General features: G+C 37.0%; 1 pseudogene; it reads left to right on the plus strand.

Moving 5' to 3' along the window:
- Positions 1-6,208: 6,208 nt before the first annotated feature.
- On the plus strand, positions 6,209-7,032 carry LOC145099369 (uncharacterized; annotated as a pseudogene).
- Positions 7,033-72,089: the final 65,057 nt, after the last annotated feature.

The raw sequence follows: 72,089 nt of genomic DNA on the forward strand, positions 1-72,089 counted from the left end.
ATGCGTGTATGGTATATGTGGTTGGTATTTTGGGGGTATCTCACTAAGCTTTCGGGCTTACAGTTGTGGTTTAATGTTTTTCAGGTTCTTCAGGAGACCGTGGCAAGGCAAAGGCGTGATCGTACTGCTCCTCATGATTATGTTTTATGATGTGATTCTGGGAAGACTCTGATAATAATTGTATTGAAAACCTTTTTGTAATAACAGTAAGAAAATGGTTTGTTTTTGAAAAGTTAAAATTTGGTTGAATTTTTATGGTCGTTACATCATATCCAATGCAAATACCAATAATCAATAATATCACAGGTAGTCCTACAGGCCTACCAAACTAGCATATCCAATTAGCATTCATATCTAATACATATTTATCATAACAACTACTAGGATATTAATCCATTGGGCCGGCCTTGGTGCCTTAGACCCCTTAGTATAGTGAGGATAACTCACCTAACATTGTTGAAGTCCTGCAGATAAAACTCCAGTTGCTGGTTGACAAATCCCCGAACTATCAACATCAAACAATACCCAATTAATAATTAGGTTCCAATCCCCAAGGTCCAGCTCACACTACAACAACCCATAAGTCAGATAACGGGCCAAAGCCCAACATATGGCCCAATTTTCCAAATTGGGCCCAGACCTCAGCATAGTCTTCCCTTAAGGCCCATCTAATTATTCCAATCCAATTCCCATGGACCAATATCACATAATCATAAAGGCTCAATTATGGCCCAATTTTCCAAATTGGGCCCAAGTCCTCACATGGGCCTTATCCTAAATCCCATCTAATTACTTTGGTCCATTAACTTGTTCTTGGATGGCCCACCAATAGTCCAATCGCCAAAGACCAATAAGAAGGCCCAACTCAAGGCCCCAGTGAAATTAGGCTTTTCACATGAAATGACGATTAGGGTTAAGTGCTCCAACTTAACCCATTAAGGACTTAATTTATTAAGGACTTAATCTATTAAGTCCATCATTGCCTTAGGTTAGTTTGCCAATGATTATTAATTATTATTTTAGGTTTAATAATTAATTCTCGTGTGTGTCCCAAACAATTCCCACAATTAGGGTTTTATGCTCTTAGGGTTTTCCAAACCCTAATTAGGATTTACCAACCCAATGCTAGCCCATTAGTCCATTGGTTGGGCTTTTAGGTCACTTTGGGCCTTATTGGGCCCATTAGAGTCTCTTTGGGCCCACTAGGGTTTTATTGGGCCCATTCTTGTCCAATCATCCCAAACGAAGTCCAACGCAATCAAAGCACACCGCCACCCGACACGGCGGCCGGTGGCGGAAGGAGGCGACAACCACCACCCTACGATGGTGGTTTAGACTTTTCTTTCATTATTCCACTTTGTTACAATTTACAATGCCATCCAATTAACACACACACAAACACTAATAAACACACGCACATAGCTACACTGTGATGGACGAGGGTGGCGCATGGTGGCAGCCAACACCCTATGGTGGTGATGATGCCAATCCCGAGAGCTACAACTATACACACACACACCAACTAAAACGTGCATCTTTGCTTCTTCACTAGGAAAGGAAAGCCAACCACCCACCTGACAGCGTACGGTGGCGGTGGTGACATGAGGAGGCGGTAGAAACGTCGACATTGCTTTGACAGCCACCACCTCACGGTGGTGGTGGCGTTTGTTGTTGATCCACTACATAGCAACACCTTAACCCCTCTTATCATGTCGTCTGGTGCAAGGCGCTTCATCCACGCCGGCAGTGGAGGCTCGCGGTGGCTTTCTGATTTCACTTGACGCCGACAACAGAAGCCCACGGTAGCTTCACAACTCCGACAGTGGCGGCAACGTAGGGTGCTCCGTCTTCGGTGGGTAAGGAAGCGGCGGTGGCAACGCTGAGGTCGTTGGCGGCCTTCGCTGATCGGGAAAGTGGCATGGCAACATTGCGATGGCGGAGGAAGGATAGTAGTGGCTCCGGTTGTCTACTTCCAACGCGACTTCACGTGATGCAGACACTCGGTAGGCTGAGGGTGATATGGCGGTTTGTAGTGGCATCTATGGAACGGACGGTGGCGGAGGGATGAGGGTGGAGAGGTGGCGCCGAAGATGGGAGGTATAAGGTGAAGAAGTGGCGGATGAACCTAATAACGTCAGGGTTAGGGTTTGCTTGACCCTTTATACCCGACTCCACTCAAGGGTTTGCCATAATGGCAATAACAGTCCCTCCATGCCCCATTTATTCAAATGTAATCAATATTTTACCTTTTTAACCCCTGCCATCTAAATACATTACAAAATAGGTCTGAGATTTACAATACATCCCCTTCCCCCACCAATCCTTTTCATATTTGGCCTAGGATTTTCCAAATAGTCTTGTCTTCAAAAATCCTTTGCATAATAAATCCCAAAATTACATTTTAACCCCTGGAGATTCAAGTCTTGTCATTTGGCTCCTCGAAACCAACAACCCACTAATTATTATTCGATCTTAGGCCAAAATAGTATAAAATAATCATAATAATTACTTCCCGGGATTCCTGATTTATTATTTAATTACTCCATTTAATCGGGATGTTACAACTCTCCCCCACTTAAATTTGATTTTGTCCTCGAAATCGTTTCTTATCATTCCTTACATGCCAAACAACTTAAACTACTTGACTACAACCCCAAGCCAAAACTCTAGCCCTTCTAAGGAAACCATATCCAGCCCTCACATGGCTCTAAAACCAGGAAAATAAACGAATCCCTTACAATATGATCACATTTACTCAATCTAGAATCTGGAGTCTCGAGATGGTATGGCTTCCTGACAGACCACCCACACAGGATCATTGTCGAGTTCATTGCACTTATCTCCCAACTGGCTACTCAACTGCTAATAACCTGGGGTTTTCCACCCGAAAACAGAATCACAAATCCCACACTGCCACCTATAATTCTATTCTCGACAAGATATTAGGTACTCCTTCAAGAGAATTTTGTTCTGATAACTAATTTCAAGCGATAAAATGAACAACGAGATGTAAACTGGGAGATGAACCCTTTTGGATCAACACGACAACATTTCCTTTGGTTCCTGAACCACATACATATCAAAACTGGCTTATAAGCCCAAACACTCATACCTGGCCCAATTAGCCTCGGGCTGGAATACCAGGCATGCCCATGCTGGGTCCAGTCATCCTCAAGATGGAATACCCTTGATCAATATAACACTATATACGAAACGCGGGTCTAAGCTCATAACTTGAAGTTCAAGGACCTGCCCTTGTATTTCTCACAAAATCGTATGATTCCTCCTGGCCAATTACGGCTCGCCCGAATCTCAACAGTATGACCATTCCTAAAGCGCTCAAACAGAAGAATATAGACTTATTAAGATCACCAGGCCCACAGCTTATGACTGGAATACCCCTGCAAGGCCCTCAGTATAGGTAGGGGTGTCAATTTATGACACGACACGACAAAAATACACGAAACGAAACGAAATCGGGACGAAATAAAAATCTGAATTCGTTTTCGTGTCGTGTTCGTGTCAAGTTTAAAAAACACGTTGTCGTGTCGTGTCGTGTTCGTGTTTACAAATCCACACGAAACTGACACGATTGAGCATATGTTTATCGTGTTTTTCGTGTTTGTCGTTTTTATCGTGTTATATATGATTAAATATGAATTAAATAAAATAATATATATGTAATATTATCTTTGTTGTGTCATTTCGTGTTGTCGTTTTTTAATTGGTTCGTTTTCGTGTTAGTGAAAAAAAACACGACATCGTGTCGTGTCGTGTTCGTGTTACAAAAAACCTTGTCATGTCGTGTCGTGTCGGACAAAAACACGACACAACGGCCCGATTTGACATGCCTAAGCATAGGTATGGATTGCCTATGAGCCCCCAGCATGAGTCTTGTATGCCCTACCTGGCCCTCAGCTCATGACTGGAATGCTCCTGATAAACGGCCAACCTTATCCAAAAGAAAAGGACTAACCATTATCCTTTACAACACCAACCTGCACAACAATGCCGAAATCCCACTATGCACGATCCACCTATAGAACAAGTTGCTTATCTAAGCAAAATCCTGCAACCTTGGTCGCACACGACCCCATAATAGAATGATAGCCGAACTTTAGATCCAACTTGCAAACTATAACCCAAACCTGACGACCCGTACATCGAACCAAGTCTATTGCCACCTTGAATACCCGCAGATACCCACGAAGAGTCACTACCATGCACATATTTGGGAATCCCTGACTCCATACTTACTCGCCACAACGCCTATACTTGATCGAGACTGATCCGCTCCTACTAATACCAACTAGTCCGAGAGGACTTCGACAATTACCCCGAAGGTTACCGACATTCGAGTCCGATATTAATCAAAATTCTATTCCACTATTGAAGGGGAACATACCCCAAAGACATAGGAAATGTAAGCACACTGCACAAGGAAATTGGTGACGCATTCCTAACTTCTCAACTGTCGCCTCTTAAATTCCTTCGGAGAATTTCCCGCTTCCTGGGAGGTTCACCGATTAACGCCTGTCCGACCCTTCTTGAAACCGTTGTCTAAACAGCAACATACAAAACTTTCAATGGATGACGTTCAACCTGAACATTCCCAATCCTGTAATCAAGCACCGAGATGACGCAATTCACACGCTAAGGAGTTTTACCAAACTCCCAACTCACACAAACCTCAAGCCAAACAACCACTTGGGTTGTCTTCCTTTCTGACAACGATGCGACACTACAAGAAAAATACTCTTTAATGATGCGCAAACAATGACACTCGCTGATTTACGATATGCATTTTTGTGTGCCCTTAAAAATAATGTTAGCCTTCCAAAATTTGAAGGATAGTGGACACGCATTTTAGCGCGCCCTAAAATTAATGTCCAATAAAAAAACACGGAGGGCACCTCTCATGAAAAGAGTGTCCTCTACAAATGTCACTTTATAATTTTTACTAAACGCGCATTTCTGGGCGGGACTCCTTGATAGGTAAGGGGGGAAATGAAATCCCCCAAAATTTTGAACACCCGCCAGATCGATTTCATTCTCTCCCTTCCTTCTCTCTGCAAGCCCCTTCCTCTACGATCGACTTTCACTTCCTTCTCTGTGTAAACCCTAATCAAACATAACGCATTCGCAATGGTAATGTCTTCTTTCACAAAATAGATGATTGAGCGAAGAACTAGGGCTTCTGATGAATCGAACATCACCAACAACGATAGCTACCCATCACAATTTGTGTTTTCTCTCAGACTCCACCATTCCAACATCGCACCACAACAGCGCCTGCATCTGCTGCATCTTCTCCATCATTGGATTCTGGTTCTGGAAAGCTCTCTCTTTTTGAAGCAGAAGGCACAATCTCAGCTTCTTGGAATTGTTTGTTCTATTTACTGAAGAAAGCAGAACAGAATCAAGTAACATTCCGAGCTGCAAATGCTGTAACTACTGCTCTACCATTTTTGGTCTCCGGTATCCATCGTCCATGTGAACTTCTCCTAAATCCAACTTCACTCCGATCTCTGAGTTTGTTTTCTCCGTAATCGATGCATCCACCTTCTCGTCTCTCCCCCTCCACCGTGTTTTCTCTCATCTCTCTCCTCCATAGATGGAGATTGTTGGAGACGTGAAGGGAGTAACCGAAGGAAACCCTAAAACTACTCTGATTGCACAAACACTTCTTCTCCTGCGACTTTAGGTAAGTCTCTCCTCCATAGAGTATAATTTCTTCTTTCATGTTTTTTCATCATTAATCTTTCAAACCCTTTCTTGTTCTTCTTTCAGTGTTAGAATTTATGTGGATTTAGCTCTTTGATTTTATAAGATCTTCATAAACTATTCGGGTTTCTTGATTTTTGGAACCTGCATGTTTATTTTCCTTCCCAATCTGGGCATTTTTATCTGTGATTAGTAAACAAATTAGGGCTATGATTCTTAAACATCCAATCCTTTTGCCTTTGTTCTTGTTCTTAATGTTTTTCTTTTTTAGAAAATTCCATCGTCTTTAGTTCTTGATCTTGACTTTGAAGACACCCATGTGTTGTTTAGTTCAAATTTAGTTTCAAGATCAAGATTCTTCATCAACTAAATCAACTTGTCAATCTTACCCTGAAGTTGCTAGTGCTGGAGAAAATTACCATTTAGCCTTTGAGAGTTGGAATTGAAGATATGGAATGGAATTGAAGCTCATTCAGTTGCAATAATGGTCACATCTGTGATCTGTTATTGCTAGGAAAAATGGGTCCCAATCATCAATTACAACAGCAAGGGTAGTGCCCTAAGCTTCTTCGGTTCCAATTGAAGGTTTAGTAAATTAAAGCTTTAACCGAGGTAATCATCTGGGGTATCAAAGTTACTGGGATGCAACATATGCACATGAATTGACAAATTTTCGTGAACATGGGGATGCTGGTGAAGTTTGGTATGCATATCTAATTGACTATGACATATACCTTCTTTGACAAGATGCTTTTTTGTATGAATTTTTAAATTCTTTCTAAAGGTTTGGGGCAGATGTCATGGAAATGGTTGCTTCATGGACAAAAGGACTATGTGCTGACATTTCACAAAGACATTTACAAATTCAACATAAAATTGATGACTTTGAGTTTGTTAGTCAGGAGGATAAAGATTTAGCAGGATGGAGTGTTCTTGATGTTGGAACAGGCAATGGGCCACTTCTTCAAGAGCTTGCTAAAGAGGGGTATAGTATTATACATAATAACACTTATTCCTCCTTTTGGTATGATGATAGTTGATAAATCATTCTTTATTACTTTTGATGTTAGTATAAATAGGTTCTCTAATCTCACTGGAATAGATTATAGTGAATGAGCAATTAGCCTTGCTAGAAGCCTTGCTAATCGTGATGAATTTATTGGTAACAAACTATTGGTTGATGATGTTCTTGATTTTTGATTTACTCATATTTAATGTTTTTTATTTTTGATTTTACAGCTCCTGATATACATCGATCCAACAACACAAAGTTCCAGGGATATGCTTGGTATTGACACTCGAGGTTGAAAACTTCAATGTCATGTCAGGGATAAATATAAACTTATTTCGAGTTTGGTCCATTATACCCTTGGTTGACATTTATAAAAAACTTGCTGGAAGTTACTAAAGAAACAGTCGTTGCCACCTTTGTGCTATTCATCAGGTGTTAAATGGCTTCTACCAACCTTGGACATGGCGGAGTTGGCTGTTCCAGAGTTGTTACTGGCTTGAATTATTCGTCTAGTTCAGTTGACTGGCTCGGGAGAGAGATGCTTGAGATGCGACAAGGTAGAACATGATGATGAAAGAGTGAGTGCAAGTTCCTTTTCCCTTATCATAACTTTTCTTATATATCATTCATAAAATTCTTATATATCATCAGTTGTTATTGATAATCTGTTCATGTTGGATTTATATTGCAGGAAAGTGAACCAGAGATAGTTCATGGTGTGGGTTCTGAAGCAAGGCATGTTATAAGAACAACAACACACCCGGTCTTCTTTCTGACTTTGTCATGCAGAAATCGATTGCATCACTTATTCCCTTATTCTCTTGTGAGTATAAAAAATTAGCTACATCATTAACCTAATTTGTGAATTATTGATTTTATTAATTGTTGGAACAGGGGAAACTTGGGGAAACTTGTGATTTCTTTCTTAGGTATCTAATTGCTAATTTTATAGCTACATCATTAACCTGCTATGGTTGCTATTTGAACTTTGAAGTGTTTTCTGCCTTTTTGACCATTTTACCCCTCCTCTGTGTTTTGCTTAGTTGTTGTGTTTGTTGGTCTCAAATTTTTTCCCATGCTTTTGGAGCTGTGTGGAGCTTGCTGCCACCTTTTGGAGCTGTGTGGAGCATTCTAGGTGGTTGTAATGGTCAGTCTAAACAGGTTTGGAGTAATGAATTTTTAAGAATTAGCATTTTTCATAGGTTTCAACTACAATCTGTTATTTACTTTTTATATGATATAAAGGCTTAACATGGGTTTCAATGTTTCATGCAATTTAGAAAGCAAATTAAAACAGAGCTTTGAGAATTTAATATATGGCAACGTCCAATACTAAAATGTAGCCAAGAATTAGTTATTCATCCTTTCAAGGTCTTATTTTCTATTTTTTTTAACCACCTTTTTATTATCATTATTATTGTAATAATAAAACGTGTTTAAAAAACTGATTCATTTTTTCTTTTTTATTTCTCCTCCGTACCCTAACCCCAACTGGTGTTGAAACTCCAGATGTTATTGACCTCCGCAAACAGCAACAGCAAAGGAAGGAACCCGAGAAACCTCTATATCAGGTAGTTTTTTCTTTTCATGCTTATATATATATATATATATATATATATATATATAATACAAATGTCTTTATATATATTTAAATAATATATCCAGTGGTTTTACTTTTATCATTTATGTTGTTTGATTTGGTAAAGGTGCTAGAGGAAAAAGAAGAGAAGATAGCCCCAGGAACTTTGCTTGGAACTACACATACGTATGCAAATAGGTTATATAAATAGGTTATATAGTTAGGGAAACCTCTTAATAACAATATACAATTAGATCCTCTTAATACCAATGTATTACAATGTATTGTATTTTTGTATGACATTAACTTTTGTGCAATGTATTGTATTTTTTGTATATGGTATTTTATTTTCTATTATGAAACATGAAATGCAAATTTAATTTGAAAATTAGTAAATCTATAAATATTTTTTTTAAAAAAACTATAAAATTATGATACGCAAAAATGTGTGTCATCTTCATTTATGACATAGCCTTTCTTGACAGCGGCTTTAATGATACGCATTGCATGTCATAAATGCGCATCGTCTCTCATTATGACAGGGCCTTCCTTGACTTTGCACGTCGTCTGGACCCGACCCGACATGGTCCATTTGGGTTGCATGGCATCATGCATTTGGATAGACTAAAATGAGAGAAATAATACTTAAGGTTTATTAATATATTATAAGTCCTAATATATTAATAAGATTATTTAATTAGTATTGATCAAAAATTAATCTAGAATTAATTAAGTGATCAAAAGAAGACTAATTAAATATATGGGTTAATTGTGTAAATCATTCATACTTGTATAGTGGGCTAAGACTCCATGGATTATCAAGTTGGGCTAAAACCCATAGGATGCTCCATGGTGTATTTGAGCCCATGGATCCAAGGAAATGGAAAGCCATGACAATTAGGGTTTACCCTAATTGTGACACCGTATAGAGATCATATTCTTGGAAAAAATTGGCACAAATGTGTGATAGAAACGGCTAGCCGATTTTCTTGAAATGTGTATGTTCTCTCAAGTTATTCCAAGTGTATTTGGTATTGTGTGAACCATTTGAGGTGTCACACTTGGGGCACTAGGCACTCAAGCTTCATGAAGACATCCTACATCAAAGAGGTATGTAATTCTAACTTGATATATATTCATATGAATCAATGTTATTATGCTAGTTAGGATGAATACCTTGAAAATATCATATTTGCATGTATAATAGAGAAAACATAGATCCAAGGTATTTAGGGTTGCATGTACACTTAGGAGTGTTAAAATGCTCAAAACCCAACAGTGGTATCAGAGCCTAGGGCTGTTTTCGATTATAGTTGATGCAAACTGGTTTTTCGAAGCCAAGAATCTGTTAGGACCTGAAACTCGACGAGTTATGGAGGAAAACTCGACGAGTTTGTCTCCTAGAATGCATATCTTCGTGCTTTTTGGCTGGAATTGGACTAGGAACATTACCAAAAGCTATTTTTGGACATGTAAACCTATTTTTTGATGTGGTAATGTTCATACTAATCCAATTTCAAAGATAATTGTCAATAGATTCATGTTTTGTATTAGTTTAAGTGTTATGCTAATTACATGAAAAAGTTTGATTCCAATTATCTTGTTTATATGAGTTGATTAGATTAATAGAAAAGGTTGATTGATTATGTTTCTTTGATCCATTTTAATTTAAGAATGGATTCTAAAATATGTTTGTGTAACTTGTCCTCAAGTTACATGAAAAGTCACATTAAAGTTTCTTAAAACTCATAAAAGTTGGCAAAGGTTACAAAATGAAGAGTCTTGTCCTCATTAAATGGTTTTATGACTCCATAACTTGTCCTCAAGTTATGGAGATTCAAGAGTCACTTCATTAAATCATTAAAATGTGTAACCTTAATTAGTTCCATAAGTTACAAAGAAGAAGAGTTACATTCTTTAATAGTTTAAAATATTTCATAACTTGTCCTCAAGTTATGGAACTTGAAGAGTTTTTTAATTAAAACTAATTTAAACACATAAGTTATGGAATTAATTAGTTTTGAATATTTTCAAAACTTGCCCTAAAGTTTTGGAATTTGAAAAGTTTTGTCTTATGAATACCTTAATTCAAAGTTCAGCCCTTAGAATTTTAAAAGTTAAAATTCAACTCTTATATTTTATAATATTATAAGTTAATATATATATATATATATATATATATATATATATATATATATATATGTATATGTATATGTATAAGAGCAAGTCAGTCTTACCATTAGTAGGCCTCATTCACGAAGCCGGTCTATAAGGGGGGTATAAGGTTACTATCACACCCCCGAACCAGAGGCGGAAATGTCTGAGGACTCGCGTGACTTAAATTGAATATCATCACAATGAATATACATGAATCATAACATAAACATCACCATGCATCAACATATTACAACTGACATTGATCACATTAAGTACATTGTTTTAAAGTTACAATTACATACATAAATTGTTTGATAGTTTTCAAAAGCAAAACACACTAACATACTTGGTACTTATCTCTCAGCTTACCTGTTACCTGAGAATACAAGTTATTTTGAAAACGGTCAACATATGGAATGTTGGTGAGTTCATAAGCAGGTTTGATATGAAAATGTTTTGTGTAGTTTGAACGAAAACAACCTAGAAAATCTTCTGAAAAGACCATTGTTTATAAAAAGGTGTGAAGATCCGTAAATATATGCATGATGATTTCAAAACATATATAATTGAAAGACTTTGTATTAAACGTACAAGTGAAAAATGCTGAACTTCCCCTGAAAAACTGATGTTTTCCAAATACATAAAATACAGTTATTTCTCAAATTGTTATACCGCCACAATGAATGATTTTGATTACTCTTCCTTGATTACTCGGATGGTATTGGATTAATTAATGGTTGTGAGTCGTTATAGCCATGCATGATAATGACTAGTTATAACTACAGACTACGAACGATCCTTAGATGTGTTGCCCGTTATTACTCACCTAATCCAAACAACCTTGATTACTATTGATTAACAACCTGAATCTGTTTACTTTGATTACTCATAAGCCTAGCAAACGAGGAGAATAGGAGTACAAAGTCCTGCTGCTTCCGTGAGTTATTTTAGGCTGTTGGGTGTGCGAAGGACACATTGGCCCATTTCACATTTGATTACTTTGACCTTACTAGCAATGCTAATGGGCCACTAAGGCCCAATAACACTTAAAAGCCATTGAGGGTCCCTTTAATATGGAATCGGGTCATAGAAAGCCCAATAGAATATATTATCATTATCCCTTGGGCCCAAAGATCATGTTAATGGATTTCAAGGGTCCAACAAGCATGATTGAAACATTAGAGCCCAAAGTTTTGGAATGTTTACCGGTTTTAGGTATTGCATAATTGTTAGAAGGTTTGATCGAACGATAGTTATTTTTGTAATGACTTGAGACGGATCGATTTGTTTATAACGATACTTGGAGTTATGCGTGTATTCATCTTTCAATTTTTTGTACGTCGTAGTTTAGTATTTTTGACTCAATATTCTAGAAATAAAATAATTGACTTAAGAATATTGGTTTGACCTTTTCAGCCCTTCTTTAATAAAAACGACAATTTTAGTCCCTTATATAAAAGAAAGACATTTTTGCCCTTAAACTCTTTTCTTGACACTTTTGAGTCATAAACTTGTTCAAATGATATTTTTAGCTCAAAACTTATTCTTTGGTAGTTTCAGCCCTTTCAGAAAAGTATTTTTCGGTTAAAGCCCAAACTTTTGCAACTTTTACAATTTTGGCCCAAAATCCAAAAACTTTACATTTTTTTTTATCCTTTTTGGAAAAGAAAAGCATTTTTAACCATTGAAATAGTTTTGCTTAAATTTTTATCCCCTGTTTTGAAGAATTTACCATTTCAGCCCTTTGAAATTTATATTTTTCGCAACTTTGGGCTTATTGGGCCGAAAAGCCCAAAATTTGGCCCATTAAGCTAATATTTACATTTCAAGTCCTTTGAAAAGCATAATATTCATAAAAACATTTATTGTAACTATTTTGAATCTTTTGACCCTTGAGAAAACCGTGAATGACGATTTTAACCCAACTTTTGTTTATTTGACAATTTAAGCCCAAAAATTTGGTTTTATGTTACAATATGTTTATCAAACTCTTAGAAGTTGATATTCTTGACTTGCTTAGTGTAATATAAATTAGATCATGTTTGTTTTCCTTCTTATGGCATAGATCTCGAGATTTCTTCTCTTTTTGGTTACATATTCACCACAAAAACACATAAAATCACACATACATGCATAAAATCATACATAGCATACACATACACATAGATCTACACATTTTTCTTGTATTCTCCCCCATAAAACTTATGAAAACCGAAAAGAGAGGGGTATGAACTCACCCTTTCTTGTTGTTTTTGATTTAGAAGGAAGAAATGAAGAAAATTTGGTCCTAGAAAGCCTTCTTGGAAGATCTCGAACTTAGAGGTTTCTAAGATGGTGATCATGAGTTTAAATGAGTTAAGGAGAGATTTTTGATAAAACAAAGAATCTAGATCATGGATCCAAGCATCAACTTACCTAAGATGATGATTTTTGTGGAATAACCTCCTTGGAATGCTTCTAATTCTCGAAAATTTGATGGAGAAAGTGAGAGTGTTTGAGTGAATTTTCTGTGTGTGTCTTCGCTTGTGTTCTCGGCCGAGAGAAAAAGAGAAAGGATAAAGAGTGAGAGTGAGAGTGAGAGTTAAATGGATGTGCATGGGAACATGAGATGAGTGCATGGAAGTCCAAAAGATAATAAAGAGGTGGCAAGTGGAAAGTCAACTCTCCCCCCCTCCTTTGTGTGGTTGGGCCGAGAAGAGGAGAAGAAGAAAAACAAATTGGGCCTTTTTTGTGCTTAAATCCATTTTATGACCCAATTAGGTGATTTTCGGCCCAATTGGTCTTGTGAGAGGGTTCATGGCCCAAAATAAATCAAGGAATGATTTTTATGGTCCATTAGGGCTAATTAGATTTTTTATGGCCCAATAGGGCCCATTAAAGATAACCTAGTTCATTTTAGGCTTATAAGGCCCAAAATATTAAGTTTCATGTATATGGATCCAATTAGGGCCCATTTAATAGTTCTAAGCCCAAAATAATCAAATTGGAAACTTTTTGGTCCATTAGGCCCAATAAGAAAATCCTAGTCCAAAATGGACTTAAATAGGGATTTCTAGGGTTTCCAAATCTTTGTTGATTAGTTGTAGTGCTTGTATAAAGTGTTTGATGGAAGTTTTGTTGTTATTGAATAAGCATCATACATGCTTTCACATTTTTGGTTTACAAATGTTATCATTGTTGTTGTTACAAGGTGTCAAAATTCCTAGTTGTGACAGTTACTGCCTATAAAATGGCAGTTTAATGGGTGTCCACTCTCACCCACCGCTTCCTTGATTGGTGGAGGGTCGTTAGCCGAACGGGTAAGACAAGGAATATAATTCTCCCTTCATTAAAAGTATTAATGATAAATACTAAGTAACTAAACTCTTATAAATTCCCAATCTTAGTTACTTAGGAAAATGTGAATTTGGTGCTAACCCATGAAATTACACTTTGCACTCTGCTTAAGTCGTTAGTGGAGCGTGTGTGGTTAACTGACACACTAACCTGGATTTAATAAGGTAGGCAAAGGGTAACTTAATGTTTATCATAGTATCGATGGAGCGTGTGTGGTTAACCGACACATCGATTGAGGGGTAAACACTTAAGAGTACCAAGTAATTTGCATGGTTACTTCACACCTTGTTTTGTGATCCTCGGCATCCCAGTCACAAAACTTGAAGGGAACACTCGAGATTGATACATGCCATTGAATAGTTCAATGAATCTCAAAAGATCTATGAGTTTCAAATCCAAGTAAAACCTAATTAATTTATTTCGTTTTTCATGGTGGAAATTGGTGAATCGTCATTCACCTACCTTCAAATATTCTATAGCTTGGATTATGGCATCCCTCTTCCAAGTTATAGAATATTGTGTTGGGTCCTAGCCTTAATATTTCATATTGGGTGTTATATTAAGGACTTTAAATCAACTATCTTGAATATCTCCCAAAAGATGTCTACTTCAGACATCTATGATCTTCCCAAATCTCTTGGAACTTCACTTCCTCCACCTCCTCCAATTATTCTCCCTAACCCACAAGTTCAAGGTCACTCAAGCCCTATTGGAAAGGCAAGGTCTAGGTGTGATCACATCTTGGAGATGAAGTCACATATTGACAATCCGGGATAGTTGGGTGTCAAAGTCTTGAGAAAGTTGGTGGTTCAATCACTTTCTAAGTCACATAGTGAGTTCCTCTAGGACTCCTATGAAACAGACTATGACAAGACCCTTAATGATCTTATCTATTTACTTGGTACCGCTGAATCAACAATGATTTGGAAGGCTAGTGAAGCAAATTTGATTAGAAGATCGACTTCCCAAAACTTTATGGATATTTACAATGATGACACTGGAAATACAGGAAAAGCATTCTCTTCCCAATGGAAAGGGATCGTCCATAGTCAACTCGATCGACCAAATGGTAAAGAGAAAAGCTACGTCTATGATAGTCCCATGTACCATTACCAAAGGGTCCATTTGTTAAAATTGCCAAAGGAAGGGGCACTGTTTGCGAAGCTGCCAAATTTACCTAAGGATGTTAAAGTTAATAAGTTTGACTCTACTTCAGGTAAAGTCCATTGTCTAACTCTGTTAAGCTCCTATTAGGAGATTCTTATTACATAATGTGACTGAGTCACATGGTGATGTTATAAGAATCAAAGAAACGAGAGAAAGCTTAAAGGAAGTATATGCTGCTTCTGATCGCGAAGATGGATTTCGATCGCTTCAGAATTTTGAAGTTGTTACTTAGGAGTTATGACACATTGCTTAGGAATAGATAACAACAAGGTTTTCATATGGATTGTAAGGATAAATTTTTCCGCAAAGTTTTTAAAATAAAAGGAAATTTTTGATTTTATTTATTTTAAGTATCCTTACAATGGCATTTGTGAAAAATTGTTGTTTGTATGATTCCATTGATAGCAATATTGAAAAAAATGGATTTGTTTATTTGATTTGTGGTAATGTCTAATTTACCAAATAAGGAAAGATTCTCATCACCCAAGGTTTCAGTTGGATAGAAACTTGGAAATCATGCAAGTTGCATAGTATGACGAATGAGAATTTTCATCTTTGGAAAATTAAGATTATATCATTATTCACATGTATATGTGAGTCAAGTGAAGGACTAAGGGATCGAGTACACATTCTAATGTACTGATCAAGTCCACCACAAAAGATTGATAAAACTATTTGTCATGATTTACTAAAGTTTAGTAAATATGGTTATACTTACAAGTTGAAGTATAATTCTGAAACATTGGAAAAGTTTCGATGTATAGCAGAACGAATGAGAAAAAAAATCAAATTAGGCAGAAAGATAAAAGTTTCTCAAATCTGAAAAGATGGGAGAGTACTTTAGTATCAGGTTTTGTGATCATCTTAATGATTTAGAAATCATATCACAATTAGTCCTCTAAGGAAATCTTAGTGCATTCCTATGACTAAGAAAGGGAATCAAGAATTGTTGAAATGGTTAAATCAAGAAGATGAGTCATACTTCTTTCCAAAATAAGTCTTAGAGTCATACTCCAAGACTGTAAGTTGAGGGACATGTCTTAAATAAGGTTTAAAACACTTGTCAAATGTAAGAGTAAAAGTTTTCGACTCTTGTACATTTGAAAATGGTAAGCTGTGATGTTTTGGATAAAACAAAGACCAACTAAGGCCAATTGTGTTAAGTATTTGTCTTGATTAGAATCCACACTATCTCTTGAATATTTGGCAAGAAAGTCTTATAGGTCAAGGAGACAGTGGGAGTCTAAAAAATCCTGAAAGGGTTTCAAGAAGTAATCAAGAATAAAACTTGTATTTCATCACTAACACACAACTAGAGGTTTATAACCTATCTTGTTGACATTTTTGTGCCCATTCCAGTTAAGTTGGCTATACATTTGAGTTCTACATGTTCTCAATTGTTTGCATAGCTTCTTGGAAGCAATGGCAGGCCCTTGAGCTGCCAGGTGGCAAGAAGTTAAGATTGCACAAGTTCAATCCATATGAGTTAGGATTTGTCACTAACCTAGTCTTGTGATTATGGTTTGACAAATTCACAAGGATAAGAACACATACACGATCAAAATCTAAGTGTCATAAGGTTTCTCTCCGATTCATGAAAATGATGGTGAGGAAATTCTTTCACGAAGTATATTTTAAGTAGATAGCAATTGTGATATTTGTAGTTCTCAAAGTCGTTAGTGGAGCGTGTGTGGTTAACCGACACACTAACATTGACTTACGAGAAATGACAAAAGGTCTAAACAATTGAGACTATGATTATGGTATCCCTTTTCATAGTTCTGAAATTGTTTAGACACACCTGTGATCTATCTAAGATAAGGTGTATGATTTTGATAAAGTCTTATCAAAACAATCTAGTATCAGAAATCTGAACTTTGGTAAGAAAGTCAATTAGGTATTGATTTCTAGAAGTCCAACTAATTTCTGGATACATGTCAAAGCTAGTGGGAGCATAAGTGTTATGCTAATAATCATCATGTTAGTGGGAGCATGATAACTATGATAAGTGTTGCAAGTTAGCAATGTTAATTATAGAAAACAAAAGTTTCAATTGGGAAAAAGTTGTTTTGCTATAATTAAGGGAGAGGAAATTGTACTTAATTTCAATTCTAAAAGCTTAGATTGAGGTTTTAATTGTCTTTAGTCATGGTTATATATATGAATTTTATGTTGGATTGGCTCAACATAAAGAAATTCTATATATGGGTCCATTATTTGCGTTCTAAATTTCGATTATGATTACGACATCCCTTTTCATAATCTGAATTATGCGAACTTGGCAAATAGAAATAGAAATATTATAGCAAAAGACTGGTCGAGTATCATGTCTTTATGTGAGACATCATGAATCGTGTCCCATATGTTTCGGATATAGGATCGACTGCATGTGCTATAATATCCTTTCTAAATTTTTTAAAATGCTCAGAGCATTAAGAGGGAAACGTCTAGAATTGGATATGACTAAAATGATTAAGCAATTGTCGAGGACAATCTAAGGTTTACCAAATATTGGTTGCTCAAGGACAGTTGGAAGTATAATGTTAATTCTGGAAGGACCATATTGACATAATCTGTAAGGAGGCAACTCTTGTTCAGAAGTGATAGTCAAAATGGAATATGGAAATGTTTCAAAGTTAGAAATTATTCAATTTGTGTAAGATTAGAAAAAGTTAATGCAAGAAGGATGTTTCCATGGATTTGATATCCATTGGAATACTCTATAATGTTTGTTGACAGGTCTTTGCGACTTTGAGCATGATCATTACAAGAGGATTAATGCATATAAGTTTAAAATCTAACATATTTTGGTAAGTGGCAGGAATTTGGAATTCTTGCATTTGCAGTAAGGATTTGGAACTGTGAAATGAGAATCATTGGAGTTATGTTCAATTGATCTATTTCACAAAGTAAAGATCATAGACAAACATAGTATGCATACTTGGTGTGTGGCATGACTAGTGTTTAGAAAACATAGTGTACATGCTTGGAGCATGGGACAACTAGTGTTTTAATTCAAGTATAAAGTTGATAATTTGAAATAGTATACAATGAATAATGTGTAATCATATGGTGATAAATAAATGGAGTTTTATTTATATTTATAAGTTATGAGACCATATGGGATTCGATTATTATTGTGTTTCACTTTGCATGTTTTGACTTCTAGAATAACTAGGTCATTGTTCTAAATGACTAAGTTATTCAAACCGTCCACAGTAGATAATACGTTGGAAGTATGTATTAAGGCAAGACTGTCATGAATTGGGTTTGTAGATGTCCAAGGTATGGGACATATTTGAATCACTTCATGGATTTTATCACGAGTGATCATGAGACGATAATATATTATATTCTTCAAACCCAGAGATATGAGTTGTTACTATGAGTTGGTTATACATTGATTGCACGAAAACGCATTGGTAACTCGATGTTATAAAATGTGCCTTTGTGTATGATTCAACAAGTAGTAGAACAAGCTATATGAGTCGAAGTTTATCCATTCCTTTTACCTTCGGGATAAAAGCGATATCTGTGGGCCCCTCGATGATTTGGTGATGACAAATGTAAGTGCTCGGTCGGGCCTGGACTGATTCGATTTGTTCAATTAGTCAGTCGTCATAAATCAGAAATCAGGAAACAACAAATGGACAGAGAGAATGATTATAATCCATGTCTCAGTCCATATGATATCTAGAATGGAGGAATATATGATCCCTTATCTAATGGACAAGTCATTGACAAAGGTCAGAGATCATTGACAAGGTCAGAGTTCGACAGAAGCTTTTGAGAGCTACGATTGCCAGTCGGTTCTTGAAGTCATACTTGCAATAATAGTTTTAGACTTATCAAAGTGGGAGACTGTTGGATTAATGTGTAAGTCCATAACTGTAATTGGTAAGACTTGACCCGACCCGGCATGGTCCATTTGGGTTGCATGGCATCATGCATTTGGATAGACTAAAATGTGAGAAATAACACTTAAGGTTTATTAATATATTATAAGTCCTAATATATTAATAAGATTATTTAATTAGTATTGATCAAGAATTAATCTAGAATTAATTAAGTGATCAAAAGAAGACTAATTAAATATATGGGTATTGTGTAAATCATCCATACTTGTATAGTGGGCTAAGACTCCATGGATTATCAAGTTGGGCTAAAACCCATAGGATGCTCCATGGTGTATTTGAACCCATGGATCCAAGGAAATGGAAAGCCATGACAATTAGGGTTTACCCTAATTGTGACACTATATAAAAATCATATTATTGGAAAAAATTGGCACAAATGTGTGATAGAAAGGGCTAGCCGATTTTCTTGAAATGTGTATGTTCTCTCAAGTTATTCTAAGTGGATTTGGTATTGTGTGAACCATTTGAGGTGTCACACTTGGGGCACTAGGCACTCAAGCTTCATGAAGACATTCTACATCAAAGAGGTATGTAATTCTAACTTGATATATTCATATGAATCAATGTTATTATGCTAGTTAGGATGAATACCTTGAAAAGTTCATATTTGCATGTATAATAGAGAAAACATAGATCCAAGGTATTTAGGGTTGCATGTACACTTAGGAGTGTTAGAATGCTGAAAACCCAACAAATTCTCCCCCACTTAGAACACTAACCACACCCACTGGTGTGGAACCCGACATAACCTAGCCGACAATCCCTGATGCTTGAATGATCCCACACCCAAATCTTGAAGTCCAAGGATATATGCTCTACTAATACTTCAGCAACAAGCTACTTTCCTTGGCGTTTTCCTCCGCTAACCAATAGCGGTTACCGAACTACTGAATCCTGACAATGGTGAATAACCATCCTGTGAGACCATGTCCGCATACCTCCCATATAATACCCTTCTTCCCAAAGTGTTCCAACAATCCTCCCGCTCTCGACTCCAGAACTCATATCATTCAGGGCCTCGCACCCCGACTCACTCACCAATTCAATCATCCATAGCTGAACTGCAGGAGCTGAAACAACCTTTGCCCTAAACCAGGCTACAACCACTCCCAAGACATAGTCTACAATCCTGAAAGTGAAATAGATCGCACAATCAATCCTTACCGTCCGATACAAGAGATCCAAAGAGAACTAGACCTCCAAAATACTTATGCCACATCGACACCCGCGCTTACCATCACTAAACTACTGTCGCCAATCCCGGCGACCAACTAACCTCGAGCTAGAATACAATTTGATCCTGGGGTCACAAGCCAGCTCAATCCTTCGAGCTCGTAAACTGAAAGGGCACAATCCTTGCCCTAGAAAATGACATTCCAATCCATCAATTAGCCCTTCTACTTCCAGCTGCAAAACCCCAGCTGAACATAATCATCACTCATTTTCGGAGTCCTCGCGACTCACATTCCGGCCTCGAGCAAAACCCCCGAGCCTCAAATCTAGAAACTCATGTACTATCCTCCTGCTCAACCCGCAGAAATATAACGAGTACAGATCATCTTCTTGATCCCAGATAACTGCAGCCCTCTGCTCATCAGAATATGTACCAATAACAAGTCCCAGTACTGGAAAACTCAACCAGCTCCTCTCCCTGCCGTCGTTACAACTGTTGAAGCTGCTGCGGCAGCCGTCTCAGCAATGGCTGTGTAGCGCTCATCGAAATACTCAACCATGGTGGTCTAAATAGACCCAACGTCTCTGGTAACTGTCCCTGGACAAACTCGATCAGCTCCTCCAGGATGATCTCACTGACACGATCCTCTGACAATGCTGGCCTATCCTACCCGCCAGCTCCCGATCCTAACCTGGATCCGGTATCAAGACGTCTCGTAACCACCATTCTGGTAAGACACCAGAAATATCTCTGATAATCCATATAATGTTAGGGGACCAACTCTCAAACCAACCCTAGGGGTTGTGCCTTCCTTGCTACGCGTATGGGTCCTGTGCTTTCAGTAGTATGGTCCCATACTACCTTCCACACCTACCCATATTTGTCTCAAGTATCACCACTGTTGGATAAGGTGTCTAAGTCCATAACTATTTCTGGTATGTACTTGACCCGACCCGGCATGGTCCATTTGGGTTGCATGGCACCATGCAATTGGATAGACTAAATGAGAGAAATAACACTTGTGGTTTATTAATATATTATAAGTTCTAATATATTAATAATATTATTTAATTAGTTTGATCAATAATTAATTTAGAATTAATTAAGTGATCAAAAGATAACTAATTAAATATATGGGTTGATTATGTAAATCATCCATAACTTATATAGTGGGCTAAGAGGCTCCATGGATAATCAAGTTGGGTTGAGCTCATTGGATGGTCCATGGAGGCTCCATGGGAGTTACAAACCCATGGGTCATGGAAATGAAGAGTCATGACACATTAGGGTTTACATGGTGTAACCTTAGATGTGTCAACACTATATAAAGCTCATGTGTTCTCCCAAAATTGGTTAGACAAGAAACAAGAGGGCTAGAGCCAATTTTAGAGTGTTATAATTTCTCTCCAAGTTTACTCCATAGCATTTGGTGTTGTGTGAAGCATTTGCGGCATCACACTTGGGGTGCTAGGCTCACAAGGTTTCAAGGATCAAAATCAACAACAAGGTATGTAGTTCTATCTATTATTCAAGTTAAAATTGTTCCCCATGTATGCTAGATAGGATCATAGCCTTGGAAATCAACTTTGCATGATAATTAGACAAACATAGATCCAAGGTTATTAGGGTTGCATGTACACTTAGGAAGTGTTAGAATGCTCAAAACCCATCAGTGGTATCAGAGCCTAGGCTTGTTTGTTTGTTATTTGTGCTAAATAGTTGAAAAAAGTCGATATTTTTGCAATCTGCCTGATGAACTCGCCAAGTCCATGGGGGGACTCGCCGAGTTCATGTGTATCTTCATCCTACTCGCCGAGTAGGTTCGTGCACTCGGCGAGTAGAAGCCACAGAATGCAGTTTTTCGACTTTAGTTGCTGGAAATGGACTAGAAACATTACCCTAAATTGTTTTGGTACTTGAAAACCTGTTTTAGATGGTGTAATCTCTTTGCTAATCCATTTACAACAACAAGTTATCAAAATTACAAAGTTTTAAATGTAATTTTTGATTCATGAAAGTGTTCATATTCATGTTCTTGATCTTATGATGTTTAGATGATCATAGGAATTATTTGTAACCTATGTGGTAGATTAATTCATGATTATTATGTGTTTTAATGGAGTCCATAACTTGTCCTCAAGTTATGGAAAACCAAAAGTCACTTTGCTTTAAAACCATTAAAAAGAACACATAGGTTATAAAAATGAAGAGTCTTCATTTTTAATACCCTAATAAACTCATAAGTTACAAGAAATGAAAAGTTTTGAAAGTTTACAAAACTTGCCCTCAAGTTTTGGAACAACTAAAGTGTTGATTAAAAACTTTAGTTCCAACCCTTAGAATTTAAAAAGTTAAAATTCAACCCTTATACTTACAGTATTATGATTTAATAATTATATATATATATATATATATATATATATATATATATATATATATATATATATATATATATGTATAAGATCAAATTCGTCTTACCGCTAGTACGCCTCATTCACAAAGTCGGTCTATAAGGTGGGTATAAGGTTGTTGCCTATAAAATGGCAACTTAATGGGTGTCCACTCTCACCCACTATTTGCTTGACTGGTGGAGGGTCGTTAGCCGAACGGGTAAGACAAGGACTTATAAATTCTCATTAAAAGTATAATGATTATTATAAAGTAACTAAATGTTTTATAAATTCCCAATCTTAGTTACTTTAGGAAAAATGTGAATAAGGTGCTAATCCATGAAATTACACTTTGCACCTTGTTTAAGTCGCTGGTGGAGCGTGTGTGGTTTACCGGCACACTAACGTGGACTTAACAAGGAAGGCATAGGGTGACTTAAGGTTTTTCATGAGGTCGGAAGGAGCACGTGTGGTTTACCGGCACAACGATTAAGTGAAAAACATTAAGGGTACCAAGTAATTTGCATGGTTACTTCACACCTTGTTTTGTGATCCTCGGTATCCCAGTCACAAAACATGAAGGGCACACTCGAGATTGAAACATGCCATTGAAAAGTTCAATGAATCTCAAAGAATCTAGGAATTTCTAAAAGCCAAATAAAACCTAATAATTTATATTTCGTTTTCATGGTGGAAATTGGTGAATCGTCATTCACCTACCTTTCAAATATGTTATAACTTGGATTACGACATCCCTCTTCTAGGTTATAATATATTGTGATTGGATCCTAGCCTTAATATTATATTTGGGTGTTTTATTAAGGACTATCCCTATATCTAAACTGAACTTACTTTCTTTTTTTCAGATGTCTTCCAACAATGTTACTCCTGGCTCAAACCCTACAGGCTCCTTCTCTCTCATGAACCTTTGTGGGAGAGTCATCTTTGATGGATCCAACTTTACTGACTGGATCAGAAACATGAGGATGGTCACTCGTTACGAGAACAAGGAATATGTTCTTGACAAGGAGCTCAAGGTGCCTGAGCCAACTGCTACTCCTGAGGAGTTTGCTGAATATGAGGCACATGAAAGAGATGCTACCAAAGTGGCATGCATCATGATGGCCACCATGACAGCCGAGCTCCAAAAGTCCTATGAGGACTACTATCCTTTTGAGATGCACCAGGATTTGATGGACCGCTACCATCAGAGTGCTCGTCAAGAGCGATATGAAATCATCTCCTCTATGATAACAACCCGAATGAAAGATGGCGAACCCATCACCAGCCACATGCAGAAAATGCAAAGGTATGCGGATAGATTGATGAAGTTGAATGTGAACTTCCCTGAGGAGTTAGCAATAGATATTATATTGCACTCCTTACCTTCGTTTTATGATCAATTTCGCATGACATACCACATGAATAAGGAGGAAGTTACACTTAGCAAACTTCAGGGACTCCTAAAGACCGCAGAATCAGGTCTTAAGGGTAAGTCGGTTGTGACCACTCCTGCTACTACTCCAAACTCAACACCTGTCCTGGCAATCGGGAAAGGTAGAGGAAAGAAGAGAAAGAACCCTTCGAAGGGTACCAAGGGTAAGACCCTTGATGGCTCCTCTTCTAGCGGAACCAAGAAAGGTTTCGTTACACCTTCTTCTGATCCCAAAGAGGCTGAATGCTTCTACTGCCACGAAAAGGCACACTGTAAGCGTAACTGCCCAAAGTACTAGCAAGACTTGAAGGATGGGAAGGTTAAACCCAACCATGCAGGTATTTACACTATCTCATCTAATAATTCACTCTATTCTAACTCTTGGGTCCTTGATACCGGTTGCGGTATTCATATTTGTTCTGAATTTCAGGGACTAAGAAGAAGTGAGAATGTGGAGCATGGAAAGATAAACTTGATCATGGCGAATAGGAAAGTTTCACCTGTCACCAAGATTGGAGTTTATACTTTGTTTCTTAGTAGTGGATTTACTTTAGATTTGAATAAATGTTGTTATTCGCCATAAATGGCAAGAAATGTTATTTCCTTTCATGCTTTGTATAAACAAGGTTTTACCTTTTCTTTTGATAATGAAACTGGTGGAATAAATGCTTTCTTTAATAATGTGTTTTATTTTAAAGCATTACCTTGTGATGGTGTGTATGAAGTTGTGTCTGTTGTAGATAACTTAGGAAATAATGTATTGTGTATTGATTCTTCTAATGATAATAACTTGGATAAAGCATCATTATGGCATTGTCGTCTTGGACATATAAGCAAGAAACGCATAGGCCAACTCCAAAAGGATGGAGTCTTGGAGTCATTTGACCTAAAGTCAGATGATAGTTGCGAATCATGCTTACTTGGAAAAGTGACAAAGTCACCCTTCACTGGTTCTTGTGAGAGGGGTGAAGGTTTGTTGGATCTTGTACACACGGATGTGTATGGACCTTTCAAACATGCCACAAGGGATGCTAATCGTTATTATGTGACTTTTACGGATGATTATAGTAGATATGGATATGTCTACTTAATCAAGCATAAGTCAAAGACTTTTGAAAGGTTTAAAGAGTTTAAACAAGAAGTCGAGAATCAATTGGGCAGTAACATTAAGATGCTTCGATCCGATCGTGGTGGTGAGTATCTTAGTACTAAGTTCCTCGATTATCTAAGGGAATGTGGGATTGCCTCACAATTGACACCTCCCAGGACACCACAGTTGAATGGTGTAGCTGAGAGGCGTAATCGAACCTTGTTAGATATGGTTCGTTCCATGATGAGTCGAGCTACGCTACCAATCTCATTTTGGGGGTATGCCTTAGAGACTGCCACCCATATCCTTAATCTGGTCCCTACAAAGAAGGTTATCAAAACACCTCACAAGATGTGGAATGGAAAAGTTCCTAGTCTAGCCCACATCCAGGTTTGGGGTTGCGAGGCTTTCGTGAGACGTGAGACTCATGACAAGCTCGAACCTCGAAGCGAGAAGTGTATTTTCATCGGCTACCCACAAAAATCCTTTGGTTACCTCTTCTACAGACCTAGTGAGAATGTGGTCTTTGTAGCAAGGAGGGCTGTCTTTCGAGAAAGAGAGAGTTCATAAGCCAAGGAGAAAGTGGGAGGCTAATTGACCTTGAAGAACTTCAAGAGTCAAGTGGTGAAGGAACCTCAAACTCTAGAAGTCAACTTGAGGAGGAACCTCCTGTTGATCCAATTATACCTCCAGTTGTACCTCTCAGGCGTTCCACAAGGGTTAGGAATGTACCTGAGCATTACTATGGTTTCCATATTACTGCGGAAGGTGAGACACTTATTAGTGATGAGACATTAGTAGGTCTAGATGAACCTAACAACTATGCGGAAGCCATGGCAGGACCTGAGTCTGCTGAATGGAAAGAGGCAATGGATAGTGAGATACAATCCATGTATGACAATCAAGTTTGGAACTTGGTTGAGAATGTACCAGGTCGTAAGACTGTAGGGTGCAAATGGATCTTCAAGAAGAAGACCGACATGGATGGTAATGTACACACTTATAAGGCTCGATTGGTAGCAAAGGGCTTCTCTCAAACTCCTGGAGTGGATTATGATGAGACCTTTTCTCCAGTAGCCAAGATCAAGTCCATTAGGGTATTGTTAGCCATAGCTGCATTTCATGACTATGAAATATGGCAAATGGATGTCAAAACCGCTTTCCTTAACGAAAAGTTTCCTAAGGATGGTTACATGAATCAGCCAGAGGGTTTTGTCAGCACAGAGTACCCTAATAGAGTGTGTAAGCTTGAGAAATCCATCTATGGATTAAAGCAAGCACCTCGCAGATGGAATCTTTGCTTTGATGAGAAGGTCAAAGAGTTTGGCTTCTCTAGGAGTGAAGATGAATCTTGTGTATATGTCAAGGCTAGTGGGAGTATAGTTAGCTTTTTGGTATTGTATGTGGATGACATACTACTCATAGGAAATGACATCCCAACTCTGCAGGAAGTTAAGTCCTGTCTTGGGAAGTGTTTTGCTATGAAGGACCTAGGAGAAGCTGCCTATATTCTAGGGATAAGGATTTTGAGAAACCGGAGTAAAAGACTAATTGGACTTAGTCAAAGTACCTACTTAGATAAGGTGTTGAAGAGATTCAGCATGCAAGGTTCCAAGAAAGGAGAGTTACCCATCCAGAGTAACACTAGACTGAGTAAGACTCAGAGCCCGAGTACTGAGGATGAGATAGCATAAATGAGTCGGATACCTTATGCTTCGGCAGTAGGCCTGATCATGTATGCTATGACCTGTACTCGACCTGATGTAGTTTTTGCTTTAAGCATGGTTAACAGGTATCAGGGGAATCCTGGTAAGGCTCACTGGACAGCGGTAAAGAACATTCTCAAGTACCTGCGGAGGACTAAGGACTGGGTCCTTACCCTTGGTGGGAGTGATGACTTGAGAGTTGTAGGGTATAGTGATGCTAGCTTCCAGACTGATAGGGATAATTTCCACTCTCAGTCGGGTTGGGTCTTTACCTTAAATGGAGGAGCAATCTCTTGGAAAAGTTCCAAGCAGGAGACAGTGGCTGATTCAACTTGCGAATCAGAGTATATAGCTGCAAGTGAGGCGGAAAAAGAGGCTATGTGGATAAAGAACTTCATTGGAGACCTTGGAGTTGTACCAGTTATATCAAGGCCTATGGAGATTTTCTGTGATAGTGAAAGTGCAGTTGCCTTAGCAAAGGAACCAAGGGATCATGGGAGATCCAGACACATCGACAGAAAATATCATTTCATCAGACATCGTATAGAAGAAGGACTCCTCGTGGCAAAGAGGGTATCATCGGATAAGAACCTGGCAAATCCCCTCACGAAGGGACTTGGTAGGGTTAAGCATCTCCAGCATGCTAGGAGAATAGGGCTGAAAGATGATATTAGTTTTAGTAGTTAGATAAATTATGAAATTTGTAAAGTGTAATTGACATTTGATGATGAATAAAAGTTGTGTTTATTTATGAGTAAAGTGTTACTATCTTTTGTCAATCGTTTACTATATTTCTTTTGCATGTTTTGACTTCCAGAATATTTATGTTGTTTTACATATTATTCAAAATTATCCACAGTTAGTCATTTGTTGGAAGTAGATATGAAGTAAGACTGTCATGAGTTGGTTGTAGAGGTCTAAGATGTTGGACATGGCCTCAACACTCATGAGTGCTCATAAGTTCTGAGTATTGGCCGGATTCAACCCACGCTCGTTGGTATCACTTCATGGAATTTATCTCGAGTGATCGCGAGACGGTAATATCATATAAGTCTTCAAACCTAGAGATATTACTTGTTAACTATGAGTTAGTTATGCATTGAACGTACGAAACCGCATTGGTAACTCGATGTTATAAAACGTGCGTTTGTGTGTAATTTAACAAGTAGTAGAACAAGCATATGAGTCGAAGTTTATCTGTTCCTTCTTGGATTAGAAGTTGATATCTGGGCCCCTCGATGATTTTGTTTTGACCTATGTATCGGGCCTGGTCAGAGCTAAGTTGATGTGTTCAATTAAGTTCTATGTCAAACAAATCGGAAATCGGGAAACAAACTGCTGGACAATAAGCAAGACTATGTTCCATGTGTTTGTCCGGCTGATATCTAGAACAAAGGATTATATGATCCCTTATCTGAAATGGCGTACCATCATCTTCTCAGTTCCGAGAAACCTTGAAAAGAGCTACGATTGCCGATCGGTTCCTGAAGTAATACTTGCAGTTATAGTTATTAGATTTATCCAAGTGGGAGACTGTTGGATAAGGTGTCTAAGTCCATAACTATTTCTGGTATGTACTTGACCGGACCTGGCATGGTCCATTTGGGTTGCATGGCACCATGCAATTGGATAGACTAAATGAGAGAAATAACACTTGTGGTTTATTAATATATTATAAGTTCTAATATATTAATAACATTATTTAATTAGTTTGATCAATAATTAATTTAGAATTAATTAAGTGATCAAAAGATAACTAATTAAATATATGGGTTGATTATGTAAATCATCCATAACTTATATAGTGGGCTAAGAGGCTCCATGGATAATCAAGTTGGGTTGAGCCCATTGGATGGTCCATGGAGGCTCCATGGAAGTTACAAACCCATGGGTCATGGAAATGAAGAGTCATGACACATTAGGGTTTACATGGTGTAACCCTAGATGTGTCAACACTATATAAAGCTCATGTGTTCTCCCAAAATCGGTTAGACAAGAAACAAGAGGGCTAGAGCCGATTTTAGAGTGTTATACTTTCTCTCCAAGTTTACTCCATAGCATTTGGTGTTGTGTGAAGCATTTGAGGCATCACACTTGGGGTGCTAGGCTCACAAGGTTTCGAGGATCAAAATCAACAACAAGGTATGTAGTTCTATCTATTATTCAAGTTAAAATTGTTCCCCATGTATGCTAGATAGGATCATAGACTTGGAAATCAACTTTTCATGATAATTAGACAAACATAGATCCAAGGTTATTAGGGTTGCATGTACACTTAGGAAGTGTTAGAATGTTCAAAACCCATTAACCACAACAGCCTAACAATATACAAAACATAGCGAGCACTCAACCCTCACTCCTAGAGGAATGTTAATCTACCTCATAACTGGCCTCCCGACCTCTCACAACCCACCCATCCATGAAACTTCCACCAACCCAACAGTACTAGTGTATGCTAACCATACATAACGCTGGACCCTATAGACTTTCGAATATCCATTCCTACCCTAAGCTCTTAAAACAAGAACAGAACATAAGGTCAAATCAAACATTTTCATGCTATAAGATCTTAATTATGTATAATTGTGATGCATACACTAAGCAACTATAGTAATGATGTCAATCTCATATAAAGGAAACTCTAGGCTAACAGACATCATGTAATTAGGCAATACTATCATGCAATTCCTAAAGATCCCTAGCCCAACACTAGCATGCTGTTCTAACATATCTCAAAATCAAAATACTGTATGGTATTTTGGGGTCTACTTACTGGCTTCGGCTGATCGTACACCCTGCATCCTCCTTTACTTATTTTGAAAACCATTTACGACCATTTTGAAAATCTTTCCTTGATTTGAGACTGGATTCACACGAATGTTCCTCCAATTCACTCAAACCAAGTCTCTGATACCAACTTGTAACACCCATAAAATTCAAGCCAATTTAAACTTTTAAAAATATTTCAAATCCATTAACTATTACAAACTTGTTTTCAAAATGTATCATATCAGAGTATCCCAGAAACAAAGTCATAAAAAGTGAGGAGCTATACGATCACGCCTTTGCCTTGCCACGATCCCCTGATGTACCTGAAACAATAAACTGAAACTGTAAGCCCGAAAACTTAGTGAGTTACCCCCAAAATACCGATATGCATACAGTCCACATAACCATGTCAGTAACATCATAACATAACAAACTGAACAACATGTAATGAGTCCACAACTTTACCCACTGGATTACCCCTGGGCTCACAGTGTGAGTCTGGATTGCCACTGGCCCACAACTCACATCTGGATTATCACCGAGCTCACAGTATGAGTCTGGATTGCCTACCGGGACCGCAACTCGTAACTGGAATGCTCCCGAGCCCACAGTACGAGTCTGGATTGCCTACCGGGCCCACAACTCGTATCTGGAATGCTCCTAGGGTTTGTTGGCAACCGCACAGTGCAGTACAACCTCAACCCACCCCACATAACATGTTGACATATAGCACAACAAATGCACGTACAAATAATCACATAATACTACGGTAGTCCAACATATATACCTAACTGGTATATCAACTAGCATGCAACTCTAACTAATACTCAACATACTACCACTGCTAGGATATCATATCCAATGCACATACCAATAATCAATAATATCACAGGTAGTCCTACAGGCCTACCAAACTAGCATATCCAATTAGCATTCATATCTAATACATATTTATCATAACAACTACTAGGATATTAATCCATTGGGCCGACCTTGGTGCCTTAGACCCCTTAGTATAGTGAGGATAACTCACCTAGCACTGTTGAAGTCTAGCAGATAAAACTCCAGTTGCTGGTTGACAAATCCCCAAACTATCAACATCAAACAATACCCAATTAATAATTAGGTTCCAAGCCCCAAGGTCCAGCTCACACTACAAAATCCCAAAAGTCAGATAATGGGCCAAAGCCCAACATATGGCCCAATTTTCCAAATTGGGCCCATACCTCAACATAGTCTTCCCTTAAGCCCCATCAAATTATTCCAATCCAGTTCCCATGGCCCAATATCACATAATCATAAAGACAAACAATTATGGCCCATCTATGGCCCAATTTTCCAAATTGGGCCCAAGTCCTCACATGGGACTTATCCTAAAGCCAATCTAATTACTTTGGTCCATTAACTTGTTATTGGATGTCCCACTAATAGTCCAATTGCCAAAACCCAGTAAGAAGGCCCAACTCAAGGCCCCAGTGAAATTAGGGTTTTCACATGAAATGACGATTAGGGTTAAGTGCTCCTACTTAACCCATTAAGGACTTAATCCATTAAGTCCATCATTGCCTTAGGTTAGTTTGCCAATGATTATTAATTATTATTTTAGGTTTAATAATTAATTCTCGTGTGTGTCCCAAACAATTCCCACAATTAGGGTTTTATGCTCTTAGGGTTTTCCAAACCCTAATTAGGATTTACCAACCCAATGCTAGCCCATTAGTCCATTGGTTGGGCTTTTAGGTCACTTTGGGCCTTATTGGGCCCATTATGGTCTCTTTGGGCCCACTAGGGTTTCATTGGGCCCATTCTTATCCAATCATCCAAAACGAGGTCCAACACAATCAAAGCACACCGCCACCCAACACGACGGCAGGTGGCGGCAACCACCACCCTACGGTGGTGGTTTAGACTTTTCTTTCATTATTCCACTTTTTTAGAATTTACAATGCCATCCAATTAACACACACATAAACACTAATAAACACACACACACACACACATAGCCACATTGTGATGGCCGAGGGTGGTGCATGGCGGCATCCACCACCCTATGGTGGTGGCGATGCCAATCCCGAGAGCTACAACTATACATATACATACCAATTAAAATGTGCATCTTTGCTTCTTCACTTGGAAAGGAAAGCCAACCACCCACCTGGCGGCGTACGGTGGCGGTGGTGACACGAGGAGGCGGCATAAACGTCGACATTGCTTTGACAGCCACCACCTCACGGTGGTGGTGGCGTTTGCTGTTGATCTACTGCATAGCAACACCTCAACCCCGCCTATCATGTCGTCTGGTGCAAGGCGCTTCATCCACGCTGGCAGCGGAGGCTCGCGGTGGCTTTCTGACTTCACTTGACGCCGGCAGCAGAAGCCCACGGTAGCTTCACAACTCCGACAATGGCGGCAACGTAGGGTGCTCCGTCTTCTGTGGGTAATGAAGCGACAGTGGCAGCGTTGAGGTCGTTGGCGGCCTTTGCTGATCGGGAAAGTGGCATGACAACATTGCGATGGCGGAGGAAGGATAGCAGTGGCTCCGGTTGTCTATTTTCGATGCGACTTCACGTGATGCACACACTCGGTAGGCTGAGGGTGATATGGCGGTTTGTAGTGGCATCTATGGAACGGACGGTGGCGGAGGGATGAGGGTGGAGAGGTGGCGCCGAAGATGGGAGGTATAAGGTGAAGAAGTGGCGGCTGAACCTAATAACGTTAGGGTTAGGGTTTGCTTAACCCTTTATACCCGACTCCACTCAAGGGTTTGCCATAATGGCAATAACAGTCCCTCCATGCCCCTTTTATTAAAATGTAATCAATATTTTACCTTTTTAACCCCTGCCATCTAAATACATTACAAAATAGGTCCGAGATTTACAATACAGCCCCTTCCCCCACCAATCCTTTTCATATTTGGCCTAGGATTTACCAAATACCCTTGTCTTCAAAAATCCTTTGCATAATAATTCCCAAAATTACATTTTAACCCCCGTAGATTCAAGTCTTGTCATTTAGCTCCTCGAAACCAACAACCCACTAATTATTATTCGATCTTGGGCCAAAATAAATAATCATAATAATTACTTCTCAGGACTCCTGATTTATTATTTAATTACTCCATTTAAACGGGATGTTACATCCATGGTATCCAAGGGGGTGAGAGTAAACGGACAAAAAAAAAAAGATGAATGTTAATGCCCTAAGCTAAATGTTATGCAAAAATAAAAAGCGAAAAAGAAGAAAATAAAATCTTTTTGAAATTTTATAAAATAAAAAAATGAATGCAAATTAACTTAAAACTAAAATGATATGCAACCTAACTAAAAAAATGCATGAAAAAATAAAAAGTTTGGGAAATGCCCCACCCCAAGCTTTTTCATGGACTTTCTATGGTAGAATTTTGTCGGTTGGATTGTGCGACCCTGAAGGTTGGAGCGATAAGCTTTGATTTCAGATTTTCAACATTGGTGAAGGAAATATCTCTTCCCTCTTGTCATCCCTTTTTTGCGGTTACCGACTACTTTGTGTGATGGACCGACCACATCCTTTTGCGGGTTAGGATCAACGAATGATCCATGGGATCGTGGCTGAGTTGTAGTTTTGCCCATTTTTAAGACATACGATATCAAAAACAATTCACCAAAGTAATTCCTCACCTCACCACTCTCAAATTAATGCAATTATTTTCAAACCGAACACAAAAATTCCAATAAATAATTGCACCCAACTTTTGACAATTCAAAATGGTTTCAACAACACTACTCGGTTATATTTGACAATTCTAACAAAAATCTGTCAGCATTTCTTGACAAAATGAGCAAATCCCAACCAAAGTTTAAACAAGTTTTAAACAAACTCCCAAGCAAATTAACCAATTTGTAGCTATTATCAAACAAAATTATCTAAATAAAGCGGGCAATAACTAATGATCCTAGGCAATTTTCAAATCATAATTGGATGCAATTATCGTATTAGAACAACGCAATGTAATAAAAACCAAGGAAAGAATATACGCGATTCAATCGTTTTCGTCCCAAAAATTGAACTTGAACCCGAAATCCACTACCATGCACCCCCAAGCTTAGTGGTTGTTTGTGGGTGCCAAAATGCAATACTTGTTCATTAAAACAATATTTTCAACTTGATTTTTGCGAAAAATCCAGTGGCGGCTCGTGGTGGCTCAAAATTTCCGGCAAATTTTTGGTGAGATTTTGAGGTTTTGTTCGGTTAGATGTATAGAGCTTGGAAACAGAATGGAAATTTTGGGTGGGGTTTGTAGAGAATGGAAAATGGTGAAGAATGGCGATGGTCTCGCCGGATTCCGACCGGTACAACTCCAGGAAATTGAATTTTAGTGAGAGGTGGGTGTTTGTGTTCTTCAGAGCTTGAGAGAAAATGGTGAGGGTTTGATGGGATAAAATGAAGAAGATGAGTTGCTGGAGGTTTTCAATCCATATTCAAGTGTGGTCAACACCCGGTCAAAGTTGGTCAACTCATTAAATTACTTGGTCAACGAGAGTCAAAGGCTGGTCAACAAAATAAGGATTGGTCGTCAGGAAGCATGCGGGTCGTGCAAAGGGGGCACGCGGGTCACGCAGGTCATGTAGTTACGGGGGTCTTTTTGTTGCATGGAGGGGCCTGGCCGCGCACATCAGCTGTGCGACCCGTAACCGCGCCAAAATTTGGTGGTTATCGAGGCCAACAAAATTAATAAACCTAAATCTTTTACACTCAAATAATGTATAATGGTAAAGGGGTCGAATCCACATAGATTGGTTCAATTTTATAACTCTATGAAAAATCTCTTTGTAAAAAATACTTGTAAAAAAAACAATAAAAATAAAAATGTGGGGGGGGGGGGGGTGTTTTGAAATACTTGAAACAAAATAGAATTAAACTAAGATATAAATAAACAATTTCAACAAAAACAAGAGCTTGATGTAAAATCAATAAGAGAAAGATGGTTGACTTTTCTTAGTTGGCTATAGTAATCCAAGGAGCTTGAGATTACCTAGACTTTTCTTAGTTGTTGAAATGGTTAGAGAAGCTCATAACAATTTCCTTAGTCAAAGTCATAATTTCCATTAAGCATGTAATTAGTGAAAATCAACTAGCATTAAGAACCAAAAAGTCACCAAATCCAAGATGAGTCAAATGCTTTCACTACCTTGTTGGAGGAAATGTTTTTATGATTGTGTGAAGCAAAAACAACACAAAAATCATTTGTTGCTTGCTAATTTGAGGATCCTTTACTTAATCAAGAAATTATCCAACTAATCACCACAAACACATTTAAACTCATGAATGAAAACATACAAGTAATGATAATATGTTAAAACACAAAACATTCCCATAAAGATTTAAGAACAAGTTCATGGATTCTTCAACATTCAACAAAAGTTCAAAGGATTCAACAAAAGTCAACCAATTTTAGTTTAGCCAAGCATGGCTAAACTCAAAGAAACAAAGTTAGAAAAGATTTTACCAAACATTCTACAAGATTCAAGAGCAAAAATGATGAAGTTCTTGAGGGTTCTTGGCATTCCAAAAGCTCCAAAATCTCCAGAGAGTTGTTCAATTTTCGGATGTGCCAGAGTCTCCAAAAGATGGGCACCAACCTTCCTCAAATAGCCTTCCAAATGAAATTCCGAATTTGCCCTTGCAGTGCTGTGTGCGACCCGTGTGCTGTTGTGTGGGTGGTTCCTGAATGTGGACTCTTTGAGGTTTGGTCCTCCATAACTTAGCCCACTTGGCCCAATTCGAGTCTAATCATCTCCTAGCCCATTTTTCTTCAAGTTTTCTTCATTTTAAGCCCAATTTGGCTTCTCTAAATCCTCCATAGCTCGTAAACTCTCCCGATTAATAATCTACGCATGCTTGAATATTCTCCCGCATCTTGCAAATCTAAACTTTATTTCTCTCCAAGCCTTCAAATAATCATCAAGCTCGCTCCATGCATCATCTCCACTACCCATCAAGCCCCAAATCCTCGACGTCCTCTTATTCCAATCGCTTTCCATATGTCCTGAACATTCCCGCTCCATTAATCTCCATGAAAACTGCAATAGAGCTCACGAAACTATAAAGTACCCGAGATGGTCGTAAAATAACAAAAAGGAAAATACGAATGAAAATTAACTAAATTATGGATGAAATATGCTAAAATAACCTATAAAATGAAATAAATAAAATGAAACTATCATTCCTCCCTATCTCGAAGGTATCATTCTCCCACTTATTTTCTCTATGTTTTTGTATTTACTATTTAGTCATTTATTGTTATATGTATAGGTAAATATAAATTGATCGCTGATGTATAGGCTATTGGCTAAAATAAATCAATTGTTACCCATAGCTTACTGTCTATAAGTCAAAGTCTAAAAAGTTGAATTCACTATAGCATTTTCGTATATATGAAAGAGAACTTTCAACTTCTATTCAATTCCAAATTCCCAATTGATATGATATTGTTTTTTGAATTTTATTTAGTTTAAAGTGATATATAGAAAACTGAATTAAAAAATTTAAAACAACTTCAAGTGTATATTTATTTATTGAGTTACTATTTATTGAGTTAGTTTTTATTTAGTATTACTTGTTTAATTATAACTTGGTTAATTTGACATATCAAATTATATTTTATCTTTGTTATAAAAATTAATATATTATTTACATTAGTTTCTATTATCAACAACTCGAACCCATAACCAAAATTTTATAAGTCGTTTATTTTGTTATCTTATTTAATTTACACACACGTGAGTTTGAATCTTTGATTCGTTAATGGTTATTAAGTTATAAATCCAACTTTATTTTTTTATTTGTTATAATATTTGCATAAAATATTAATTTTGAATCCATTGCTATTAAGTTGTGAATCGATGTTTTTTTTTTCTTATTTGTGATAATATTTGGCTAAAATTGGTATACATAGCTTATGCTTTATGTTTTTATATTATGAATTGATTTTAGAATGTGTGTTACTATGTTAGTAGTTTCTCAAAAAAAAATGTTAATTTAGATTTTTTATGTTGTGATTGTGATGTTTTAACGTTTTAATTATTGTTTAGTTATGTTAATGTTAGTTTTAATTGTTATTAATAAGAATATATAAGTTTTAAGTTGTGAATGCATGAATCTTTATAAGTTTTATCGTTGTGAATGCTTGATTTTTATAAGTTTTTAACTATAAATACATGATTTTTATAAGTTTTAACGTGTGAATACATGATTTTTTTATATAGATCCTATTCTTTCAATAAGGACATTTAAATATGTTTAGTTCTGTTAATGTAAGTTTTAACATAGAATAAGTGAATTAATATGTTTTTAAGTTGTGAATACTATGAATGAGAGTCCAAAATGGTTTTATTAAACTGTGAATGAGAGTTTTGAAATGTTCCATTAAATTGTGCATTTGTGTGGTGCATAAAAGGTGTTTGATGAAATGTTTCCACAAAACCAAGTATGTTTTTAAGTTGTAAATACTGTGAATGAGAGTTTTAAACTGATTTATTAAATTGCGAATTAAAGTCTTGAAATGTAAGATTTAAGTTGAGAATATAGTCTTGAATGTATAGTTTTGTATTAAACTTTAAATTTATTATATTAAGTTATGAATTTTGTGTATTAAAGAGCAAAATGATTATATTAAGATGTGAATTGAGTGTATTAATATGTGAAATAATTGTATTAATCTATGAATTGACTGTATTACGCTGTGAATTTGATATGATTTTTTTACCTTCTAAAATATAAGATGAAAGTAACATTATACACATATCTTATTTTATAATTTTGAATAAAGTATGTAATGATTAAAGTGTGAATATTTGTGTAAATAAACTTTGAAATAAGTACTAACCTATAGATCTAAAGATATAAATGTAAGTTTGAAATTGATAATTGGCTATGAATGTATAATTTGTGTGTATTAAACAATGAATTTCTTATACTAAGCTATGAATTTTGCATATTGAACTATGAATTGACTGTGTTAAGTTGTAAATTGATTCTGTTAAACTGTGGATTTTTAGTGAATTTGTGTTAAAATATGAAATATTTATGTATGAATGTTTGTATTAATTTTCTTGTGAATATATTTATTTTTGTGTAGTATAAATATATAAGATTGTAATAGTTTTTATAACTCTTTTGCAATAAACTCCAAATTAGTGAATTAATTAGTTAAATTAAACTATAAATATATATTTAAGCTAGAATCCATGATTTTACTTACAAATATGATTTGGAAGGATGAATGTTTACGACGGTGGCATAAGTGGTTGGTAGCGACTTATTATAGTTGATGGTGGTGGTGGTGGTAGAGTTTGAGTTTGACTTTATTTGAATACGTGAATTAGTGTATAATGGGATGTATTAAATTGTGAATTTTATGTATTAAACTGATAATGGATTGTATAAATTGTGTATTTTATTTAAATTTTGTGTTAAAATATGATTAAATGCATGCATGGAAATAAGAGAATGTGAAGTAACGAACTAATAGTTTACTAAACTGTGGATATGTCTTCTAGACAATACATATATTTTTTTTAAAGAGATTTACAATACAAAAAGAGGAAAAAATGAATTTATCATGACATATTTCTATTTTTTTCATTAAATTTGATATATTTGGCTGCAAAAATAAAAATGTATATGTTAAAAGTTATTACTAGAGAAATATGAGTTATTGTGTTTATCCTATTAAGCTGTGGATACGACTAAAAATTTGTGAATGCATTTGTTACTCCGGTGGCGATTCGTCGGTGGTCTGGCGGTTGTCCGATGATGGTCATATGACCAATGGCAACTAGTTGTAAACCAAGGTGTGGAAAAGTTCGTTAAATATTATATTAACTAGTCGTGAAACCAATGCATTACATGAGTTAATTAAAAAAAATTAAATATAAAGATCAAAATATCTGAAAACTTTGAATTTATAAGAAAATAAGAAAAATAATGAATTATTATAATGAAAATGTTTTTATCTTTTATATTTAAACAAATCTACCCTAATAAATGAAAATGTTATTGCCACTTGTCATTCTCTCAATTATTTGGCCACATGTCATTTTATCATAATTTTGAAATATATTTATTTTCTACTTGTCAATTACTTTATTATTCATTTTCACTATATCATTAATTTAGTTTCCATAAATTAAACCTACTATAATAACTATTAATTTCAAATTTCAAATTTGAAATTTGAAATTTCAATTTCAATTTCAAATAAATTTACACTTTAAACATTTGTATTTAACATTTTATTATAATAAATCGTTTAGTACACGGGTCTAACAATTAAACACATAATTTTAATTAATTTATTTTTTGCATGTTTTTTTTCTTCATAATTTTCATTTATTTCATATTTCAAATTTAAATAAAATTTTCATTTAATCGCTCCTATTTAACATTTTGTTTTAATTAACCCGTATAATATACGGGTTTCACAACTAGTCTCTATCATAATAAATGAATAGTTTTAATCTTTTTTTTGTCAAGTGTCACTCGAATACAACTCATCATTAATATTATGTCATGTAGTTATATTAGGCAAGTCATTTCAAAATTTAAATTTACATTTTCTAATTATATGTTAAATTTGAAATTATAATCATGATTTTGAAAACCGGACCGGACTGGCCGGTCCGACCGGTTCAACCGGGAACCGGCCATGGTTCGGGTTTTTTAAGGCCTAAAAACCGCTTGTGAATCAAACCGGAAAAAACCGGTGCTTCAACCAAAAACCACTGAAAACCGGCTTGGTCAAACCGGAAAAACCAATGGTTTTTAAAAAATAAAAAAATAAAATTGTATTAAAGAAAAATCCAAAAGGAACCACAATTTTATACTAAAGTGCACGCTTGACTTTTTTCAATTCCTTGGTAACCCACTCGTTTTATAGAACTCCTAATCCCTCTTACTTTTGTGTTTTGGCCCATGTGAGATATGTGAGATAGACTGTATTCAACATAAAACAATCACTAATATTCCATGAATATTCCTCTTCCACATTAACATATAACTTATTATTTTATTTTATTTTTTTAGAAGGATCTATAAACTTATTAGAACATAAATCGTGATGTTTTATTAGTTAATATATTAGAAAATATATTAAAACTTAAATGTGTTGTTTTATTTTAAATCGTGTGTGTGTGTGTGTGTGTATATATATATATATATATATATATATATATATATATATATATATATATATATATATATATATATATATATATATATATATATATATATATATATATATGACGTTATCCAGTTTATCTAGTTTTTGGAACTGGTCGAACCAATTGATCCATCAAACCGGTAAGACGACCGGTTCGATGTCAGGTCCGGTTTCAAAACATTGGTTATAATAACTTTAAAATTTTGATATATCTCTTAATTAATAATTTATTTAAAATGACTTATTTAAAATAATGGATTAATAATTATAAAAATTTAATTAATTTTATAACCGTGGTTTCCACGGTTATAAACTAGAAATTTAAATAAAGAAAAGAAACTAATGAGCTTTAATTTTAGGAATTTTGAAATTAAAAAGTAAATTTATTAATGAACCTGATATCCATTTATTACTGCATTTATTGCAATTGTTATATTAAAATATTATGTGAAATTTAACAAAACAGAAAAAAACTCATAAAATGACATGTGGAAAAAAAGTTTATTCAAAATAACCACAAAATGACATTTGAGAAATTGAATGAGAGTGTGACAAGTGACAAAAAAAACCTTCATTTATTAGAGAGGATGTTTGATTTGTTCAAAATGCCTTTAATGAAAACATTTAAAAAATGGTTCTTAGGGTTCTTAATATTTTTTTGTTCTCATTTGAACCATTCCCTACATGTCTTAAACTATAAACATATTATATCCAAATTCATAATCTAAATAGGTTTAAATTAATTTAATATTAATAAATTATAATTTCATACGACTATACTAAATTAATAAATTATAATTTCATACGACTATACTAAATTACTCTTTCCAAAATAAAAATTATGATAAAATCAATTTAATTTGTATTAAGCCCAATTAAATATTACATAACCTCCTGAATATACAAAACCAAAATTAATTAGGATTAAAAAGTTTATTGTGTCGTTATTCTCTAATCTTCAAGTTTGTCTTCTAAAAATCGACTACATCCCAATTATTTTTTTTCCAAAATGAAGCATCAAAATAAGTCAACCAGCTTCTGTAACACTCCGACTCCCATGTATAAGTTTTAAAGCATTATGTACATGTTTATTTACCTACTCGACGAGTTGGTTGCCCCAACCCGTCGCGTAGAGGCGGGTTGGCCCGCGTTGATTATTGGACCTGCTCAACGAGTTAGAGTGCCCTGACTTGACGAGTAGGAGTTGCTTATGAAAACCCTAATTTTTAGGGTTTGCACCCTATTTAAAGAACCTTAACTCCTTTCCCCAGCCTCCCTTACTAGCCTATCGTCCAGAAAGCAAACCCTAGAAATCTAACTCTCCATTTTTGAGTGTGTGAGGCTAAAAGAGTGTGTTTTGATGCATTTCTTGAAGAGATTTGAAGACTTAGAAGCTTGGAGCAAGAAGGAGCCTGTAGATCCAGCTCCCACTTCATTTTGGCATTCATTTGAATGTAAAAAGTCTTTACCTTGGCTTTCCATTTCTTAGATCTTCTCTCATGCACGAATATGGTTATTTTTGGGGCAAAATGGGGTCATTCTCGGATTTGAACTTGTCCAGAAGATATGGTCTCAGATCTGGTCTCCTCTAGGTTCCAAAGTCAGAAAGCTATTCACTTTATCTAGTATTAACCCCTCACCATGCCCTAAACCTCATTCTAAACTTGGTTTTGGTATTCTAAGCCTTTAAGACATTGCATGCACGTAAAGTTTGCAACTTTACGTGGAATATGTGCCTTAGGAAGCTAGATCTACAAGTTGGAGTTGTGGAGTAGCTTAAAAATGTCTGAATGGGAAATGGACTGAAGGGGCTCGACGAGTTGCATGGTCAACTCGACAAGTCTGCTGAAGATTGACCGTTTTTGGTTTCTGCATGGACTCGGCGAGTCAGTAAGATGACTCGACGGGTCAGTTAGGGTTTTCCTGACTTTTGGACATGCATGGACTCGACGAGTTGTCTGGAAACTCGGTGAGTCGACTAGGGTTTGCACGACTTCTCGAGTTGTGGAAGGACTCGACGAGTCAGTGAATTGCACCTGACGAGTTGGTTCAACATGGATTGTTTACCTTCACCGTTGACTTTGACTTTGACCAAGGGTTGACCAGTTTGACTTCTGAGGGTATTTTAGTAAATTGGGAATTTATGGAAGTGGTACTATGGTGAATATAGGTGGTGGAGTTCGTGGCGGCGATTCGAGAGTTTGACATTATCACTACAGTTCGACATCTGTGAGGTGAGTTTTTCTCACTATACTCAAGGGTCTAAGGCACCAAGGTCGACCCTTTTGGATTGTTATCCTGATATGTTATGCTAGTATGATCTGTTAGATCGGTATCCTGGTAGATAGGATGATATTATGTTGTTATTATCTGTTAGATTATTATCCTGGTAGATAGGATGATGTTATGCTAGTATGATCTGTTAGATCGGTGTCCTGGTAGATAGGATGTTATTATGCCGTTTTGATCTGTTAGATCGGTTTATTTGTCTATAGACTGTTATGTGACTACCTGATATATGTGCACATGTTTGATTGGTGGTTGAGGCTTATATGCTTTGTGCAAGAGACAACAGACCTGGGCATTCCAACCCGATGGTTGTGGGCCGTGAGTATTCCATCCGGAGGATGATTGGACTCGTTGTATGTGGTTATTCCAACCCGATGGTTGTGGGCCTGGGGTATTCCATCCCGAGGATGACTGGACTCATAGTATGTTGACATTCCAACCCGAAGGTTGAGGGCATGGGGTATTCCAACCCGATGGTTGATGGGGACTATAGTATGTTGTTTTGTGATTATATGTATATTGTTGTGTGTATGGGTATTTTAGGGGAACTCACTAATCTTCAGGATTACAGTTTCAGTTTTGGTTTCAAGTACTTCAGGTGATCGCGGGAAAGTGAAGGCGTGATCATACAACTCCTCACATTTTATGATTTTGATTTCTGGGATACTCTGACATGAAACTATTTTGAAAACACTTTATAATAATTAATTGTTTTTGTTGAGTGTAGGAGTTGCATCATTGGGCTTATTTAAGTCGGTCCAATATTGTCATAGTATGGGCATGTCCAACCGTGTTTTTGATATTAGGGTTTAGTATTTATGGTGCATGCATGCATCGTCATTAGAGAACTTTTCAATTATTATCTCTTTCATTGTACTTTAACCCTAACACACATCTACTATAGAATTTATTTGTCGAGCTCTTCTGAGGTGTTGCAGTTTTAATCATTCAGCACTTGTTTGATTCATTGTGTGTTCATGCTTTTGTTTATTTTCTGATTTACTTGTTAAGAATCTATACGATCTTAAAAGAGTTTTCAACTCATCAATTGGTATCAGAGCAGGAGACTGTGTAATCCATATGCATCTCTTTTGTTGAAGAAGGTCTTAGGGTTTCCGCTATCATCGATTTTGTTAGAGCCGTCATCTTGTTATTGACGTTGCTCTTAGATCTCGATCTTACCCTAACTCAGTTTACTAGTCTGATTCTTGGCAGGTTATCAAACAAAATCATCATGTCACACGACGACTCTTATTCAAAACCCATCAACATGTCCAATAGTATTGGATCTACCACAAGAATCCCGATTTTATACACTCATGATTATGAAGTCTGGATGCATCACTTTGAGGACTATGTTCTTGGTTCAGAGGAAAATGGGTATCTGATCTGGGAGGCGATTACCGTGGATCCGTTTGCTCGTTCTAGAACAAATAAAACCATCAAGACGCAAAAGGAATACAATCAACTTATAATTGACGTAGGGAAAGTTCCTCAAGACGAGAAGGATAAACTGATGAGCAACATCAAAGCTATGAGGGTGATCAGATTTGCCTTACAATCTGATACTTTTCGTCTGGTTAGTACATGCACAACAACAAAACAAATATGGGATAGGCTTAAGGAGTTATATTCTACAAATGAAGATTTAGAGCATTCAATACAAACTCTTTTGCTCTCTAAGTTCGATGACTTCAAGCAGAAGCCAGAAGAAAAACTTATTCAGGCTTTTGATCGTTTCAATCATCTCCTCGGCAAGATGATAAGGAATGGAATTGGCAGAGAGGTGATCGAGCAGAAGGTCACTTTTATGAATGGCCTGAGACCCGAATGGATGGCGGTGGTTTCGACTGTAAAAGGTCATGAATAGTTCAAAACCTATTCGTTGGCGAAGCTTGTGGGAATACTCAAGTCACATGAAAGCATTGTGACTAAGGAAATGAATGTGGTTTCTAGTATGGGATCTTTGGCCTTTCTCTCAGAGGGCAAGAGTGTGTCTGAAGAAGAAGAAGAGTTGGATCTTTCTGAATATGATCTGACAAACAAATAATATGCATTGATGGTCTCTAATCCCAAGAAGTTTGCTCGCAAAAAGTTCCTTACCTCCAAGAACTGAAACTGGCAAGGGAGCTACAGTTCTGAAAAGGTGAAAGAGGAGGTTAAAAGCGCTCCTCAGCAAGAAGAAGCGAAGAAGGAGAGCAAGCTTGTAGGTGACTCTGGATATGATTGCAATTTCTATCATGGCAAAAATCACTTTGCCAAAGATTGTATGTTGAGAAAGCTGTCCGAGAAGAAGGATGGAGAAGATGATGAAACGTATCACCTGCACAAACTGGAAGAAATAAAGATGAAGAAAACCACTAACAATTCTATGAATGCTTTAATTGTGCAGGAAAACATTGTTGATGATGAGTTCGGGGGCATAGAAGTCCGGTCTACAGACTCCGAAGATGAAGAAGTTCGCAAACCCACGCATGGCAGGGCTTTTGTGGCGAAGGAATATAACTCAGAGTTTGCTGGAAGATGTTTGATGGTGACTGCTGGAGTATCACAAATGAGAGGCTACACAACCGATGGCGGAGGTGAGGAGGCGAAGGAAAGAGAAGACAAATGCTTCGCTGCCAAACCGATGGGTGAGCAGATCAACGAATGCGATCAGTTGATCAAGAAGGTATAATCCCTTCACCACTATCACCGAATCACTAAAAATACCAGTTAATAAATATGAAAAGGAATTAAACGAATTTAAATTCAAGTTTTATAGTTTAAGTGGTAGTCTAAAACAAAATCGCCTGACAAATTCTAACCCAACTGATCAAATCAACAAGGTGTCTTCAAAGAGTGAGGAAAGAAGGATATAGATAGAGCATAAGGAAGTGGAGTTAGTTAAGGCAAAAGACGAAATAATTTATTTGCAATGTGGTAATTTGAAGCTTTTGAAACAAAGAAACATTTTTTTGCTTGATTGCTAAACGCTTATATTCTAATATTACTCAGTTGCATCTAGATTGTGAGATAGGCAAAAAGATTCACAAAATGATTTTGCCCTTCATTGAATTAAAGGAGGACGAAGTCGATGTCGATGGTTATCATTGTGAATCTATTGTTTCTCCAGATTAAATTTTTGACGCCTACTGGATCGGTCTGGACAAAATCGAGTCCTTTATCAAGTCCAAAGACCATAAGGACATGCTTAAAAACCTATTGGATAAAAACGATAAATTAAAAATCAAGACCGAAACCATGCAAAAGTTTGACTCATTGAATGCAAAGTTGAGTTCAGAAAGCAAAATAAATGTGGAAAACACTTCTGAATTTGATGAGGACAGTGATATGAGTGAAATATCTGGATAGGATGAAGTTGACTGTTCAGAATTTGTCAAAAGTGAAACAGAACCGTCCAAAGGTCTTATATATGAAAATTCAGTTTAGTTCGCTCGAATGTCCCAAGATAAATCCAAAGTTCTGAAACAGAAGGTTGTGGTATATCAAAAGATACAAACAATACCGAATCATGTATACACCATAACAAGAGTTACTCAGAAACAGATAGCCGAACTTACACCCTAGGTAAACGAAGACAACGCTAGTGGCTGTGATGATCATTTCTGGTCCGCCTCAATTGACAATACATATGAGACTATCAGTTTATCAGCAAGAACCTCATGGAGAATTAAAGACATATATGTGGCAAAACCACTCAATAAGCCTATAAGCTTTGATGTACCAAGCACAAGTGGTACTAAAGAGATTCCAAGGGAACCTGCGAGGGCGGCAAGAAAAACCTCTTCATTGAAGAGTGAATCTCATGCTAGGAGACCGAAGCCGAAAGTAAACATTCACAAGTCTCAAAAGCAGCTTGTTGAACAAAAACGTCAACGAAACAAGAGATATCAAAAGAATCTCAATGAAAGGAAGCAGTTTTGGCAATCCCAAAACTCTAATTTTGTTCGCACAGAAAAGGCGACCAATCTCAAGGCGAAAGAAAAATCAAAGGCTAACTCTGGTCAATGCACTCACTGCCAATCTTGCAGTCAGACAAACCGAAGAAGCAGTTTCGGTCCCAAATCGAGCAGTGACAGGAACCAAAAGACCAACTTCGGTCCTAAATCTCATCCTCCTCATTCTCAACCAAAGAAGAATCCTAACAAGGATTTCAAGGGAAAAGGAAGGCTCGTCTCAGAACTCGAAACGCAAACAAAGAAGACGATAACTAACACTAGGAAACAAAAGAACAAGTTTGTTAAGAATCAAAATAATATTCCACAATCTGATTCAAACGAAACGAAAGCTAACAAAATTAAGGTTTTCACCATCAAAAGGAAAGACGAAACTACTTTAATAAAACGAACATATTTGGTTGATCTTTTTATTGTTATTCCCATGTTCTGTAAAAGGCTGACGTGGACCCAAACAACTTTGGGTTCCTAAATCTGCTTGATTTTTGCAGGTTATCAGTGACGAGCAGTTCGACAACGAATAATATATCGATAGTGGTTGCTTGCGTCACATGACAGGGAGACGGGAAGAGCTAAAGGAGTTTTGGGCTCTAAAAGATGGTGGATGTGTTCAATATGGTAACAACTTATATGGCACAGTAAAAGGCTATGGCATGATCACGAACGGAGGTTTTTCGATTCGAAAGGTGGCCTACATGGAAGGATTGCAACACAGTTTCATAAGTGTTTCACAATTGGTTGTAGGAATTGGCCTGGAGGTCTCATTTGATGATGAAGGATCTGAGATCATTGAAAAGAAAACAAAGACAATTCTGTTGAAGTCCCAGCGCAAAGGCGAAATGTATCCATTAATTTTGAAACCGATACGAGGGAAGTCTGTTGTATGTCTTTTAACAAAAGCTCATTCTGATGAAAGCTAGCTATGACATTGACGACTCTCTCACCTTAACTTCAAAGACATCAACAAGCTAGTTCTTGGTGATCATATGCGAGGTCTGCCACTTCTAAAGTTTGACAAAGACCATTTGTGTGCTGCATGCTAAATGGGAAAGCAAAGCCGGAATAGTCATCCCACACGTATTAACACAAAGATCATTGAACCTCTTGAGCTTCTACACATCGATCTATGCAATCCATCGGCCATAGAAAGTATCGGTGATAGTAAGTACATTCTTGTAATAGTTGATGATTTTTCACGTTTCACCTAGGTTTTCTTTCTTAAACAGAAATCAGAGGCGACTCCAAAGCTCAAAAAATTTATAAAGCAAGTGGAGCTTCAACTGCGAAAGGTGGTTAGAAACGTCCGAAGTGACAGCGGGTTGGAATTCAAAAACCAAGAGTTTGAATAAATTCTTACTGAAAAGGGAATGTCCCACAACTTCTCTGCTCCCTGTACTCCACAAAAATGGTGTAGTTGAAAGGCGAAACCTTTCGTTGTGTGAAGCAGCCCGAACCATGCTCAACTTCGCTTCTTTACCTCTGTACTTCTGGGCTGATGCGATTGCAGCTGCTTGCTATACCCAAAGTCGAACTTTCCTCAATAAGCGATTTTCTATAACACCATATGAAATTTTGAATAATCGCAACCCTAATGTTAAGTTTTTCCATGTCTTCGGTTCCAGGTGATTTATCTTTAATTCTAAAGAGAACCGAAGCAAGTTCGATGTGAAGGCAGACAAAGGATTTTTTCTTGGCTACTCTCTTACCTCCAAGGCATATAGGGTTCTAAATAAAAGATCAAAGAAGATAGAAGAAACCTATTATGTCACTTTTGATGAAAATTACGTGAAGAAACTTAAATCCAGTGAACGTCCAATGGAGGAGATCTTTCCACAAACAGGTCACGTCACGGCTCCTATATCAAATATGTTTGAAGAGTACATGTTGCTCATTGATGAACCGTAGAATGCAATTCTCTCTGAAGCAAAAGCGGATGATAACAAGGTTGCAAAAGCTATGGAAAATGAATCTCAAGATCCTAGCGAACCTCAAGATCCTAGTGAACCTCAAGGTCCAAGCAAACCCACAAATGACCGCTCCACATTCCAGGGGGAGGGTTCGTCCACACCAAAGCAACCTGGTTTGCCTTTCCAGGGGGAGAACCCATTTCCAATGAAGAACCATGAAAGTCCAATCGAGGGGGAGAATTCTGAACCTGATGTTGAAATTGTTTCGTCATTCGAGGGGGAGAATTTGAAGAAGAAATAAATGCTGAATTGGATCTTGCTTACGATCCGAATTACTCTCCACTCACAAAATCAAAATGGACACGAGATCATCCGAAAACTCAAGTAATTGGTGAATCATCTAAGGGAGTTCTTACACGTTCTCAACTGAAAGCGAAGCAAACTGCTTTATTCTCTCAAGTAGAATTCTATATGTTTAGTTCGTTTGTTTCCAAGATTGAGCCAAAAACAGTCAATTCCACACTTGATCACTCTGAGTGGGTACATGAAATGCAAGACGAGCTAAATGAGTTCGAGCGAAACCGATTATAGAGATTGATCCCCACACCAAAGGATATATCCGTGGTTGGATTAAAATGGGTATTCCGGAACAAGATGGACAAAGAAGGGAACGTGATACGCAACATATGACAACCCAAAAATTCTATCTTGTACAACCATTCAACTCAGTCAAAGTCAGACTTGTTTCGACTAACTTTTAGCAATATTTAGAGTCTGTTTGAACATTCTAAGCTTAGTACATCCAAAGAATGAGTGTTAGGATGTGTCAACTAAAGTTCAAAACCAAAAATCAAGCCATAAACCCCTTAATAAGGAGTTTACGGCCAAGGCACATGATTTTACGGCCGTAAACTCATGGCTGGCCGTAAACTCTTGGATATATATATATATATATATGTGTGTGTGTGTGTGTGTGTGTGTGTGTGTTTCTTGGCTATTTGTCAACCCTTTTACCACTTCCAAGAACTCGGTTTTGCTCTCAACTATCATCAAGAATTCTTCACCTTTCTTCAAAAATGTAAGTGATTCCTTCCATCTATGTGTTAATACATCTCTTATTCGTGAATCACCTTTGAATTCATCCATGGATTCCATATTTTGGGTCTAGATCTTCAAGATCCTCAAGAACATCAAGAACACATTAGTTCTTTGGGCCAAAAACTACTCTTCTAAGCTTCAACCTCGTAAGTATCCTCTTATATACTTGCCATCTAGTTAGGACTCTTGATCTACACCTTGAAAACAAGCTTTTCCCAAGAACATGAGGTGTTTACGGCCAAGAGCATCTTCTTTGGCCTTAAACCCTAGTTTGAAGTGAATTTGGACCTTAAACTCCTCCTAATGCTTGGACATGAACCTAGAAACTTTCCTCAATGCTTGAAAGCCCTTTAAAACACCATTTGGCACTTTTCATCATGAGTTTACGACCGTAAACTCAGGTTCGTGAACTCCCTTGGTCATGCCATTTGGGCCGTAAACTCCTTAGTGTGGCCATACACCCTTAGTATGCAATCATATGTGATTTATACCCTTCAATCTAAGTGTTTTCTATGACCTAGGGCGTCTTTACTTGCATAATTAGTTGTTTAAACACTAATTGTATACATATATGTATCATTATATGATAAATAGGATCTGTGTGTGTGTGCTCAAGTCTTCACTTGGCACTCAACATCCTATACCACTCGTTCATCCAAACCACTCACTACAGGCGAGTTCATACCCCTTAATCTACCTTTTAAATGATTTTAAATGCTTTTATGGGGGGAATACAAGTTGAAACATTATAGTTATTATATCAATCACATGTGACTAATAACTATCAAACAAATGGATTTACTATACTTTTAACTGTTTTATCAAACAAACTACTTCAAAATGTTTATCAAACTCTTTTACATGCTAAACTCTTTATCAAACTTGTTCTTATATGCCAAACCTTTTCTTTTAACTCTTTCAAACTTATATATTGTCAAAACCATGTCTAATGCATATATAGTTATATAAGTAAGGTTGGAAGGACTTAGGACTGATAACTCACTTTATTTCCTGTTCCTTGTTTGGTTGTGGACTTAGAGTACCCTGTTGTTTGTCCGAGTGTCGTTTGATCCTTAGTTATATATTATGTATACATGTATAGACATAAAAGCTTTTATCTCAGTTCAACACACTTAGTCATACAAACAACTATACTAGTAAACTATAATAGGTATAGTTTAGGAAGTCAGTACTCACTATTTCTAGTACAATGAAACATACAAAAAGTCAGTTCATACATGAGTCAATACATATTATAACGAGAAACAATACTCACTATAAAGAGAAGCGGATTGAGAATACTATAACAAGAATCAATACTCACTATAAAGAGAAACAATACATACTATACACTATACAAGAGAACATACTATGATGAGAAACAAAGAGAACATACTACATACTAGACATGGAGAACATACACTACACTAGTACATACAATACATATACAAGAATACTATAACATAAATGTGAGCCACTACTTTGGGGAATGACATCACTGCTATGGCTCGTTTTGTAACCAGAGTCTCCTGGAGGGAGAGCGTGAATTTGTGTATAGATCTATACGGGACTGACCATCCTACACCTTGCTGCTAGCTACAGTGGGACTTGCAGGTTTACGGGTGATGAATGTCATACCATTTTGATGTCTTTGAGCGTCATGTTTTACTAGTCGATCAAGTATGATTACAATTATATCACATTATACCTTAATTAACAATCGGTTTAAGGTAGTTAGTACAGCAGTAGTTACTATACACAACACTACAGTACTTTATTATTTTCCCATTGCATTCACATTGTGATCTTCTCACATAAACGGTAATGTAAAAACTATATTTTGTTAATGATAGTCTGTCACACCCCCGAACCAGACGGCGGAAACGTCCGGGGGCTTGTGCGTGACTTCATCTTGAAATATCATTACAGTGAATATAATTGAAACATAACATCATCATCATCACACATGTAATATTACAACATTCATTGTTTACATCGCGTATTGTATTTGAATATTACATGCCAAAATAGTAAGAGTATGATGAAACAAAAATATAACGTAATATCCATTAGTTTGTTTCGTTCATCCTGCTTCAACGATTTCCTGAGAATACAAGTTATTTTGAAAACGGTCAACATAAAAATGTTGGTGAGTTCATAAGCATGTTTGTGAAAATGATTTGTATAACTTTGAAAACCAGCAGAAAATCCAATATTTTCTGAAAACTGTTTAGTGTGTTTGTGTTAGATCTTGTATTAATGCATGTATGTTATTGTTATTTGACTAAAAAGGTAAATAGATTGTAGAGAGAGAATGTAAGAGCATATAAAGAGAATGTTCACAGACAACCCGATGTTGCCTAAAAAAAAAGAGTCTTCCGTAAACTTCATAACGTTAATTCCTCTAACGAGCCGTCATAACCATACTAAATAATGACAATTTCGCCTGTCTTGGCATCGTTGGACGCCGACGGAAAATAGAATAAGGTTTTTGTCACCCTAGACTGAGTTAGTCTAACTGTAGCGAACAGCTCAGGTGTGGGGTGTCATCCCTGTATAGATTTATACACAAATCCCCGCTTTCCCTTCAAGAGACTCTGGTTATAACTACAGGCTACGATCATACACTTAATAGGTGCCAACCGATAAAAACTCGCTAGATCCGTAATCGAATTTACGCGAAGAAAAATGTATAAACTCATTCTAGGTCCAATGATCCATGTAAGTGAACCACTAAGGCATCGCTAAACATGTAAATCATTTCAAGACCTAAAGGGAATGAGATTATATAACATGGGCCCAAAATATATGTGAAAGGACAACTAAGGCCCATTTCACATGTAAGGTATTTATAGACCCAAATAGCATGCAAATAGTATCCACTAAAATAGCATAAAAAGAATAACGCATATAAAACCCATTCCTAGGCCCAATAAACATGTAAGTGGACCACTAAGGCCCACTATATGCGTCTATTATTTCCAGGCTCAAAAGGAATGTGAATGTCTATCCTAAGCCCAATATACATGTAAAAGGACACTAAGGCCCACTAAACAAGTATATTATTTCCAGGCCCAATAAGGATATGAATACCTATCTCGAGCCCAATATACATGTAAAAGGACACTAAGGCCCACTAAACATGTATATTATTTCCAGGCCCAATAAGGATATGAATACCTATCTCGAGCCCAATATACATGTAAAAGGACACTAAGGCCCACTAAACATGTATATTATTTCTAGGCCCAATAAGGATATGAATGTCGTTTTTAACCCGTTTGTTATTGTTTTGTTTATTTTAGCTTGATTATTTACATAATTGATATCTAAAGCCCACTTTTTGTAAAAATGACGTTCTTGGTCCAATAAGCCAAAAATTTAGGATTTAGGGCCCAATTTTTGTAAGAATAACACTTTAGTCTCCATTTTGTTCAAAACTTGTTTTGATGACTATTTTGTAGTAAAAATAACATGTTAAAACCCATTTTTGTCAAAATTAACATTCTTGGCTTGATTTTTGTGAAAATACACATTTTCTGATTTTTGAACTTTTCCGACCTAGTTGTTTGAAAAATTGTAGAAAAATCATCGTAAGTCAAAATTCGGATCCGTAAGCTCTCAAAGTTTAGAAATCTTTTCTACTTTGTTCAAATATTTTCTCATAATTTTTAATGGCTTCTAACAAGTGTGAAATTTCTCATCTTCACAGGTTGGTCCGAAATTATTTCAAATATGATAGGCAGTTTTGTAAAATTCGCCAAAAATTGTAGAAAAATCGTATGAAAACGTGCGAGTAGTCATTTTAAAGCTATAAACCTGAACTTTATCCATGTAAAACATTTTTGAAAAATACTTCCATTTGGATGGTCAAAACAGTCCGATATTGGGCCAAAACTTTTCTGTCAAGAGCTGTTTTGTGAGTTTGGTTTGTAAATCTTTGAACACAACACTTATTTTTGCTATATAAAGTATACAAATCCCAGATCTACATGTTTACATGTAATACTTGTGGTAAATCATACTTTTCTCAAGATTCATATGAAGATCCTAGTGATAAACTTCAAGTTTCTTAACATATTTCTAGATTAGTGAAGAAATCAACACATAATCACCAAATAATTCATGGAAAACACACATAGACATGCATATACACATAGATCTACACAAAGCAACTTGTATTCTCCCCCAAAAATCATATAAAAACAGAAAACAAGGGGTATGAACTCACCTTGCTTTGTTGTTCTTGGCTTGAAGAAGAAATGGAAGAAGATGATGTGATTCTTGGCCCTAGCAAGCTTCTTGAGAGGTTTTTGAGCTTAGATGGGTTCTAAGATGCAAGATCACGAAATTGCATGAGTTAAGAGAAGATTTTTGAAGTAATCAGGAGATTAGACCATGGATCTAAGAATAGACTTACCAAGGATGATGATTTTGGTGAGGAATCCTCTTGAAAACACCCTAGATCTTCGAAATTTTAGAGGAGTACAGAGGAGTTCATGAGAGAGTAATTGAGAGAGTTTGAGGCTGAAATGTGTGTGTGTTTTTGTGTTCTTTGGCCGAGAGAAAGAGTGAGGGAGTGAGAGATACAGAGTTTGACCTTAGTGATGTGATTCTTATGGAAGTATGTTGGGTATTGCATGTTTACATGGTGGGTTATCTTGAGGTGGCATGCATTATTTTGCTAATCTCTTTTTTTTTTGTTTGGGCCGAGAATGGGCTAAGGAATTGAGATAAGTTTGGGCCCTATCTTGAATTAGTTCGAAATCAAGAGGCCCAAGTAATATTTTCGGCCCATTGGGCCTTTAAGGTAGTTCACGGCCCAAAAGTATAAAAGAATGGGTTTCTATAGTCCATTAAGGTTAATTGGAGTTGTTATGGCCCAATAAGGCCCATTAGCAATAAGATGGATCATTTTAAGCCCAAAGTAGTCAAGTTGAAATTTTATTGGTTCGTTAGACCCAATAAGAGAATCCTAGTCCATAATAATCTTGAACTGGGATTTCTAAGGTTTCCAACCCTTCATTGAACATATGAGATGTATTTGAACGAGATTAGAGTATAGTATTCACGTAGAGTACAAATTATTACACTAGGTGAATAATTACCTGAGAGTAGAATTTCCTAGCAAAAATGCTAGTTGTGACATATTCACACTTGGGAAAATACACACTTTTACAAGAAACAAACATACATAACATTTGATGCCTTGGTAGAAGGCTACGTTTAGTAGAAAATATAGGATTTTCTAGGAGATACAAACATTTACTAAAAACTTTTACAAACTTATACATAAAACACTTACAAACATTTTCATATAAACAATGACACTAAAATGCTTATGAACTCACCAACTTTAAAGCTGATAAACTGTGACATCCCCAAAATCTCGGCCAGAAAAGACCGATTTCATTTATGCTTTGTAAAATAATTTCAGAGTAAATCCTTTTGATTTAAAAGAGTTGCAGAATTTGTTCCCAAAACAAAATATGATAAAATAATAATTATCAAAACATTTCATCAAGAGATGAATTTTCATTTATATAATCAAAACTCGGGATGTCATGTTCCGATACAGACCATAAAGCATAAACGATAACATTACAAGTCATTCAACAAATATATACATATACAGACTTGTAAACAAAACAACTCGATGATTCATCCATCTTATGCCCTTGCGCCACTTTCTGTAATACAATTAAAACTGAGTGGGTCAGGCTTGGGAGCTTGGTGAGCATATAGGGTTTTCAACCCACAATAAATAATTATATTTAATTTCACCAACCAACAACAACCCGATTACCCATTCCCGTTATCCTCACTTTACGTCCCTAAAACAACATCTATCTCAGGGGACCTAATCTAAGATTCTCATCGGGACGGACATTACTGCTAAGGGGTTTCCTTAACAATAGATGTCCTAAAGGCAACCATGAGGGGGATAGAGTACACCGGTGAACACATTGTTCACAACACCTACAGGTTATGAACCTGCTAGCGTTCCACTGGACTGTCTAGAAAGAGTCCGTGGTCGTTATCCATACTCCGCTGAATAACTAGATCAACAACAACAACATCGAGGCCTCTCATCTGTTTATTACACACCAACTATCTACCCATGTTCTACCCAACATATTAGTAGATAAAAATATATATTTTTATACATAGTTTAAAACCTGTATAACATTTTCATTCAATACATATTCCACATAACAGATGAGGCACACCCACATAACACGTATTTCATAGAGAACAAATCGGATCTATGAGATAGAAGAAAGTGAATATACATTCACACACATAACAACAAAATTATACACATAACACGTATTTCGTATATAAATACTTCATAATTATGCGTTAGAAGAAAGTAACTACACACTCACTTGATCAAAAGATGATCGAGCAGCACTACGGCTTGCAGAAGTAGTATTCTCCGTAGATCTGGAAGATCTCCACAAAAATCGAACTTCTCGCGGACAGAGCTTCTGCTCGGGAATAACGCTCTTCGGGATTCTTGGGGCTTCGGATCTTGCTTCGGGGCTCTGGACTATTACCGGGGCTTCGGGGTATAAACAACACGCAAAACGAGGCAAAAGATGAGAGAAAAAGGAAGAAGTTGTAAAAGGAAAGAAGCTGCCTTCGCATCCCCTTTTATAGGGCTGATCCTCGGGGTTACGCTGGGCGTAACTTCGGGGTACGCGGGGCGTACTGCCTCAGAAGCCGTCATCACCTGCGTCATCGGTTCCTTTACGTCATCACTTACGAACTCCGAACACTCGAGTGGTACGCTGGGCGTACTTCGGATGAGTCCGCTGACTCTTCTTCGGATAATATCGGAAGTTTGAATTAAAATTAAATATTAAATATTTAATAAACTTTGAAAATTCATATCTCCCTCATACGAACTCCGTTTTCGACGTTCTTTATATCCACGCGTAGGTGTGACTACGCTCTACAACTTTCGTTTAGACTCCGTCGGCTAATTTTGAATTTATTTTTATTATTTATTTTTAGAAGGCCGGGACAGAAAAACTTCGTTATAAATTCATAACTTCTTCGTTTGACGTTCGTTCTCGCCTAACTTTTCAACATTTCGCTACTAACAACGAGATCTTCGATTCTCGTTGAGATTGTTTCGGCTAAAAACCGCTCGATCTCAAATCGAGTATTCGGGCTGCATACCGTTATGTTGAAAATTCAGAAAATCATAACTTCCTCATACGAAGTCAGATTTGGGCGTTCTATATATATTCGGAAACCTCGTTTCAACTACTACAACATTATCCAATGATATCAAGTTTATTTCACACTTAAATTTTGACGCTTATTTTTATTCTTAATTAATCAAACCACATAATTAAGCAATTAAGCACAAAACACATAATACTCAAATAATACACTTCTATTATTTCAAAACGGGTTACAAAGGTTAACCTAGACTATTATATCAACATTAATGACAAGCCCATAAACACAGACGTTACAATTCTCTCCACCTTAGAATGATTCCGTCCCCGGAATCACACATCAACAAACAAATGCGGATAGTGACCCATCATGTCACTCTCCGTCTCCCAGGTGAGATTCGGCCCATTCGTGTGTTTCCATCGGACAAGCACTAAATCGACCATCTTGCGTCGCAACTTCTTAGTCTTTCGGTCAACAATTGCCTCTGGTTCTTCAATCAACCTTTTGTTCTCATCGATTCTCAACTACGAAAGTGGAATCATGTCGGGAACTTCTCCCGTGAACTTCCTCAAATAACAAACATGAAAAGTGTTATGAATTCAATTCAGTTCTTCTGGTAGTTCGAGCTTGTAAGCTTGGTTCCCAATCCTCTGAAGAACTTTAGACGATCCAATAAACCTTGGACTTAATTTTCCCCTTTTACCAAATCTTATAAGTCCCTTCCACGACGATACTTTAAGCAAAACCGAATCTCCAACTTCAAAAGTCATCGGTCTTCGCTTGTTGTCTGCATAGCTCTTTTGACGGTCCAGAGCTGCTAACATTCTTTGCCTAATTATTTTCAACTTTTCAGCAGTTTGATGGACTATCTCCGGTCCCATAAACTGCTTTTCCCCAACCTCAAGCCAACAAGACGGCGTACGACGCTTCTGTCCATACAAAGCTTGATAAGGTGCCATCTTAATGCTTGAGTGGAAACTATTATTGTAGGAAAATTCTACCAAGGGTAAATGTTCATCCCAATTACCTAGGAATTCCAAGGTACATGCTCTTAGCATATCTTCAAGTGTTTGTATTGTTCTTTCACTCTGACCATCAGTCTGCGGATGGTAAGCTGTACTTAAACACAACTTGGTACCCAATTCCTATTGTAGACTTTTCCAAAATCTCGAGGTGAAACGGTTGTCACGATCTGACACAATCGTTAACAGAACACCGTGAAGCCTCACAATTTCCTTCACGTAAGAATTCGCAAGCTTATCCGTAGACCATTTCTCCTTGGCTGCTATGAAATGTGCACTCTTAGTGAATCGATCAACGGTCACCCAAATCATGTCGTGACCATTCTTTGTTCTGGGCAGTTTAGTGACAAAATCCATAGCAATGTCTTCCCACTTACCCATAGGCACAGGCAATGGTTCTAAACTCCCGTACGGTTTCTGATGTTGTGTCTTGACTCTCGCACAAGTCACACACTCGGCCACATACCTTGCAACATCAAGCTTCATCGTCGGCCACCAGTAGTAGGGTTTCAGGTCCCTATACATTTTGGTGCTACCGGGATGAATCGAGTACATGGTCTTGTGAGCTTCTTCCATTAGAAGATCTCTGATTCCTCCTGTCTTAGGTATCCAAATCCAATCTTGGAACACCTTCAGTCCATGACTGTTTATACCAAACACCAACTTTTTGCCCAAACGTTCCTCCTTTCGGTCATTCTTCTCAGAAGCTTCCTTGAGCTTTCTTTATACTTTCCACAATTGTCGAGACAACTTCAATTCTCAACGCTCTTGGCCTTTTCCTTTCAAGATTGACTTTCCGACTGAGAGCATCAGCAACAACATTAGCTTTACCAGGGTGGTAAAGTATCTCACAGTCGTAGTCCTTAAGTAACTCTAGCCAGCGTCGTTGCCTCATATTCAATTCTTTCTGATTAAAGATATTGGAGACTCTTATGTCAGTAAAAGGTTTGCACTTCTTGCCATAGAGGTAATGCCTCCATATTTTGAGAGCGAAAACTACCGCTGCCAACTCCAAATCATGAGTCGGGTAGTTCTTTTCATGCTCTTTCAATTGTCGAGACGCATATGCGATCACCTTTTCTTGTTGGGTCAAAACACAACCCAATCCAACCCCAGACGCATCGCTATAAACAACGAAGTCTTCAACTCCATCGGGTAGAGAAAGTATCAGTGCTTCACATAGTTTCTTCTTTAGCTTCTCGAATGCTTCTTTATGCTTATCACTCCAAGCATAAGTAGCTCCTTTGTGGGTCAAAGCTGTCAATGGACTACCGATCGAAGAAAAGCCTTGGATAAACCTTCGGTAATATCCAACTAATCCCAAAAAAGCTTCGGATTTCCGTGGGACTCTTTGGTTGTTCCCACTTCATTACAGCTTCAATCTTTGCTGGATCAACCATTATCCCTTCTTGGTTGACCACGTGACCCAAGAATTGGACTTCTTGTATCCAAAAATCACATTTGGAGAACTTAGCATACAACTTCTCCTTCTTCAAGACTTCTAACACTTCTCGCAAGTGTCTGCCATGCTCTTCTTGTCTTTTCTAATAAATCAGAATGTCGTCAATGAACACTATCACATATTTATCAAGGAACGAATTACAAACCCTTATCATCAAATCCATGAATGCTGCTGGAGCATTGGTTAGTCCAAACGACATAACCAAAAACTCGTAGTGTCCATATCGTATTCTGAATGCAGTCTTCTCTATATCCTGCTCTCTTACTTTCAGCTGATGATATCCTGACCTCAGGTCGATCTTTGAAAAATAACTTGAACCTTGTAGTTGATCGTGTTGGATTAGTGTCTAAGTCCATAACTATTTTGGTATGTACTTGACCCGATGGTGCATGGTCCTTTTGGGTTGCCTTCACCAAAACAACTTGATAGGATGAACTATGGAGAAAAAGGATTAAACATGATTTATTAATATATTATGATAATAATATATTAAAGGAGAAATCATATTGTTTAATTAATATTAGTCAATAATTAATTGGTAATTAATTTTGTGACTAAAAGAGATTAATTAAACATAAGGGACTGGAATTGTAATTATAAGATAATTGCAATTTGGGCTATGGATTGCCTTATATTAAGGAGTGGACTAATTCTATGGAAAAACCCATGAGAAAATCGTCCAAGGCCTTAAGGAAAGGAATCCATGGGTTGCTTAGGGCTTAAGCATCCAAATTAGGGTTTCCTTGTTAGATAACCTTAATAGCCTCCTATATATATAGATCCCTTATGACCCAAAAACGTGGCTAAGCTTCATTCTAGGGTTAGAACATGTTTTGGGCAGCCTCCATCCTCTCTCCTCTTCATCCTATTGCTCTTGGTGTTTATGAACCATTAGAGGAGTGACATTTGTGACTCTAAGCTTTCTAAAGTCAATACAAGAAGGATTTGGGATTGTTATTGCTACATAACAATCAAGGTAATAACTTAAACCCATTCTTATGTTAATATGATTACTTGTATGCTAGAATTAGGGTTTATAGTCTTGGATAACTTGCATGTATAATAGAGAAACCTAGATCCAAGCATTAGGGTTTGTATGAGCACATAGGATGTTCTTATGGCCAAAACCCATCAGTGGTATCAGAGCAAGGTTGGTTTCTATTGTATGGATGCCTAGTATATTCATTCTTGTTGCAAAAAATCGTTTTTTGGCCCCCCTGTCTGATGAACTCGGCGAGTAGCTCCAACTCGGCGAGTCCATAGAGGAACTTGGCGAGTTCGAGCGTCAGAAGGAGGTGTTTTCGGGATTGCTTGCTGTTTATCTTTGAGATACTTGCCTTTATCATATTAGATCAATATAAATCCGATTTTATGATATATATGTGAGTATATTCTTGATCTAATTGAAGATATTTGTCAATTAATAAAATATTTATTTCCTTATGTGATAATTGATTAATTATTTTGATTAAATTGGTAAATCGTTTTGCAAGAAATTATTAAATAAATCAAATATGGATAATTATGTGATTAAATGTTAATTTAGATTATTTGTTATTTGATCCTTGTGTTATGAAAAGTTTCATATTTTCCCCTTTAGGTTTTATAGTTTGAATTTGAACTCAAAAGTTTAGTTTTGAAATTTAAATAGTTGAAACCCTAATGTTTTGAAAAGGTTTCAAAACTTGCCCTCAAGTTTTGGAATTTAAATTTTAATTAATGGTTTAATATTGATGTATATTTAAATTCTAAACCCAAATGTTTTGAAATGTTTCAAAGCTTGCCCTCAAGTTTTGGAATTTAAAAGTTGATTAAAGGTTTATTTAGGAATGTTAAATTCTAAAACCCTAGTATTGTTTTGAAAAGTTCAAATCACACCCTTATGGTTTTATTAATTAATTAAGGTGTATAATTAAAAGAGGTTTAATAAATCCATAAAAGTTTAGGTTTACAATTTAATTGAATTAAAAGTATAATTGTTAAATTTGACCACCTAGTATTTTAAAAGTGTAAAATACACCCTATACTATATATAACATTAAAAGTCTAACATTATATATATGTATGAGTAAAGTCAGTCTTACCGTTAGTAGGCCTCATTCACGAAGCTGGTCTATAAGGGTTGTTTAAGGAAATTGCCTATAAAATGGCGATTGAATGGGTATCCACTCTTACCCACCGCACTCTTGACTAGTGGAGGGTCGTTAGCCGAACGGGTAGGATAGGACGAAACCTTCCATTATGAGTATAATGAATTACAAAATTAACTAAATGTTTTACAAATTCCCAATCTTAGTTACTTAGGCAAAGTGAATTGATGCAATTCCATGAAATTACACTTTGTGCCCTTGCGAAGACGTTAGTGGAGCGTGTGTGGTTTACCGGCACACTAAATGGTTCTAAGCAAAGGTAGCAAAGGGTGACTCAATGTTTGTCATAGTTCGGTGGAGTGTGTGTGGTTTACCGGCACATCGAATAGGTGACTGTAACATGTGAGGGCACCATGTAAGTTTGCATGGTTATTCACACCCGCTTTGTGATCCTCGGCATCACAGTCACAAACTAGAGGGGCATATCGAGATTTAAACATGCCATTGAAATATTCAATGAATCTCAAAGGATCTAGGAGTTTTCATAGATTTAAAACTTATATTTTTTTTGTTTTTCATGGTGGAAATTAGTGAATCGTCATTCACTTACCTTCAAATATTTTGCAACTAAATTACGGCATCCCTTTTCTAGGTTGTAGCATATTGTGTTGGGTCCTAGCCTTAGTATCTCATTTGGGTGATTTACTAAGGACTCAATCAATCAACTAACTTGAATTTGTTTCTCCCGTTTTGTAGATGTCAAAGTTCGACAACTATGGTCTTCCCAAATCCCGTGGAACAAGCATTCCATATGAAGATGATATTCCACGATTCGATCGAGGAACAAGAAATCATGCTTCACTTCCTCCTCCTCCTCCAATTGTTCTCCCTAACCCACAAGATAGAAGAATTGAAAGGTTCAAATCACTAAAGCCCTATTGGAAATGAAACATGAAGATGGTAAAATTCGTGTGTGCCCACGTTCTAGGAATGAAATCACACATCGATAGGTTGATTATGTTGGGTGTGTCATTCCCCGATAAGTTGGCTGTGAATTGGGTTCTGCAGTCACTTCCTGAATCATATAATGAGTTCAAAAGAAAGTATTATATGATGGATCATGACGATAACCTCATTGACCTAACTTACATGCTTATTGCTGCTGAATCAGAAATGGTTAAATCAAGAGGTCAATCATACTTCGTTCCAAAACAAGTCTTAGAGTTAAGATTGCGACATTGAGTGATAAGTATTAAGAAGGTTTATGACATTCATCAAATGTGGAAAGTTGTGATGTTTTGGATAAGACAAAGACCAACTAGAACCAATTTATGAAATGTTTTGATAAAAACTACACTAACTCTTAATATTTGTTTGTCAAGAAATATTTATTGACAAGAGAATCTTATATGTCAAGGAGTCAGTGGGAGTCTTAATGGTCTTGAAAGGTTTCAAGAAAAATCAAAATAAACCTTATCGATCATCACTAGCACACGAGTTGAGGTTTACAACCTATCATGTTGACACTATTTTGTTTCTGTGCCATTCCAATTGAGTTAATTATGCATGTGAGTTCTATGAGTTCTCATTTGAACGCATAAAAGGCAGGCACCTTGATCAATGGAAAGTACATTGATAGAAAAGGGTGAACTGCTTAACTACTTGGAAGACATGGTGGGCAGTTGTGCTACCATAAGGCAAGAAATCAAGATTAAGAAAGTTCGGTCCATATGAGTTTGAATTTGTCGTTAACTTTGGTTTTAACAAATTCACATGGATAGGAACGTATACACCATTAAAATCTAAATGTCATAAGATTCCCTCCTTCATGAAAATGACTGTGAGGAAATGCTTTCACTAAGAAAGATTTTAAAAAGATAGTTATTGTGAAAAATTGTATTCTCGAATTCGATTATGGTTACGGTATCCCTTTCCATGATTTGAATTGTGAGGTTTGGCAATTAGTCTGAATTGTTTAGATACACATATGAGCTATCTAAGGGAAAGGTGTATAAGCTTAGATAAAGGATTATCAAAGTATTAGGTATTAGAAACAAGAACTTAAGAAATTCAATGAGTATTGTTTTTCTGGAAGTTAAGCTGGTTTCTGAATACATGTAAAAGCTAGTGGGAGCATAAGCGTTATGTTTATAGTAATCATCATGATAGTCGAAGCATAAATGTTATGATTGTATGATTATTAAGGAAAGTATTGCAAGTTGGCAATATTAATTATAGAAAACAAGAGTTATACTTTGCAAAGTCGCAAGAGTTGTAAAGTTGTTTTGCTATAATTAAGGGAGAGAATATTATGCTTCATTTCAAATCTAAAGGCTTAGGTTGTGGAATGTTAATAAAATTAGTCAAGGGTATAAACCCTTAAACATAGCAAATAAAATATTATGGCAGAAGATTGATGAAGTATCAAATCTTCATGTAAGACATTATGCATCGTGTCCCATACGCTTCGGGTATAGGATTGATTGCAAATGCTATAATATTTGACCATTCTAAATTTTTCCAAATGTCTAGCGCATTTAGAGGGAAAAAGGACGAGAATCAGTTTTGACTAAGATAATTAAACGACTATCGAAGGACAATCCAAAGTTCGCCGAGGATTGATCACTTGTGAGTAGTTGGAAGTATAGTATTGGATGGACCATATCGACATTATTGTGAATAGATAAGATTTTATTGAGAATGAGTTGTCATATGGTAAGTATGGAAAGGTTTCCATATTGGGAGTTGGATATTGAGAATCAATGTCTAGATTAGAAATTTTATGCAAAAGGATGTTCAAAGGAATATACTTTGAGTGAGAGACATCACATCTAAGGAATTGTATTGTAACAATCTTCGATAGAGGACTTTGTGATTTCATTGGCAATAGTCATTGTGACTTTAGTGCAGTGACATTACAAAAGGATCGTTGCATAAAATGTTAGAATCTAACATATTCCATAAGTGGCGAGAATTTGATATTCTTTCACTTGTGAAACGGATTGGGACTTGTGAAATGAGTATGATTGGAAATGTGTTCATTTGATCTATTTCACAAAGTAAGAACCATAGGTAAACATTGTGTGCATGCTAAGAGCATGGGACAAGTGTTGTAATAATTCAAGTAAAAAGTTGATTACCCGAAACAACAAATAATGAGTAATCGATATGGTGATAAATAAAAGGTGTTTTATTTATGCTCAAAGGTTTGAGGCCATATGAGATTAGTATTATTCTTGTGTTTCACTTTGCATGTTTTGACTTCCTGAATAATTTAATTGGTTTAGAACAGTCAAATTATTCGAATGGGCCACAGTCGTTCATATGTTGGAAGTAGGTATGAATAAAGACTGTCGTGAATTGGTGTGTGGATTGTCTAAAGAGTATTAGACATAAGCAAATGTTTGCTGCAACGTTCATGAGTGCTTATGAATATGATTTGAGCATTGGATTAAACCCACGCTCACTTGGATCACTCCATGAATTGTATCACGAGTGATTGGTGAGACGATAATATCTTATATTCTTGAAACCGAGATGTGTGAGTTGTATCTTGCAAATCGGTTGCACATTGATAATATGTAAACGCACCAGTAACTTGGTGTCATAAAACATATTGTTGTGTGTAATTCAGTGAGTGAGTGCAAGCAAGCATTGTATCAAAGTTTATCCGTTCCTTTTATCCAAAGTAGGATAAAAGCGATATCTTTGGGCCCCTCGATGATTTAGTGATGACAAACGTAAATGCTCGGCCGGGCTAGGGCTAATTTGATTTGTTCAATTGGTCAGTCGTCATAACTCGGAAGTCGAGAAATAGCATGGAAAGAATGATTAGAAATCATGTCTTATACGATATCTAGAATGGAGGAATATATGATCCCTTATCTAAAGGACACGCGTATCTGATAGGATCAGAGTTGACAGCGGATTTGGAAAGCTACGATTGCAGATCAGGATCTGAAGTCATACACATAATAGTTATTAGATTTATCCAAGTGGGAGACTGTTGGATTAGTGTCTAAGTCCATAACTATTTTGGTATGTACTTGACCCGATGGTGCATGGTCCTTTTGGGTTGCCTTCACCAAAGCAACTTGATAGGATGAATTATGGAGAAAAAGGATTAAATATGATTTATTAATATATTATGAGAATAATATATTAAATGAGAATAATATATTAAATGAGAAATCATATTGTTTAATTAATATTAGTCAATAATTAATTGGTAATTAATTTTGTGACTAAAAGAGATTAATTAAACATAAGGGACTGGAATTGTAATTATAAGATAATTGCAATTTGGGCTATGGATTGCCTTATATTAAGGAGTGGACGAATTCTATGGAAAAACCTATGAGAAAATCGTCCAAGGCCTTAAGGAAAAGAATCCATGGGTTTCTTAGGGCTTAAGCATCCAAATTAGGGTTTCCTTGTTAGATAACCTTAATAGCCTCCTATATATATAGATCCCTTATGACCCAAATACGTGGCTAAGGTTCATTCTAGGGTTAGAACACGTTTTGGGCGGCCTCCATCCTCTCTCCTCTTCATCCTCTTGCTCTTGGTGTTTGTGAACCATTAGAGGAGTGACATTTGTGACTCTAAGCTTTCTAAAGTCAATAAAAGAAGGATTTGGGATTGTTATCGCTACATAACAATCAAGGTAATAACTTAAACCCATTCTTATGTTAATATGATTACTTGTATGCTAGAATTAGGGTTTATAGTCTTAGATAACTTGCATGTACAATAGAGAAACCTAGATCCAAGCATTAGGGTTTGTATGAGCACATAGGATGTTCTTATGGCCAAAACCCATCAGATCGAACATGTCATCAATCCTCGGCAATGGATATCTATTCTTTATCATTGCCTTGTTCAGCTCTCTGTAATCAATGCACATCCTCATACTTCCATCTTTCTTCTTTACGAATAACACCGGAGCTCCCCAGGGCGATGAACCAGGTCTAACAAAACCTTTGTCCAATAACTCCTGAAGTTGCATCATCAGCTCCTTCATCTCCGTCGGTGCTAATCGATAAGGTGCTTTTGCTATCGGCGTCGTCCCTGGCAACAAGTCTATTCTAAACTCCACTTGTCTATCAGGCGGTAATCCGGGAAGATCTTCGGGAAATACTTCCAGATAATCACATATGACAGGAATGCTCTGCATCACCTTTTTCTCCTTTTTAGCATCTATCACGAATGCTATATACGACGTACATCCTTTAGCCAAACACTTTCTGGCTTTCATCAATGAAATGATTCCAGAATTTACTCTGCGTTTATCTCCATAAACCATAAAGACTCTTTCCCATGCGGGTTTACTTTGACTATTTTCTTCTTGCATAAAATTTCGGCTTCATTGGCGCTAAGCCAATCCATTCCCAAAACGATGTCGAAACCATTAAGTTCTATAGGCAATAATTCCTCGTGGAACTTATTCCTATTCAATTCAATTAAGATGTTTTTCATACGATGACTAACATGTACAAACTTGCCACTAGCAACTTCGACTAACAAAGCATTATCTAGTCTATCAACAGGCAAAGCTAGCTTTCTACCAAATTCATGCGATATAAAGGAGTAATTGGCTCCAGAATCAAATAAAATTTGGGCAGACAATTTGTTTACGAGAAAGGTACCTGAAGCGACATCAGCTTCATCTTTAGCAGCTTCCAGTGTCATCTGGAATGCTCTCGCATTCGGCTTTGGCGGAATGTTGGGTCTAGCTGCCTCCTTCTTCTTCGGGCAGTCCCTCGACATGTGTCCCTCCTCACCACAACCATAACAAACTTTCTTAGTGAGGGTACATTAATTGGCATAGTGCCCTGGCTTTCCACACTTGTAGCATGTGGCCACTAGCTCACATTTTCCATGATGCTTCTTCTTACATTTGTCACACCATTTTGCTTCGCCTCCACCTCCCCTCGAACCAGACTTCAAGAACTTGTTTTTCTTGTTGGACCCTGAAGTTCCATCGAACTTCCTCTTTTCACCAACATCTATCCTTTCCAGACCCTTTTCCTTCTGCTGGGCCTCCACATTCTTAGCTGCACGAACAACTGTTTTCAGAGTAGTTGCCATCTTGACTGTCGGACCAAAGTCGGCAGGCAGTCCATTAGCAAACCTCTATATTTTGGAGAGTTCCGTTGGCACTAGGTACGGAAATAACTTCATTTTCTCAGTGAATGCAGTAGCATAGTCATCTATGCTCATCCTCCCCTTCTTCAAGTTTTGGAACCCATTGTTCAGATCAATCAGATCTATTTCTGAACAATACTGTACCCTTAACTATTCCAAGAACTCCTCCCATGACATTTTCAGGGCTTCTCCTCGTGACATAGTATCTGCCAACAACTTCCACCAACTCAAGACTCCAGTCTTCAGTTGTCTGACTGCAAAGACAGTCTTCTGTTTGTTGCTACAGTCGCAACTTTCAAATACCATCTCCATTTCGGAGATTCAATCCATTATCTCAACAGGCTTTAGGCTTCCAGAAAGACTTGGTGGCTTGGCGCCCAAGAAGTTCTTGTACATTCGCCCATCCTTGTTGTTTCTCCTTTCCGGATCGTTCCTTCGTTCTCCTTGAGTCGCAACTTGACTCATAATGCGACTATTGTTCCCTTCCTCCGATTGCTCGGGAATCAATTCAGGTTCCTCAATAGGTATGATAGGTTCGTCCCTATTATCATGCAACATCTGTCGCATTTCTTCCCTTTGTTCGGCTAACATAGCCCGAATCATGGCTTGCACCCCAGCCATCGTTATTGGTTCTGGTGTTGCTGCTACAACAGGTATTTGCTCAATCACTGGCGGTTGATTTCTGTTTTCATCCGCGTTTCCAACGCCACTCCTTGTTCTCACCATTTTTGATCTACACACCGAATAAGGTGAAATTAGATCCTCATTCACGATAGATATTCAAATCATCCTTATTACTCCGAAACGTTTACATGCTAGTTCTAATAACGTAGGCATACGCTTAGAATCCTACACACATAAGGTTTCCAGATCCGGTCGGCAACAGACCGTAGATCCGAACAATTAATATCATATATGGCAACATATAACATTTAGCACATAAAAGCACTTTAGGCAACTTTCCTAAAATAACTAGTGCTCGTGTCTAAAATCCAACAGACACTTAACTCAAATTTCCACTTAGCATTCTAAGTTTAAGTCTAGAAATCCTACAATTTCCTAGTTCGCTTAAACTAATGCTCTGATACCAACTGTGGCATCCCTAAAATCTCAGCCAAAAAAGACCGATTTCATTTATGCTTTTTAAAATAATTTCAGAGTAAATCCTTTTGATTTAAAAGAGTTGCAGAATTTGTTCCCAAAATGAAATATGATAAAATAATAATTATCAAAGCATTTCATCAAGAGATGCATTTTCATTTATATAATCAAAACTCGGGATGGCATGTTCCGATACAGACCATAAAGCATAAACGATAACATTACAAGTCATTCAACAAATATATACATATACAGACTTGTAAACAAAACAACTCGATGATTCATCCATCTTATGCCCTTGCGCCACTTCCTGTAATACAATTAAAACTGAGTGGGTCAGGCTTGGGAGCTTGGTGAGCATATAGGGTTTTCAACCCACAATAAATAATTATATTTAATTTCACCAACCAACAACAACCCGATTACCCATTCCCGTTATCCTCACTTTACGTCCCTAAAACAACATCTATCTTAGGGGACCTAATCTAAGATTCTCATCGGGACGGACATTACTGCTAAGGGGTTTCCTTAACAATAGATGTCCTAAAGGCAACCATGAGGGGGATAGAGTACACCGGTGAACACATCGTTCACAACACCTACAGGTTATGAACCTGCTAGCGTTCCACTGGACTGTCTAGAAAGAGTCCGTGGTCGTTATCCATACTCCGCTGAATAACTAGATCAACAACAACAACATCGAGGCCTCTCATCTGTTTATTACACACCAACTATCTACCCATGTTCTACCCAACATATTAGTAGATAAAATATATATTTTTATACATAGTTTAAAACCTGTATAACATTTTCATTCAATACATATTCCACATAACAGATGAGGCACACCCACATAACATGTATTTCATAGAGAACAAATCAGATCTATGAGATAGAAGAAAGTGAATATACATTCACACACATAACAACAAAATTATACACATAACACGTATTTCGTATATAAATACTTCATAATTATGCATTAGAAGAAAGTAACTACACACTCACTTGATCAGAAGATGATCGAGCAGCACTATCTTCCAACTACTTTAACTAGACTTCTAAGCTGTCAACATTTTCCCTACATGGTTTGATGTAAGACCTACTTTTAGGTCATTTTTCCCGAACTCATTACATCGTTAAATACCAGTAATATTGATAGTTATCTAATCTATTAGAAAGTCTTTGTCTCTATGTTTTCCTACTCTTACAGTTATATCTCTATTTCAATCGTACACTCATTCAACTGTTGGACTATGGAAATTTAGCCCATGGATCACTCTCACTATACTTACAATTGATTCTTACTATCATGTTCATCTTTGTAAACTTTTAGTTAAAAGATGCCTCTACGCCGATCAACGAGACGTGATCCTCCGGTAACTTCAACACCACCACCTCCTCCGCAATATAATCCGACGGCTATCCAAGCTGCGGTAAATGTGGCTGTTACGGTAGCTTTAGCACAATTTACCTCGACCGGTACTAGTGGAGTGAAACTTATGTGCCTCCCACTGTTGTCGAAGCTCCAGTGCGCTCTAGAGAGTGCTCGTACAAGGACTTCACCAGCTGTAAACCCAGGGCCTTCAATGGAATTGGCGGAATCATTGCCCTCCCGCAATGGTTTGAGAAAACGGAGTCGATCTTTGAGATTTGCTCCTGTCCGGAAGGGAACAAGGTAAAATTTGCCGTCTGCACCTTCGCGGACTGAGTTCTGACATGGTGGAATTGCCATGTCAAGTCACTATCTCTTATAGTGGCAAATGCTATAGGTTGGGAAGCTCTTAAGGAGCTCATGATTGAAGAGTACTGCCCGAGGGGCGAAGTTCAGAAGCTGGAGTAGGAGCTCTGGAGCCTAACCATGAAGGGCTCCGACAGAGTCTCCTACACTACCAGATTCAACGATCTGGTAGAGCTATGTCCGGGAATGGTCCCTTCTGAAGCAAAGAAGGTGGAGAGGTATATCTGGGGGCTGGTGCCTCCATTTCAGGGGATTGTACTAGCTTCAAACCCCGCTACCTTCGATAGTGCCAAGCGATTGGCACAACGACTCATTGACCATGGGGTTCGTACCCCATCAACAACGACAACCCTAGCCATCCCATAACCCTCCAAAGCCGCTGACAACAAGCAGAAGTTTTGGGATGACAAGAAGAAGCAAAAAGCTGCCAAAAAGCAGCAGGTAGTGGTGGTTCATGCTGCGATAGCACCTGCCACTGCTACTCCGGTAAAGTAGTACACTGGAAACTTGCCGAAGTGCAACAAATGCAACTTCCACCATAGTAGATCCTGTTGGGAAATGTAGTGTTCTAACTGCAACAGGAAGGGGCAAACCGCCCATTTCTGTAAAGCTCCAAAAAGGCCAATCAACCAAGTCCCCGACGCTGGTGTGGGCCAGTCTTGCTATGGATGTGGCGAGGTGGGCCACTACAAAAGAAACTACCCTAAGGCAGGGAATGCTGGTGGAGTGGGTAGAGTTTTGGCTATAGGCCACAAGGAAGCAGTTGTCGACCCTATAGTGGTCACTGGTACGTTTCTGTCACAACTAGAAATTTTATGCTTTGTAACAACAACAATGATAACAATGTGAACCAAAACTGTGAAAGCATGTATCGTGTTTATTCAATAACAACCAAAGTTTCATCACATACTCTATACAAACACTTCAAATAGCCAAATAAAGATTTGGAAACATTATAAATCCCGGTTTAAGTCCATTTTGGACTAGGATTTCCTTATTGAGCCTAATGGGCCAATATGCTTCCAATTTGACTATTTTGGGGCTTAGAACTCTTAAATGGGCTCTAATTGGACCCAATTTCATGAAACTTAACCTTTTTGGCCTTATAAGCCTAAAATGGACTAGTTTATCTTTTATGGGCCTCATTGGGCCATAACAAATCTAATTAGCCCTAATGGGCCATAAAACTCATAGTATAATTTATATTGGGCCGTGAACCATCTCCAAAGACCAATTGGGCCGAAAATCATCAAAATGGGCCCATAATATGGACTTAAGCACAAAAGGTCCAAATTCTCTTCTCTCTCTTTCTCGGCCCACATACAAAAAAAGGGACAAAGGTGGAATTATAAGGATAAGACACCTCATAATTATACTTGGGATATCCATGCACCCATCTCGTACTTCCATGCAACTATCACCTCACCCTCTCTCTTCTCCCATCTCTTTTTCTTCTTCGGCTGAGAATACAAGAGGAAACACACACACCTCACAAATTCTCTACAAACACTCTCAAAGAACACTCTTGTTTCTCCATCAAATTTTTTGAGATCTAGGGCATTTACAGGAGGGTTTTCCACAAAAATCATCATTCTAGGTAAGTTAATGCTTGGATCCATGGTTTAGCTTCTTGAAATTGTTATAATTCTCCTTCTAATTCATGAAAGTACATGATCATGCTTCTTAGAACCTATGTAAGCCAAAGTCTTCTCAAGAAGCTTTCTAGGGACGAAAATAGCATCAAACTTCTTCCATTTCTTCTTCAAAACCGTGACCAACAATCAAAGGTGAGTTCATACCCCTCTATTTTCGGTTTTCCTAAGTTTTATGGGGGAGAATAGAAGTAAAATGTGTAGATCTATGTGTATTTGTATGTTATGTGTGATTTCATGTGTTTATGTGGTAAATATGTGCCAAAAATGAAAGATATTTCGAGATCTATAGTTCATGGGGGAAAAATATGTGATCTAGTATCTATTACACTTAACAAGTTAAGAAAATTTATCATCTAAGGTTATAATAAGCATGTTACAACACAAAACCCATTTTTGGACTTAATTTGTCAAATAAACAAAAGTTGGGTTGAAAATTGCCATCCACGATTTTCTTAAGGACTAAAAGATTCAAAACAGTAAAAATAAATGTTTTTATGAACATCATACTCTTTTAAGGACTAGAAATGTAATTTGTAGCTTAATGGGCCAAATTTTGGGCTTTTCGGCCCATTGAGCCAAAAATTGAGAAAAATAAAATTTTCAAGGGATTGAAATGGTAAAATTCTCAAAATAGGGGGTAAAAGGGTAAACAAAACTAATTCAGGGGTTAAAATGATTTATTTTCCAAACAAGGATCAAAATGTAAACTTTTTGGATTTTGGGCCAAAATTTTAAAAGTTGCGAAAAGTTTGGGTTTAAACTGAAAAACT

Source organism: Lactuca serriola, chromosome 4 (assembly GCF_051521515.1).
Source record: "Lactuca serriola cultivar US96UC23 chromosome 4, Lser_US96UC23_V15, whole genome shotgun sequence".
Taxonomy (NCBI): domain Eukaryota; kingdom Viridiplantae; phylum Streptophyta; class Magnoliopsida; order Asterales; family Asteraceae; genus Lactuca; species Lactuca serriola.